General features: G+C 35.7%; 4 protein-coding genes and 1 long non-coding RNA gene across 12 annotated transcripts; 2 read left to right on the top strand and 3 right to left on the bottom strand.

Annotated features, from left to right (window-relative positions):
- The first annotated feature begins 28,233 nt into the window (after window positions 1-28,233).
- LOC127133754 (type IV inositol polyphosphate 5-phosphatase 9) lies at window positions 28,234-31,482 on the top strand. The gene is made up of 8 exons (XM_051061757.1): window positions 28,234-28,390; window positions 28,594-28,736; window positions 28,835-28,942; window positions 29,300-29,639; window positions 29,901-30,085; window positions 30,317-30,425; window positions 30,740-30,891; window positions 31,019-31,482. The coding sequence occupies exons 2-8, from the start codon at window positions 28,597-28,599 to the stop codon at window positions 31,155-31,157; spliced, it is 1,173 nt and encodes a 390-aa protein (XP_050917714.1). The 5' UTR covers window positions 28,234-28,390; window positions 28,594-28,596; the 3' UTR covers window positions 31,158-31,482.
- On the bottom strand, window positions 30,569-34,953 carry LOC127133770 (protein SEH1). Of its 3 annotated transcripts, none has more exons than XM_051061760.1 (9): window positions 34,601-34,953; window positions 33,430-33,541; window positions 33,175-33,275; window positions 32,930-33,007; window positions 32,671-32,826; window positions 32,450-32,562; window positions 32,137-32,263; window positions 31,884-32,050; window positions 30,569-30,806 (listed from the first exon to the last, which is right to left on the bottom strand). In XM_051061760.1, exons 1-8 carry the CDS (start codon window positions 34,760-34,762, stop codon window positions 31,919-31,921), a joined length of 981 nt encoding a protein of 326 aa, XP_050917717.1. In that variant the 5' UTR covers window positions 34,763-34,953; the 3' UTR covers window positions 30,569-30,806; window positions 31,884-31,918. The 3 variants fall into 3 exon arrangements, with proteins under 3 accessions (XP_050917717.1, XP_050917716.1, XP_050917715.1); XM_051061759.1 differs by lacking the exon at window positions 30,569-30,806 and adding an exon at window positions 31,690-31,807; XM_051061758.1 differs by lacking the exon at window positions 30,569-30,806 and having other exon boundaries at window positions 31,690-32,050.
- Window positions 34,954-36,557: 1,604 nt separating this feature from the next.
- Window positions 36,558-40,093, bottom strand: LOC127133728 (pentatricopeptide repeat-containing protein At3g22470, mitochondrial). Of its 2 annotated transcripts, XM_051061756.1 has the most exons (5): window positions 38,274-40,093; window positions 38,052-38,182; window positions 37,466-37,637; window positions 37,222-37,355; window positions 36,558-37,115 (listed from the first exon to the last, which is right to left on the bottom strand). In XM_051061756.1, the coding sequence occupies exons 1-2, from the start codon at window positions 39,956-39,958 to the stop codon at window positions 38,170-38,172; spliced, it is 1,698 nt and encodes a 565-aa protein (XP_050917713.1). In that variant the 5' UTR covers window positions 39,959-40,093; the 3' UTR covers window positions 36,558-37,115; window positions 37,222-37,355; window positions 37,466-37,637; window positions 38,052-38,169. The 2 variants fall into 2 exon arrangements, with proteins under 2 accessions (XP_050917713.1, XP_050917712.1); XM_051061755.1 differs by having other exon boundaries at window positions 38,052-40,093.
- Window positions 40,094-61,481: 21,388 nt separating this feature from the next.
- Window positions 61,482-65,887, bottom strand: LOC127133682 (uncharacterized). 4 transcript variants are annotated; one of them, XM_051061750.1, is made up of 9 exons: window positions 65,703-65,887; window positions 65,519-65,621; window positions 64,738-64,817; window positions 63,608-63,937; window positions 63,286-63,362; window positions 62,666-62,708; window positions 62,516-62,578; window positions 62,112-62,202; window positions 61,482-61,677 (listed from the first exon to the last, which is right to left on the bottom strand). In XM_051061750.1, exons 1-8 carry the CDS (start codon window positions 65,790-65,792, stop codon window positions 62,179-62,181), a joined length of 810 nt encoding a protein of 269 aa, XP_050917707.1. In that variant the 5' UTR covers window positions 65,793-65,887; the 3' UTR covers window positions 61,482-61,677; window positions 62,112-62,178. The 4 variants fall into 4 exon arrangements, with proteins under 4 accessions (XP_050917707.1, XP_050917709.1, XP_050917708.1 ...); XM_051061752.1 differs by having other exon boundaries at window positions 63,710-63,937; XM_051061751.1 differs by lacking the exon at window positions 61,482-61,677 and having other exon boundaries at window positions 62,106-62,202; window positions 63,296-63,362.
- A 379-nt stretch (window positions 65,888-66,266) lies between these two features.
- Window positions 66,267-67,562, top strand: LOC127133666 (uncharacterized). 2 transcript variants are annotated; one of them, XR_007807627.1, is made up of 3 exons: window positions 66,350-66,661; window positions 66,853-66,926; window positions 67,046-67,562. It is a non-coding gene; the product is annotated as an uncharacterized LOC127133666 (long non-coding RNA). The 2 variants fall into 2 exon arrangements; XR_007807622.1 differs by having other exon boundaries at window positions 66,267-66,661; window positions 66,853-67,562.
- Window positions 67,563-72,089: the final 4,527 nt, after the last annotated feature.

The following is a 72,089-nucleotide window of genomic DNA, read 5'->3' as shown; positions in this document are numbered from 1 at the left end:
GGACTGGAGTAGCTTTGTGTTATAAGCGAACCAGTATAAAATCCTGTGTGATTTTATTTTGCAAAAAGCGCTTACTTTCCAAAACAATTCAAACCCCCCCTTTCTTGTTTTTCTCACCTTCAATTGGTATCAGAGCTTCGGCTTTGTTATTTATTTTCCAATCAAACACTTAACCGTGTAGAGAGATCCAGAACGAGAAAAACTATGGCCCAGACAAACGAAAGAGACAGTTACAATGCTAAGCCTCCTGTCTTTGATGAAGAGAAATTCGATTACTGGAAAGATAGAATTGAAAGTTTCTTTCTATGCTATGACGCTGATCTCTGGGACATTGTCACAGATGGATACAAACCTCCTGTAACTAATGTTGGAGTTGAAGTTCCCAGAAGTAAGATGACAGATGATCAGAAGCGCGAATTCAATAATCATCACAAAGCTAGAACGATACTTCTCAATGCCATATCCTATAATGAGTATGAAAAAATCACCAACAGGGAAACAGCTAAAGATATACTTGACTCTCTGAAGATGACTCATGAAGGAAACTCTCAGGTCAAAGAAACAAAGGCTCTGGCTCTAATCCAGAAGTATGAAGCCTTCAAAATGGAGGATGACGAAGCCATAGAGGTAATGTTCTTTAGATTCCAAACTCTTATTGCAGGTCTCAAAGTTCTAGACAAAGGATACACAATTGCAGACCACGTCAAAAAGATAGTCAGAAGCTTGCCAAAGAAGTGGAGACCCATGGTCACTGCTCTGAAGCTGTCAAAGGATCTGAACAACATCAGTCTTGAAGAGCTTGTCAGTTCCCTTAGAAGCCATGAGATAGAACTAGAGGAAGATGAGCCTCAGAAGAAGAACAAGTCTGTAGCATTAAAGTCCAGATCTGAAAGACGCAAATCTGACAGAAACAAAGCATTCCAGGCCGAAACAGAAGATGTTGATGACTCTGAACAGGAAGATTCTGATGATGAAGAAGAATTGTCCCTCCTAACCAGAAGAGTTAAACAACTCTGGAAGAAGAGGAATACTAACTTCAGGAGACCAAGACCCAGAGGGGATCGATTAGAATCAACGTCTAAAGGTAAAACTAACAAAGATGTTATTTGTTATGAATGTAAAGAAACAGGTCACTACAGGAATGAATGTCCCAAGTTAAAGAAAGACAGTTCTAGAAAAGAGAGCTTCAAGAAAAATTCCCTCAGAACCAAAAAGGGATTAATGGCTACCTGGGATGATAGCGAGTCTGACTCATCAGAATCTGACTCTGATGAACAGGCCAATGTAGTGTTCATGGCTACCACATCCAATAACACCTCAGATGAAGAAACTGAATCAGAAGAGGTATTTTCTGAACTCTCTAGATCTGACTTAGAATCATGCTTGTCTGAAACTCTTAGCTCATATCAGAAACTGAAACAAAAATTTAAAGCTGTAAAAGATTGCCTTGAAGATAAGTTTGAAGAGTGTGACAAACTTGAGATAACTATTTCAAAACTAAAAGATGAAAACAGAATTTTAACCTTAGAAAGAAATGCTGCAAAGAATAATTGTTCAAAACTGGAAGAAGCGTTATCTCAAGCTCCACAAACTTCAAACACGATAATTTATAAATATGAAAAGGCATTTCAAAAATTTCTGAAAATTGGGATAGGAAGGAGCGTTATGGCATCCATAATTTATGGAGTCAGTCAGAACAATAGAAGAGGAATTGGGTATGATCCTAAGGAAGATAAAACTTCTACTAGTGACCAACCTAAATCCCCTTTTTCATATCACTATACACACACACAAGAACAAAAATTTGATAATGCTAGAAAACCCAAGGTAATCAGAAACTCTGGGAAAACTAATCATAAAGGACCCAAGAGACTCTGGGTACCAAAAGATAAGATTGTTTATGTTGCAGATATCCTATGCAGCAAAGTTCAAACACCAGTCATGGTACCTAGACTCTGGATGCTCGCGACACATGACGGGAAGAAGGTCTATGTTCCAAAGCCTAGAACTTAAAGATGCTGGATACGTTGGTTTCGGAGGTGATCAGAAAGGAAGGATCAGAGGCTCCGGAACTATTGGTAATGGTACTCTTCCCTCTATATCTAATGTTTTATATGTAGAAGGATTAATGCATAACCTGTTATCCATAAGTCAATTAAGTGATAACGGTTATGATGTAATCTTTAATCAAAAACATGTAAAGCCATAAATCAAAACAATGGTTCTGTCCTATTCACAGGCAAGAGGAAAAACATTATTTATAAAATTAATCTGTCTGATTTAAAAGAACAAAATATGAAGTGTCTGATGTCCGTTCACAAAAAGCAATGGGTATGGCATAGACGCTTGGGCCACATTAGCATGAGGAAATTATCTCAGCTAAATAAACTCGAGTTAGTCAGAGGCCTGCCTAAACTGAAGTTTTCTTCAAATGCTCTGTGTGAAGCATGTCAGAAAGGAAAATTTTCAAAAACATCTTTCAAAAAGAAAACTATTGTTACTACCTCTAAGCCTCTGGAACTTCTTCACATTTATTTATTTGGTCCTGTGAAAACAGCACCGGTCAATGGAAAGAAATATGGACTAGTCATTGTTGATGATTTCAGTCGCTGGACATGGGTGAAATTCCTAAAGCACAAGAGTGAGTCTCACTCTGTATTCACTAGCTTCTGTTCCAAAGTGCAAAAAGAATTTGACTCTAAAATCATAAGAGTCAGAAGTGATCATGGTGGGGAATTTGAAAACAAATTTTTTGAGGAATTATTTGACTCTAATGGAATATCCCATGATTTCTCCTGCCCTAGAACTCCACAACAAAATGGAGTTGTAGAGAGGAAGAATAGGACACTCCAAGAGATGGCCAGAACTATGATCAATGAAACTAATGTGGCTAAGCACTTTTGGGCCGAAGCTATAAATACAGCGTGTTATATTCAGAATAGAATCTCCATTAGACCTATTCTAGAAAAGACTCCCTATGAACTGTGTAAAGGAAGAAAACCAAACATTTCATATTTTCATCCTTTTGGATGCTCCTGTTTTATTTTAAACACTAAAGAACATCTGAACAAGTTTGATTCCAAAGCACATAAAGGTATTATGTTAGGATACTCAGAACGCTCCAAAGGCTACAGAGTATACAATACAGAAACCAAAATTGTGGAGGAATCAATTCATGTCAGATTTGACGATAAGCTTGACCCTGAAAAGTCAAAGCTAGTTGAGAATTTTGCAGATCTAGAAATCACTCTTGCAGGATCTGACAAGGCTCCAGATGCAACTGCCATTCAAAACCCTGAGGAAATTAATCCTCCATTAATCCCAAAGAAAACTAAAAGTCGCCTCAACATATCTGAAGAATTGATTCTGGGTAACAATGACGAACCTGTCAGAACCATATCTACTTTCAAAACCTCTGAAAAGACTCCTCTGGGACTAGTGTCTCTGATCGAGCCTACGTTCTGTGATGAAGCACTTCAAGATAACGACTGGGTTCTAGCCATGCAAGAAGAGTTAGATCAATTCACAAAGAATGATGTTTGGGATCTTGTTCCCAAGCCCAGAGGCACTCACGTTATCGGAACCAGATGGGTATTCAGAAACAAGCTGAACGAGAAAGGAGAAGTCGTCAGAAACAAAGCTCGACTGGTAGCTCAAGGTTACAGTCAACAAGAAGGTATTGACTACAATGAAACCTTTGCTCCAGTCGCAAGGTTAGAATTTATTCGTCTTCTTGTATCTTTCTCTATAAACCATTCTATTAAATTATATCAAATGGATGTCAAGAGCGCATTCCTTAATGGTTATATATCAGAAGAAGTGTATGTCAACCAACCTCCAGGTTTTGAAAATCCAAATTATCCAGAACATGTTTTTAAACTTAAAAAAAATTTATATGGACTTAAACAAGCTCCCAGAGCTTGGTATGAACGTTTAAGTAACTTTCTTCTGGAACACAATTTTATCAGAGGGAAAGTTGACTCCACACTCTTCTGTAAAAACCTTAACAATGATCTCATGATATGCCAGATATACGTTGATGATATCATTTTTGGTTCAGCTAACGCCTCTGTGTGTCAAGAATTCTCTGAGTTAATGCAGGCAGAATTTGAAATGAGCTTAATGCAAGAACTAAAGTTCTTTCTGGGAATTCAAATTAACCAAACTTCAGAAGTCACGTACGTTCATCAAAGTAAATACATAAAAGATGTTCTGAAGAAATTTGACATGGCTGAATGCAACTCTGCAAAGACTCCCATGCATCCAACATGCATTCTTGAAAAGGAAGAAGTCAGTAAAAAGGTTTGTCAGAAGCTTTATCATGGTATGATAGGCTCCCTTCTCTATCTGACTACTACTCGACCTGATATTCTCTTCAGTGTCTGTCTCTGTGCCAGATTCCAATCAGATCCTAGAGAAACTCACTTAACTGCAGTTAAGAGAATTCTCAAATATCTGAAAGGAACTCCTAACCTGGGCCTGATGTATGAGAAAACATCAGAGTAGAGACTTTCTGGTTACTGTGATGCAGATTACGCAGGAGATAGATTGGAACGAAAAAGCACATCTGGAAATTGTCAGCTCCTGGGAAACAATCTAATATCCTGGGCAAGCAAAAGGCAATCAACTATTGCTCTGTCCACTGCAGAAGCAGAATACATCTCAGCATCACTGTGCACGACTCAGATGCTCTAGATGAAGAATCAGTTAGAAGATCTGCAAATCTTCGAGAGTAACATTCCTATCTTTTGTGATAATACTGCTGCCATTTGTTTAAGTAAGAATCCCATTTTACACTCCAGAGCTAAGCACGTTGAAATAAAACATCATTTTATCAGAGACTATGTTCAGAAAGGGATAGTAACATTGAAGTTCATTGATACAGATCATCAATGGGCTGATATCTTTACTAAGCCTTTAGCTGAAGATAGATTTCTCTTTATCTTAGAAAATCTGAACATTCAAAACTGCCTTGAATAAAATGTGCCTCTGAAGTTGTAAAATGAGACTCTGACATAAACAAATAGATTCTGCCTCTAACCCTGATACTTCTACCTAGTTAAGAAGCTATCTAAGTTAGAAATCTCCAGGAACCATTCGTTTGGTATTCCTGAAGATCAGATAAATCAAAAACACGTGGAGTGACTTGCGTCTAACCTTGGAACTTCTAGACAGTTGTCCAGTAGTAATCAAGGAACAGACTCTTGAGATCTCCTCGAGCAGTGTGCGAACTGTTGGGATTAGACATCATTAATGAGCCATAATCATTTCTCCCTCTAAGCGTGCTAACTTGGTTTATGTGCTAAAAGTCTGAACTCTGTGTCGTTTTGCATGCGCCATTTTGGGTATTTAAACACTCTTTTCTCACTTTGCACACATTTCACTCTCACTCACTTTTTTAACCCCAGTTCTCTCTCAAGGCATTTCTGCAAACAATTCATCTTCATCTCAGTTCTTCATCAACACCATGGATACTCAACAGCAATATGTATTCAACTTCTCCCAGCAAATGGATTCTAGCAACCCAGCTCAAAGCACCAGCAACCCTACTCCAACCGTTACAGGCGTAACTACAACACCAGTCTACAAGGAGCCTCACATTCTTGACCGTGAGCCCCATATTAACCTTGCAACACCTTTTGAAAAACTGGATGTGCTGTGTGAATCCCTAGTGGATTTTGAGAACATGAGAAGAAATGGCGTAGACCTCACTGAAGAACTTCGCAAACAAGGTTGGGGAAACTACTTTCAACGCCTCTACGGTCCAGTTTACCCAAATCTCATTAAGGAATTCTGGAGGTTTGCTGATGCTGACTATCATTTCATCGTTTCCTACGTTTTGGGAGTAAAGATTGTGATAACTGAAAAGTCTATAGCTGCCTTGCTGAACATGGAGAAAGCTGGAGGAAGAAGAATTTACAACATCAATCCCAGGGCCAAATACATAGCTCAAGAAATCAACCCAACAATCTTCAAACTCAACGCAGAAGGAAACCCTTCAAAGAACAAGGAACTGCATCAGAACCTCCGAGTGTGGCTCAAAATCATTCTGGGTACAATCCATCATCGCCCAACGTCAAATTCATCAGATTACATCAACACCGACCAGAAATGCATTCTGTACTGCATTCACAAAGGTCTGAAGTTATGCCTCCCTGCACTTCTATTCAAATACCTCAGAAATTATGTACGTGAAACCAGAAATCATATGAAGCCAAGAACTTACATTCCTCTGGGAAGACTTATCTCAGATGTACTGATAGAAAATGGTCTCGTGGACCATCTGGTAAAACACAGGCTCATGGAAGACATGGCAATAGAAACTGGAAGGCGTCTGAACTCCAGGAATCTAAAGAGCATGGGGATTCTGGAGAAGATCAATGTTAAACCTACTCTGGACACCTTATGGGAAGCCTTAAAAGATCAGAGGAAAATTCTCAATGGTCTTTGTATGTTCTACAAGGAAGAACCCAAAGAAGCAATTCTCCACTATCTCCAACGTCTAAAGGATGAAGGAGTGGACATCTCAGAATTCAGATTGAGCGAACTGCCAGATTCAGCTCCAGACTTCGTGAGGTTTAAAAGAGGTCCATCTGAGAAGACATCGAAGGCGAAGAAAGCGAAGCTAGGAGAATCCTCTGAATCAAGACCTCCAGCACCTCTACAAGAGTCTTCTGGTAAGTCTACCTCTCCTGCTCTCTCTGTACAGCAACTTGCTTCGTCTATTCCTCTACCAACACCCCTCTACACCACATCTGAAACCCCTCCTTCAACAACCAGAACATCTCAACCACTACCAAAATTCAACCTTGCCAATACCTCCTTACCCATATCTGAAGCTGAAGAAATGAATCAAACCACTTCCTCATCCTCAGCCCCAGAATCACCTCCCTACTTTGTCATTTCTTCTGACACAGAACCCTCTGACCCCGCTTCTCCCACTCTAGCCCAACTTCAGACTCTAAACCGTGATTCACAACAACCACAACAACCTCCACCTGAACCTGAAGTAACCTCACCACCCACAGAACAACCAACCGTCACTCCATCTGAAGTTCAACCCTCTGACCTCAATACCTCTGACATTACCCCTTCAAACACTTTCGTTGAACCTCCAACTCTCAACCTAAGCCCTCCAAACTCTCCACCTCAACCATCTGAACCAGAACATTCCCTGCCAACCCTAGAGGAAGCAATTATGCTGTTTGCAGGAGCATCAGTTGAAAAGGTCAAGTCTCTGACCATCAACTCTGGCATCAGTGATGATCCTGACTCTGTTAGGACACACTGGAATAGAGTCATTGGCTGGATGACATCTGAGGCCTTTAAGCTGAAGCACATCTCTGAGCAAGTCAGAAACGACTTTATCAGAGAAGCTGAGGCAAGACTACAGGAGCGCTTAGCCAGAGAAGCTGAGGAAGAAGCCAGAAGGGAAGAAGAAGAAAGAGCAAGACAAGAAGAACTCCAAAGCGTAAGGGAAGCTGAAGCCAAAGCTCTAGCTGATGCCGCTGCTGCTGAAGCTGAAGTTAAAGCCGCTGAAGACCAGAATGCTCTGACTCAGGGGGAGTCCTCTACTTTTTCCCCTCTGGTTCTCAAGACCCTTGAGGAGCTTCAGAAAGAGCAGAAGGAAGTCCGAGCCAGATTGGATCAACAGGACACAGTCAACGCCAACATCCAGAATCTGCTGACTCAACTGCTTCAGAGAATGCCTCCTCCTCCCAACCCTTAGACACTTAGGATTTTTTTTGCTTGTTGCCTTGCTTGTTTTTGTCCTTGATGATTTTTGCTCTTATCTGAATATATCTATATATTTGTTTCCTGCTTTTTATTTTGTTTAAGTCTTTTTAATTCTGACAAAAAGGGGGAGAAATCAAATAGCTCTGATGAAAAATTGCCTAATGCCTTAAGCCTCTGCAAACATACTATTCTATAAAATAAATCTATCTAACACTTGACTTAAGAAATTGCATAAAGGTATCGAGAAACTTCATTGCTTGGAAGCTCTGGTAAGAACTTCTGAACTCCCTAGCCTATCTCAGGGGGAGCTCACTTCTATCTGATCTGATAAACTCTTAATTTTAAATGTTTCATCTGTCATTTGAGTTTGTTTTGTCATCATCAAAAAGGGGGAGATTGTAAGAACAAAAATAGTTCTACAACAGATTCCAGGATTTTGATGATAACAAAGGATGAAACCAAAAATGGCACTCTAACGAAAAGTTTCTAAGTGTGCAGGACTCTAAACAAGAAGAAAGGAATCTGATCGCGTCATCAGATACAGAATCAAATCAGATACAAATTACCAGAAGATCAAAAGCATCTGAAGTAGAAACGCGCTCTAGAAGTTTTGACTCTGAGCAAAACAGCATATCAGAATATCAGAAGCATCTGAAGAAGAAGCGCGCTCTAGAAGTTCTGACTCTGAGCAACGGTATATCAGAATTCCAGAAGTCTCAACGTCATCTGAAGACAACACTGAAAATCTAAAAGATCAGGACTATCAGAAGCTCTGAAGCCACATCTCAAGATCTCAGATTAACAGAGTAACGCAGACTCTGATAATGGATTTCCTTATCCAGAAAGAGTAACGGTAACTTCAACTTCAAATGGAAAGAAACTATATTTGGAAAGAAGTTATTCAGGGAGACAAACTTGTTCTAGCAAGAAACAACGAAGTTATGGCATTAAACTCTCATCAAGACTAAATATTTGCCATCACTACAAACGGTCGTTTTTCACCTCTATATAAAGAACGGAGAACCTCATTGAGAGACACACCTGAACACACAGAATTACTCTACTCTCTCTCTAATCTTTCACGAGCTTTTGCTCATAACGTGAAACTTCTTATCTGCTCTAATTGTTGTAATACTTGCTTTATCCTAGAAGCACTCTAGATTACAAATTCTGTTTTTATCTCAATTGTTGTAATTCCTAAGGTGACTTTGCGCAGTCTGTATACTTGAGAGGACTAAGAGATCTTTCTCTTAGACGTTGGTTGTAATAATCTTTCAAGATTAGTGGATTAAGTCCTTGTTGAAGGCGAAATCACCTTGGTCGGGTGGACTGGAGTAGCTTTGTGTTATAAGCGAACCAGTATAAAATCCTGTGTGATTTTATTTTGCAAAAAGCGCTTACTTTCCAAAACAATTCAAATCCCCCCTTTCTTGTTTTTCTCACCTTCAAATGCTCCAAGTGGCTCTCAAAAAAATATCAGGATGTTACAATAGTTGATCATGAAGGATATCTCGTTTATAGAAGACGGTCATATGGAAATATCATAGTCAAAAATGGTATATCATTGGATAATCGATATGTTGTCACATACAATCCACAACTTCTGCTTAAATATCAAGCCCATATCAACACGAAATATTGCAACAAGAGAACTTCTATCAAATACCTTTTCAAATATATCAATAAAGGATGTGATCGAATAACTGTATCAATTGTAACAGATAAAACCTCCACTCCAACTATACTTGAAGATGTTAATGAGATTAAACAATATCTCGATTGCTGCTTTATTTCACTGTGTGAAGCGTGTTGGAGAATTTTCTCTTTCTCAATTCACGGAAGAAAACTGGTTGTTGAAAGAATGTTCTTTTATTAGGTCAACGGTCAATATATTTCACATATTATGAGTGCATTAATGATGTTCTAATCCAACCAGGTGTTACAAAGTCAATGCTTACTTCATGGTTTGAGGCTAACAAAAAAGTACCCTAAAGCAAGAAAACTTATCTATGGTTAATTTGTCACAATATTTGTCTATGTCAAAATAACAAGAACATGGAAACCAAGAATAATAGGTTTTACAATTGGAAGATTAGAATGGATTTCTCAAAGTACAGGAGAACTTTATTATCCTTATATGATGCTTAATATGGTTAAAGGCCCTCAAACTTATGACAACATCAAATGCATTAACGGATTTTAGCATGAAACACTCAAAGACGTGTGCTTTGCAATGGAGTTTCTTAAAGATAACTAGGAATACATTGCCGCTATAGAATAAGCAAGTTGTTGGGGTTCGGTAATCTTTTCAAGGAATATTTTTGTGATTGTGCTTTTGAAAGGTTTTGTGAATAGACCTGGCCATGTATGGTCCAAAACTAAACATTTGTTAAGTGATGTCATTTTTCATCTTCAAAGAATTCTTGCAAAAAACTAATATATTAACCTCTAAAACACCTTTGGTTCACCTTTTACCATTTATATAACGCATATTCACAAGTTGTCTTTCATTTTGTAGATCTGATCCTAACCGATGAAGGTGAAGAGATAACACATTTAACACTTTTTGAAATACTTAACTATCTCCAAGCCAACAGAAGATCACTTAGGGATTTTGGTTCAATACCCAAACCTAAAGGTTATGTTCTCGAATAACTCGGTAATAAGCTCATTTATCAAGAAAAGAACTAGGATATATGCAGACTAAACGATGAATATATAAATCCCTTCAACTTTTTGACAGGTAACAATATAACTACACTATTTTATACCCAAATGTTGATAAAGTGTATAAAATATCAACAGATGAACAGATGGCTATTTTCCATAAGATTACAAATTTAGTCAACAAGAAAAAGGATGAGTATTTTTTTCTGAATGGTTATGGAGTAACATGTAGAACTTTTATGTGGAAAATCCTTGTAGCATCTTTTTGATCCAAATGGATATAGTATTAACTATCACAAGCATTGGAATTTCTTTTTTGTAGCTACCCGAAGGAAGAATGCCACATTCCAAGTTCAAAATCTCAGTTCCTAAATTAGATAACTCAACATGCAATATTAACAAGGAAAGCAAACATGCTGAATTGTTGAGACAAACCAAACTGATCATATGGGATAAGTCGCTGATAGTTTACATATACACTTTTTAAACCCTTGATCGTATCCTTAGAGATATCATGACGGAAAAAAGCAACTCAACATCAATTTTTGGAGGCAAGTAATAGTTTTTGGTGGAGATTTATGTCAAATACTTCTTGTCATCCAACGTGGTTCCCTATCCGACATTGTGCATGCTTCCCTTCATTCATCTTATATATGAGACCATTGTGTAAAGTTTCATTTCTCTGATACATTAAGGGGTAGAACCCCATGTAGTTTTGTTGTTTGTCCTTTAAGATTTACTTTGAATTTAGTTTTATATTTGAGTCTCATCTTCAATTGCATATATTTTATAATCGAATTTATGCATAATTCAAAGTATTTGTGTTTGACCATTATTCTTTAAATCAATTAGTCGAGTTTTTGGAATAAGAACCATAATTGAGATTTATTAAATTCATGTCAAAGATAGAATCTCAAAACATAGTTGAAACCTTGAATTTTTGAGATTTTGGATGAGTGATTAGAATCACACAATCACTGAGACGAATAAAAAAAGGCATAAAGGAGAAGGATTTTGTTGCAGCTTATGAGTCGAATCACAACTAGCTTTTGATTTGAATCGTGCACTCAGCGAGTCGAATCATAGTTTCTACATGACTCAAATCATAGATCCTTCTCTAGCCACTACCAAATTTTAGTCGAATCATGACCAAGCCTTAACCCGAATCATGACTTATGTGAGTTGAATCATGCCTTAGGTTATGCATTTTTAACCTAAAAAGAGTTCAAAAATCATAAAAAAATATCAAATCTTTTTTATTTTGTCACAATTGTTTTCTATTGGTTGTTTTGTGTCATATTGACATCTGATTGGTCAAAATTGGTCATCTTATTGACTAAGAAAGATCAAATAATATATGATAGTTATTTGAATTTATTTTTTGTCTTTTTTTCCTTTTAATCTAATTTCTAACACTATAAATAGGACACAACTTTCAGACAATTTTACGCACTTTGTACATATTTCTCACACACACATCTAACACAATAGTTCAGGATACGTCTCTATATAATCATATATCAAAACGAAAATATGCTCATTCACATATTTATAACAAAAATTGAACATTGCACCAAAGAGCTGGTTAAAACGATACTTAACATTATAACTAAAAACTCCAAAGATTGAGTTTTTCAAAAGTACTTACATAAAAGACATAACATAAGAATAAAATAAGTAAAACAACTTCAAAACAAACATTATATTCTTAAAATCATAGTATTAATAATAACTTCATCATCAAACACATTCAAATCATCCACTCACCTAATTCATCTTCAGCTTCAACTTGCACTTCCTTTTCAAAATATATCAAACATCAATGATTATGCAAATTGACATATAGAATCTCAAGAGGATCACGAACACTAAAATCCAGCTCATCACCAGTCCTTAGCATTTTTTCTCTTCCAAACTCATACCATTCTTTACCAATATACTTTGTATATTAGCTTCTTTTATACCTGTAAACAACACATTCGTACATTTTGCCCTTTCCCTCATCAACCATCGTGATTCCATCTTGATTCATATAAAGGGCTAAATGAGAGATTTCCCATAGGAAATGCTGCAAAAAAATATAATGACTTTAAAAAAAACACATTCTTTTTACTTAATTATGTACTTTTTTCATCATTCCTTACCATCGCATTTGTTACTTAATTATGTACTTTTTTTCATCAACTTTAACTGTTCAATTAGAGATACAGAAAATCGATCTTAGATATTATCTCTTCAATTTTCACATTTGATTAACTACATATCAAAAAAAGCACATGAATAACAAATACAACGGGTGTGCATGCATGTCAAAAGCATAAGTATACATGAATTTAAAAAAAATAAAACAAAATTAAATGATCTAACACGACAACTGAGGACCACATATGGGGAAATTAAAAACAAAATTATGTGAATAAAATAAAAAGATATAGTACCTGATAGAAGAAGAATAGTCTGAGATATAGCCCTTTATCTTATATCTTGAGTCTACTGAAGTAAGTAAATACCAACTTCATTTTATACTCAAAAGCATTGACCAAATGAGCCATTTATTTTACAATCCAGTTTACTAAACAGCCCAAATGCATAACCATTTCATAATGAACTTTATTGCTTCATGTGGAACAACATTGTAACTTAAAGGACAACTGATTTAAATAAAATATTTTATTCACTTACAACATCACTAATTACCACCCATTTTTTCGTAAATCAATGTGAGATGATGGAAGCATTTATACATACATTATCCAATAATTGTTTTTCCGTTAATGTACAACCGTGATTTTTTCTCTTCCAAAGGTCAAATTCGCGATCGTACATGATTGTATGGAAAGGATTTATACCAAATTAATCTGATTTTTAGAGCATTTATAACAATATTTACCAAAACTTATCAATTGTTTTGGAAAACCACTAATACATCATTTTAACATTTAAATTGATTTTCAATGGTTTAACACATCATTTTCGTTAATGTATAGTACCCAATGGTACATGCAATGATATGCAAAATAACGTATATCATTGGTGAGTCTAGGGGTGGACAACGGGCGGTTTTGGGCGATTTAGGGCCCTACAACCTCACCCGAAAAAATCTTCAGATGAAAAGAATCAACCCATTTTCGCCCTCAATCATCAGTTCAAGCGGTTGGCGGTTTCGACGGTTTGCGGGTTGTTGGGCGAGTTGACTCGGTTTGTAATCAAACAAAATAAAATATTTTAAAAGGAAAACAAACAATTCACACCAATAATCTCATACAAAAATACTTGTTTATTGTTCTAGATCTACAAAATAACAGTGATGTAGTACCAAATAAAAATAATCAAAGATTAAAACAATAAAGCTAGTTTGTTGTTCTAGATCTACAAAATACAAAATAAATCTATGGAGTTTTTGTGTTCTTTAAATATACAAAAAATAAATAAAACAAAATTAAATGATCTAACACGACAACTGAGGACCACATATGGGGAAATTAAAAACAAAATTATGTGAATAAAATAAAAAGATATAGTACCTAATAGAAGAAGAATAGTCTGAGATATAACCCTTTGTCTTATATCTTGAGTCTACCGAAGTAAGTAAATACCAATTTCATTTCCTACTCAAAAGCATTTACCAAATGAGCCATTTATTTTACAATCTGGTTTACTAAACAGCCCAAATGCATAACCATTTCATAATGAACTTTATTGCTTCATGTGGAACAACATTGTAACTTAAAGGATAACTGACTGAAACAAAATATTTTATTCACTTACAACATCACTAATTACCACCCCCTTTTTTTTTAAATCAATGTGAGATGATGCAAGCATTTATACATACATTATCCAAGAATTGTTTTTCGTTAATGTACAACCGTGATTTTTTCTCTTCCAAAGGTCAAATTCGCGATCGTACATGACTGTATGGAAAGGATTTATACCAAATTAATCTGATTTTTAGAGCATTTATAACAATATTTACCAACACTTATCAATTGTTTTGGGAAACCACTAATAAATCATTTTAACATTTAAATTGATTTTCAATGGTTTAATACATCATTTTCGTTAATGTATGGTACATGCAATGATATGCAAAATCACGTATATCATTGGTGAGTCTAGGCGTGGACAACGGGCGGTTTAGGGCAGTTTCGGGCCCTACAACCTCACCCAAAAAAATCTTCGGATGAAAAGAATCAACCCATTTTCACCCATTTCAATCATCGGTTCAAGCAGTTGACGGTTTCGACGGTTTGCGGGTTGTTGGGTGAGTTGACTCGGTTTGTAATCAAACAAAATAAAATATTTTAAAAGAAACACAAACAATTCACACCAATAATCTCATACAAAAATACTTGTTTATTGTTCTAGTTCTACAAAATAACAGTGATGTAGTACCAAATAAAAATAATCAAAGATTAAAACAATGAAACTAGTTTGTTGTTCTAGATCTACAAAATACAAAAAAAAAATTTATGGAGTTTTTGTGTTCTTTAAATATACAAAAAATAAATAAAATTAAATTAAATGATCTAACACGACAACTGAGGACCATATATGGGGAAATTAAAAACAAAATTATGTGAATAAAATAAAAAGATATAGTACCTAATAGAAGAAGAATAGTCTGAGATATAATCTTTTATCTTATATCTTGAGTCTATTGAAGTAAGTAAATACCAACTTCATTTTATAGTCAAAAATATTTATCAAATGAGCCATCTATTTTACAATCCGATTTACTAAACAGCCCAAATGCATAACCATCTTCATGTGGAACAACACGGTAACTTAAAGGACAACTAACTGAAACAAAATATTTTATTCACTTACAACATCACTAATTACCATCCATTTTTTCCATAAATCAATGTGAGGTGATGGAAACATTTATACATACATTATCCAATAATTGTTTTTCGTTAATGTACAACAGTGATTTTTTCTCTTCTAAAGGTCAAATTTGCGACCGTACATGACTGTATGGAAAGGAGTTATACCAAATTAATCTGATTTTTAGAGCATTTATAACAATATTTAATGACATTTATCAATTGTTTTGGGAAACCACTAATACATCATTTTAACATGTAAATTGATTTTCAATGGTTTAATACATCATTTTCGTTAATGTATAGTACCCAATGGTACATGCAATGATATGCAAAATCACGTATATCATTGGTGAGTCTAGGGGTGGACAATGGGCGGTTTTGGGCCCTACAACCTCACCTGAAAAAATCTTCAGATGAAAAGAGTCAACATATTTTTGCCCATTTCAATCATCAGTTCAAACGGTTGGCGGTTTCGACGATTTGCGGGTTGTTGGACGAGTTGACTCGGTTTGTAATCAAACAAAATAAAATATTTTAAAAGAAAGACAAACAATTCACACCAATAATCTCTCTGACAAAAATATTTGTTTATTGTTCTAGATCTACAAAATAAAAGTAATGTAGTACCAAATAAAAATAATCAAAGATTAAAATAATGAAACTAATTTGTTGTTCTAGATCTACAAAATACAAAACAAATCTATGGAGTTTTTGTGTTCTTTAAATATAAAAAAAAAAAAAAATTATTCTAAAACTAAAAAGAAAAACAAAAAAAAAATACTAGAAAGAAGAAGAGGTATATAAGATGAAAGAAGGAATAAGATAAAACGATTAATGAGATGTGTATAATATCTTTGTTAGAACATTGTTGGTTCTCCAATTTGTTTTTCATCTCTCTACAAGCCAAGTTTTAGTTCTTTTGAAATGTAGTGTGAAAATATTGGTTCAATTTTTTTAAAGAGAGAGACAAGCAATTGATTGTGGACATTAATGATTTGGAAGTAAATGGTTTTAGTAAATTTATCCTACTTCTATATCTATCCTACTATCATTAAATTTATTTCCAAGTAAATGTTTTACAATATAATTCACGGTTTAATTTCTCTGTTTTTAGTTTTAATATGTCAACATTTTAATATTTTAACTTCTTCTTTTCTTGCCAGACATATGTTTACTAATCCGTAACATAATGAACTCAAAAAAATATGGACAATATTGAACAATCAAGAATACATGACATAATATATATGGTTAGAATGATATAGTGGAATACTACAATTTATCAAGTCAAGTTGTTCTTCAAATATGATAGATATTATGGTGACAACAATTTTGTAATATAAGACATTAATCCAGTGTCTTCTCGCGTTGAATTACCACACTTTCACAATAGATATGTCTTCCACGATAACATTTATTCGTTTGATATTACGCTAACATATACCTAACTTAAAATTTTGGAAGAAAATATGTGGTTCGAGCCCCTTATGTAATAGTTGTTATAGTCCAATGTAATCTCCAGACTCTCGTTCCATTGTAGCTTAACATTTACTTGTACCAAAGTTCTCTGCATCTATGTTTTCAGAACTGATTTGAAATGCTGGCAGAAATGACAGTTACATGGTTTTGGTGGTGATCACTGATCAAATCCCATATGACTCTGCATAGAACTTTCCTTGAAGAAGAATCTTCCCAAAAAAGATGAAACCTATAGGCTATAACTATAGACTATAGCATAACAAATTAAGATGTGGTGACACTGAACTATGTAGACACTGCATAATATGAAAATGTGTGGCACATCTAGTTGCTCCTATATTACATCAAACAGTTAGATATTTTGTGTTATTTGTATCTTAGCTGTGAAATTGACATGACCATAGATGGACATTTTCCTACACCGTGTATGTTATTGCACTTGATATTGGAATTATTGTGTTATTTTGGCTGTGAAATTGAGGGCAGGTGAGTTCTTGAGGAGACACTTCACTAACATAGGTGATGGGTCTACTTTTAGTTTCTTCCACTTGTCAAATTTGAGAAATAATATTTAAGTAAGTTTTAAATAATATAGTATACATTAAATAAATATAATGTGATAACATATCACATAATTTCAAATATTTATTGAAGATGTAAATGTGTTAAATTTAATATATTGTATTGGCATAGTCTAATTCTTAATCAATATGGAGTTAATGTAGATTTTGATTTTCTAGAGTCGATTGGGGTTTCTTTATTGTATGATTGATTCTCTTCCGCATAGGTAGTTGGTCTCGGTAGGAGTTAGTCCTTGATTGACAAGCATAGGGACTCTAGTTATTCTAATGTGCAAGAGACTCTCAATTTGAAAACATAGGTATGCTAGCCTTGGGATCGAGTGATCCTTCTTAATTTTGTTCTTAATTCTTATTTTTTTCTATCTTTTTTAAAAATGATAGTGAATGTATGGAAGAAATTAGTTAGGATTCAAATGATGTTTATTTGGGATGGTGTGAAAGGTGTGACTAATATCTCTTTGATTGGTGTCATGTGTATAAATCTAAGAGTAAATGAGGTTTTGGTGTTAAGGACTTTAAGTTGGTCAATCTGGCCCTTTTGGCCAAATAGAGGTGGAGACTAGAGTGTCTCTGGTCTTTGGAGTGATATACTTTAGTTAGATATGGTGATTCACTCGTTTCCTCCTTAAGTGAGGTATGTCTTCGGAATTACGCTTGATTTCTTCTTGGTAGAAATGAGTATCTGTTCTAGGATTCAAATGAGAAGATGATACTCTGAATTGGTTCGAGGATGGTATCAATAAGAAAATAGGATTGGGTCTTCATACCACCTTTTGGACGGACCCTTGAATTAGGAGTGTGCCTTTAAAGATCAAATTTCAACAGCTTTTTACTATTTCTCAAGTTCAAAATTTGAGTGTGGGGAGATAGGCTAGTTGGTGGATGGGAGGATTTCTTGGGATTTGAGATGGAGAATATATTTCTTCGTCCATGAAGAACCTTTGATTTAGAGTTCTTTTTTGTTCTCCAGAATATTCCTTTGTTTGAGGATAAAGATAGGTAGATTTGAAGGCATGTTAAAGATGGTATCTTCTCTGTTGCCTTTGCTAATCAAATTCGAGCGGGCCTTAGTAATTCTTCTTCTCCCACCTATATGACGGATATCGTGAATCTCCTAGTTATTTGGGATAGTTGAACTTTGTTTAAAATGGTTGTTTTCTCTTGTCGAATTTATTTTAGAGAGAGTATTTTCAAGTGGAATGTTATGCTAACCCTGATGATGCCTCTTGTCAGATTTACTAGAATATGTCTCTCATTTGTTTTTTATTTTTGTTTTAGCTTTGACGGTTTGATATAAGATTTTTAAGTGACTAGGGTAAGTGGTGGTTCTTCCTATGGATCCTAGGGTTCTTTTTTAGATGTTTGTCTCTTTAGGTGATAGGGCTAAGATGAGAGATGATTTTGCTATGACTTGGTGTAACACCCTTCTAAAATACCCCAAATATTTAATTAAAACAACAATGTAAATCAATCAGAGTAATTATGAAATTAAGGGTGTCACACAATCATTTCACACCATTCTCCAAAATATCCTGTCATGCTCATTTATTTAATCAAAAGGAAACATTTGCATAATACGCAGCGGATACAAACTAACAACATTCAAACCATGTAATACTTTACATGTAAAGTTGTTCAACAACCAAATGAAAACATAGTAAAACATCCCATCCCGATGTTACATCTACCAGAGCATGACCCACTAAGGAACTACACTAGACTCCAAGGACTAGCTTCTACTCAATCACTGCTCGTTACCTAAAACATAGTTGTAAGGGTGAGTTCCTCAATCAATATAATAAGCATTATAAAATATCATGTAATGCTAAGTAATAACACAATTAATCACCCTAATCATATCATACATTCGGTAACGGCACATCAAGACAAATGGCATACTCAATATCAACACAGTTCATACTCATACCCAATACCATCACAAACACACGTATAATATTGGAATACATCCATTCATATTATACGTCATACATACATTATGCAATGAGACTCCATGCATGCGGTACCGACTATTCGTGAACATATAGTTCAACCTCACCGACCAAATCCAGGTACGGCTACCAAGCTCACTAGTCCCACTCATTTGAGACCTAGTGACTCACTCACTAATTCCTCACCATGGGAATTAGCTACCATCCCAAGGGCTATGATATGCACGCTAATCACCTAGCATGCAAACATCAACAACAATCCACAATACTAACTCACTAATTCCTCACCATGGGAATTAGCTACCACCATAAAGGCCACAATATGCAAGCTAAATCACTTAGTCATGCAAACATCAACAATCAACCACAATGGACATATGCTCACACTCTAAGCCATAAACAGTCCATTCATAATGTCATACATGATCGATACATTCACAACATTATGCATATCATCATACCACATAATCAATCACAGCATTAGCACACTCTACTAATACCTATACTACTCAAAAACAACGGGAAATGATCCCTACTCTATCATACATCAGCTAAATTACATTACTCAGCTGAACAACCAAAAACTGCACAACAACAGCACAGAAAAATCACAATCCTGCCCATACGCGTATTGCCTAGTCCCATACGCGTATGGCCCATTTCTCAGCCAATCCCATACGCGTAATGCCTGCCTCATACGCGTATGCTACGCGTACCACATCCTCATACGCGTACCAACAGAGACAGAGCTACGTTCAAAACATCATCTTCCTCATCCATACGCGTAATGCCTAGTACCATACGCGTACCAGGCCATCTCATACGCGTATTGCCTAGTGCCATACGCGTATGACCAGAAACCAGATTTCCAGATCTGCAATGGTCTTCTCTGCTACGAGATCTCTCCAATTCCACCTTCCACAGTCCAATTTTACACAATAATCATTCATATCACCTAACACGAATCATACCCTATTCGATTCCACAAAGGTTAACATTATTACATCTAATTCCTACGAATTTCTCCAAAAAAACCCATTTTTCGTTCATCCAATATTTCACAATCTTCATCATGCATCATTCTAATCAGGGACAAATCAATAGTCTATCACTACCCATTACATGTTATCCCATAATACCCATTAATCGACGATAAACCCCCCTTACCTGAGTTAATCCGGCAATCCTGCAGCTTCAAGTTCTTCCTCTCTTCAATCCTTGTTCTCTGGCTCTCTTTGCCCTTTTCCACTTTTCTGTCCCTTTTCCTTTTCACGTGAAAAATAAACCTTTTTACTAAATGGGACCTTTTCTAAATTCTAACTTTTATTCCAATAAAATAATAACCCAATAATAATAATTCCAATAATAATATTCCAATTATTTAATTAAATTAATAAATGTATTATTAACTTAAATTAAATAATTATCTTATTTTATCGGGGTGTTACAACTCTCCCCCACTAAAAGAGTTTTCGTCCTCGAAAACATACCTCAAGCGAATAACTCCGGATACGACTCCTTCATCTGGCTCTCAAGTTCCCAAGTCACATTGCCACCTGCTGGTCCTCCCCAAGCTACCTTTACTAAAGCAATCTCTCTACCCCGCAGCTGCTTCAACTCTCGATCCTCAATCCTCATAGGTGATGTTTCAACAGTCAGGTTATCTCTCACCTGGACATCATCTACTTGGACCACATGCGACGGATCATGAATGTACCTCCTCAACTGAGACACATGAAAAACTTCATGCAAATTCGCAAGTGACGGCGGTAAAGCGACACGATAGGCTACCTCCCCTATCCTCTCCAAAATCTGATAAGGACCAATAAATCGAGGTGTCAACTTCTTCGACTTCAAAGCTCGACCAACCCCAGTTATCGGAGTAACACGAAGAAACACATGATCTCCCTCTTGAAACTCAAGTGACTTCCTTCTCTTGTCGCGATAACTCTTCTGACGACTCTGAGCAATTCTCATCTTCTCCTGAATCATCTTAATATTTTCCGTAGTTTGTTGAACAATCTCCGGTCCGATCACAGCACTCTCACCGGACTCATACCAACATAAAGGTGTCCGACATCTCCTACCATACAAAGCTTCAAACGGTGCCATACCAATGCTCGAATGAAAACTATTGTTGTAGGTAAACTCAATCAAAGGTAAATAACAATCCCAAGCACCTCCTTTTTCCAAAACACACGCCCTCAAAAGATCCTCTAGTGACTGAATCGTCCTCTCAGTCTGACCATCAGTCTGCGGATGATATGCAGAACTCAACCTCAGCTTAGTTCCCAAAGCCCTCTGCAAACCTTCCCAGAACTTCGATGTAAATCTAGGATCTCTATCCGAAACAATACTCGACGGAATACCATGCAAACTTACAATTTTCTCAATATACAATTCAGTTAATCTCTCTAACGGATAATCCATTCTGATCGGAATGAAATGAGCCGATTTAGTCAATCTATCAACAATCACCCAAATAGCTTCAGAATTCTTATTTGTCCTCGGTAAACCAGAAACAAAATCCATACTGATACTATCCCACTTCCACTCTGGAATAGCCAACGGTTGCATTAGCCCAGACGGCTTCTGATGCTCAATCTTTGACTTCTGACAAGTCAAACAAGAATAAACAAAACTCGCAATTTCTCTTTTCATTCCCGGCCACCAAAATAACTTTTTCAAATCATGATACATCTTCGTAGCCCCAGGATGAATACTCAGGCCACTACGATGTCCTTCCTCAAGAATACTCTTCTTAAGTTCGGTAACATCCGGAATACACACCCGATTACCAAATTTCAAAACACCATTCTCATCAACTCTGAATTCACCACCTTGACCTTGATTCACTAGAGTCAACTTATCAACCAAAAGCACATCAGATTTCTGACCCTCTCTGATCTCATCCAGAATACTACTCGTTAACTTCAACATTCCCAATTTAACACTATTGTGAGTACTCTCACACACCAAACTCAAGTCTCTGAACTGCTCAATTAAATCCAATTCCTTAACCATTAACATAGACATATGCAATGATTTCCGACTCAATGCATCAGCCACTACGTTTGCTTTACCCGGATGGTAATTCAAACCAAAGTCATAATCCTTCAGAAACTCTAACCATCTCCTCTGTCTCATATTCAGCTCTTTCTGATCAAACAAATACTTTAAACTTTTATGATCACTGAAAACCTCAAATCTTGAACCGTACAAGTAATGCCTCCATAACTTCAGAACAAGTACCACAGCTGCCAACTCTAAATCGTGTGTCGGATAGTTCCTCTCATGAACCCTCAGTTGTCTCGAAGCATAAGCTATAACCTGCTTATTCTGCATCAACACACCACCCAAACCCAACAATGAAGCATCACAGTAAACCTCAAATAGTTCTGACGGACTCGGTAATATCAGAATAGGAGCAGTAGTTAACCTTCTCTTTAACTCTTGGAAACCTTCTTCACATTTCGAGTCCCAAACAAACGCTTGCCCCTTTCTAGTCAACATCGTCAACGGTAACGCCAACTTAGAAAATCCCTCAATGAACTTCCTATAATATCCTGCAAGTCCAAGAAAACTCTTTATCTCAGAAACTGACTTCGGAGCTTCCCACTTAGATACCGCTTCTATCTTAGAAGGATCAACAGCAACACCACCTCTGGAAATCACATGACCAAGAAAACTAACCTCTTCTAACCAAAATTCACACTTAGACAGTTTAGCAAATAACTTCTTTTCTCGTAGAACTCCTAAAACCACTCTCAAATGCTCAGCATGCTCTTCTTCAGATTTCGAATACACCAAAATATCATCAATAAACACCACAACAAACTGGTCTAGATACGGATGGAAAATCCTATTCATATACTCCATAAATACTCCAGGCGCATTAGTCACACCAAAAGGCATTACAGAATACTCATAATGTCCATACCTTGTTCTGAAAGCAGTCTTCTGAATATCCTCAGTTTTCACATGTATCTGATGATACCCAGATCTCAAATCTATTTTGCTGAACACACTCGCACCAACCAATTGATCCATCAAATCATCAATCCTTGGCAAAGGATACCGATTCTTGATCGTCACTTTATTCAGTTGCCTGTAGTCCACACACAACCTCACAGTACCTTCTTTCTTCTTAACCAATAACACTGGTGCACCCCACGGTGACACACTCGGACGAATAAATTTCTTATCCAACAGATCTTCCAACTGACTCTTCAATTCAGTTAACTCAACAGCAGACATACGGTACGAAGCCATCGATATCGGCCTAGTACCAGGTACTAAATCAATCGAGAACTCAACTTCACGCTCTGGTGGTAATTCATTCACTTCTTCCGGAAACACATCAGGAAAATCACACACCACGGCTAGATCGCCAATCACCAGTTTATCTTTAGCCTTCATAGTAGCTAACAGCATGAACAACTCTGCCCCATCTGCTACTGCCTCATTCACCTGCCTTGCTGAAAGAAACAAACTCTTTCCTTCCTCACTTTCAGGAAAGATCACAGTCTTATCAAAACAGTTGATATAAACTCGGTTACACACCAACCAGTTCATACCCAGAATAACATCAATCTGCACTAGTGGAAGACACACAAGGCCCATTCCAAAGTCTCTACCAAAAATACTCAAAGGACAATTTAAACAAACTGAAGTAGTAGTCACTGAACCCTTCGCAGGAGTATCAATCACCATACCACCATGCATCTCAGATATCTCTAACTTAAGTTTCACAGCACAATCCAAAGATATAAAGGAATGAGTCGCACCTGTGTCAATAATAGCTACAAGAGGAAAGCCATTAATATAACACGTACCTCGGATCAAACGATCATCTGCAGAAGTCTCAGAACCCGATAAAGCAAAGACCTTGCCTCCCAACTGATTCTCCTTCTTCGGCTTAGGACATTGTGGGCTAATATGACCCACCTCTCCACAGTTGAAACAAGTCACAGTCTTCAACCGGCACTCTGCAGCCAAGTGACCACCTTTTCCACACTTGAAACACTTCCTCTCAGCACTGGTACATTCATGGATCCGATGTCCAGCCTGACCACATCTGAAACACTTAGCAGGGGCACTAGAGTCTCCCCCACTAGGCCTCTTCATCCCACTCTGTCTCTGAAAACCCTTGCCAGCTGCATACGGTTTTCCACGATCATTCTGATTCTTGCCTTTCCTATCAACCCTCTGCTGATAGCTCTCCGCTCTGGCCTTGGTATCCTGTTCAAAAATCCTGCAACAGTCAACCAAATCAGAAAACACTCTAATCCGCTGATACCCAATAGCCTGCTTGATCTCGGGACGTAACCCGTTCTCAAACTTCACACACTTTGAAAATTCCCCAGTAGCCTCGTTATAGGGAGTGTAATACTTCGACAGCTCTGTGAACTTAGCAGCATACTCAGTAACAGACCGGTTGCCCTGCTTCAATTCCAAGAACTCTATCTCTTTCTTTCCTCTGACATCCTCTGGAAAGTACTTTCTCAGGAATCTCTCTCTGAACACATCCCAAGTGATCTCAGCATTCCCCGCAGTTTCCAACTCAGTGCGGATAGCAACCCACCAGTCATCTGCTTCCTCTGACAGCATATGCGTACCGAATCTGACCTTCTGGTTATCGGCACACTCAGTCACTCGGAAGATCCTCTCAATCTCCTTCAACCACTTCTGAGCACCATCTGGATCGTATGCTCCCTTGAACATTGGAGGATTGTTCTTCTGGAACTCACTCAGTTGACGAGCAGCTCCCATTCCCATAACATTCGGATTCCCTCCAAGTACTCCAGCTAGCATACCCAGAGCCTCAGCAATCGCAGCATCATCTCTACCTCTTCCAGCCATCTCTATTCTGAAAACCCAACAAGCTAAACAATAAGTACTGATAGGGTTACACAACACCTATCCCGTACAGGGGAACAGAATAATTACGACTTGACTCGACCGACTATGCTCTGATACCACTAATGTAACACCCTTCTAAAATACCCCAAATATTTAATTAAAACAACAATGTAAATCAATCAGAGTAATTATGCAATTAAGGGTGTCACACAATCATTTCACACCATTCTCCAAAATATCCTGTCATGCTCATTTATTTAATCAAAAGGAAACATTTGCATAATACGCAGCGGATACAAACTAACAACATTCAAACCATGTAATACTTTACATGTAAAGTTGTTCAACAACCAAATGAAAACATAGTAAAACATCCCATCCCGATGTTACATCTACCAGAGCATGACCCACTAAGGAACTACACTAGACTCCAAGGACTAGCTTCTACTCAATCACTGCTCGTTACCTGAAACATAGTTGTAAGGGTGAGTTCCTCAATCAATATAATAAGCATTATAAAATATCATGTAATGCTAAGTAATAACACAATTAATCACCCTAATCATATCATACATTCGGTAACGGCACATCAACACAAATGGCATACTCAATATCAACACAGTTCATACTCATACCCAATACCATCACAAACACACGTATAATATTGGAATACATCCATTCATAGTATACGTCATACATACATTATGCAATGAGACTCCATGCATGCGGTACCGACTATTCGTGAACATATAGTTCAACCTCACCGACCAAATCCAGGTACGGCTACCAAGCTCACTAGTCCCACTCATTTGAGACCTAGTGACTCACTCACTAATTCCTCACCATGGGAATTAGCTACCACCCCAAGGGCTATGATATGCACGCTAATCACCTAGCATGCAAACATCAACAACAATCCACAATACTAACTCACTAATTCCTTACCATGGGAATTAGCTACCACCATAAAGGCCACAATATGCAAGCTAAATCACTTAGTCATGCAAACATCAACAATCAACCACAATGGACATATGCTCACACTCTAAGCCATAAACAGTCCATTCATAATTTCATACATGATCGATACATTCACAACATTATGCATATCATCATACCACATAATCAATCACAGCATTAGCACACTCTACTAATACCTATACTACTCAAAAACAACGGGAAATGATCCCTACTCTATCATACATCAGCTAAATTACATTACTCAGCTGAACAACCAAAAACTGCACAACAACAGCACAAAAAAATCACAATCCTGCCCATACGCGTATTGCCTAGTCCCATACGCGTATGGCCCATTTCTCAGCCAATCCCATACGCGTAATGCCTGCCTCATACGCGTATGCTACGCGTACCACATCCTCATACGCGTACCAACAGAGACAGAGCTACGTTCAAAACATCATCTTCCTCATCCATACGCGTAATGCCTAGTACCATACGCGTACCAGGCCATCTCATACGCGTATTGCCTAGTGCCATACGCGTATGACCAGAAACCAGATTTCCAGATCTGCAATGGTCTTCTCTGCTACGAGATCTCTCCAATTCCACCTTCCACAGTCCAATTTTACACAATAATCATTCATATCACCTAACACGAATCATACCCTATTCGATTCCACAAAGGCTAACATTATTACATCTAATTCCTACGAATTTCTCCAAAAAAACCCATTTTTCGTTCATCCAATATTTCACAATCTTCATCATGCATCATTCTAATCAGGGACAAATCAATAGTCTATCACTACCCATTACATGTTATCCCATAATACCCATTAATCGACGATAAACCCCCCTTACCTGAGTTAATCCGGCAATCCTGCAGCTTCAAGTTCTTCCTCTCTTCAATCCTTGTTCTCTGGCTCTCTTTGCCCTTTTCCACTTTTCTGTCCCTTTTCCTTTTCACGTGAAAAATAAACCTTTTTACTAAATGGGACCTTTTCTAAATTCCAACTTTTATTCCAATAAAATAATAACCCAATAATAATAATTCCAATAATAATATTCCAATTATTTAATTAAATTAATAAATGTATTATTAACTTAAATTAAATAATTATCTTATTTTATCGGGGTGTTACACTTGGCATGCAGTAGTATGGACCATTTGGGAAATGCGTAATGATAATTATTTTTCGGATTGTTCAACAAACGTGAAAAAGATAGATGATCTGAGTCAACTCATATTTGATTTAGAAGTTGTGTTTCGATTTTCCTATAAAGAATTTATGTTCCCTTGATATGGTGATCCTAACAATTTGAGCTTTAGCCTGATTTTTGTTTTAAGAGAGGTTTAGTAATGTAAGTATTTCATTTCCTTTGTGGTGTAGCTTTTTTTAGTTTTCTTATTGAGTGGTCTTCTGTATCTTTATTTTTTATTTTATGTATATTGATGATTACAATGTCGTTGTCTTATATGGCATGATGATAACAAATTAAAGTATTGTAATAGGACTACAGTACCTGTATAGAAGCTAGGGAAAGGTTTGAGTTATTGTATCACTTCCCATAATCAAGACCTCCTATTTGTCTTGTATACGAAGAAGATATATATATATATATATCGATTTGTTTTTCATATAAATATCGTAATAGAGCTCTTAGTGTGACATTTGTACTCAACATTCGATAGTTGTGGCAATGATACTACAATTATGCATTGTACTCAACACTTTTGTATTAAATTGGAAGCAATAATCACCACCAAACATGGAAAGAGTTACACTTGTAATGTTATTATTGAACAATCACAATGAGCCTTAACAAAATGGAAACCCATAACCTATATAATAGAGATAATATATATATATATATATTGGAGAATAAATTTAGAAATAAAATTAATAGACACGCAGTATCTAAAGCATGAGATGTATAAACATGCAGTAGTGATTATACTCACGTATTATTCCCATAAAAATAAATTATAGTACTCTCACATCATAATTATTTCACTTTGATAAAAGTATCTAAATAATGAAGTTAAACTTTTTCTACATAATCGTTTAATTACAGCGTTCGACAAATATCTTGATGCATTGAGACAAAACAAGCACATGAGAGAGACCTCAAGTTTTTCTATAAATGGCTAGAACCTACAACCTGTCCTTAAAATTGTGTCAAACAAACAATTCAATCATGTCACTCAATCACAAATGTTCATAAATCCCTTCCCTTCCATTCCTCTTGATATCTTGTTCAACTCTCTTTCTTCCTCCTTCCCTTTCTTTAGTTTGGTATATGTAATTATTAGTAACAGGTATGTATCTCTTTTCGGGTAGATTTGATTCCGATAACATGCGGTTTAGTTTAACTGAATCAGATCAGAGTTGAACCAGTGTGAACTAGATCAACTCTGATCGATTCAATTGGTTTTCATTTTTTACATTTTGTTTAGTTTTAAAAGAAAAACGTTCTATATAATTTTATATTCGACTCTCATAGTGTATATTTTATCTAAAGATCATGCAGGGCTTCAAGCTGAGTGATAGCAAGATCCTAAGGAAGATATTAAGCAGGAATTCATCGGAGACCAAGCGAGAAATTTCTAGTTCGAATCAAACATCAAAAAATTCATCAAGACAATTCTATCATCAAACCAAAGAGTATATATTCTTTTGAACAACTGTTTATGTAGTTTCTGTCTATTATATTTTAGTACTATGTGAAAGAATCTCTGATATGATAAACTATTCTGAATTAGGATCTTTGTTGGTTCATGGAACATTGGAGGCATTGCACCACCTCAGAATTTGAACATTGAAGATTGGCTTGACACACATAATGATTATGCAGATATTTATGTTCTAGGGTAAAATTTTCTTCTTTTAACACTATATTGTTGGAAGTTTGATTTATTTCGCAAATGGATCTTCTACAACTTCTTCTTCAACAAAAGCTCAACCGTTGGATTAATCTGACAACTTAAAAAGTTAGACTAATGGTTGATAAATCAACACGCTTACCCGATTCTAATAAGAACAAATCTCACGTAAGATGTTGATAGATCAGTACATCTGTCACTGTCAAATTAAAATTTGTTTATATTCAGCATCGTATAATCTCGATTCTACGATCACCTTTATAGTGACTGCGAGAATTTATTATTGCAAAAAGCCCAAATTGATTGACTTGTTTAATAGTTTTTTATGTGAAAAACTTGAAGCAGGTTCCAAGAAATTGTACCTCTAAATGCAGCAAATGTATTAGGTCCACAGAACAAGAAAAAATCTATGAAGTGGAATTCACTTATTGGAGCAACCCTTAACAATAAGAAACCAATAAAGATAGTTGAAGAAGAGAAAAAAGCAGAACCTCAGAAGGTATATCCTTTGAAGGAACAAGTGTGTGAAGAATTTGAAAATGTTGATGATTTTCAATGCATCATAAGTAAGCAAATGGTAGGAATGTTCATTACTATTTGGGCAAGATGTGACCTTTATCAACATATCCAGCACTTGAATGTCTCATCTGTTGGCTGTGGGATTATGGGTTGCTTGGCAAACAAGGTCAGTTTAGATACCGAACGGGCCGGTTCAATAGGTTGAATCTTGAATCAATATGTTCGGTTATTGGAACAGTATAATCGCAATTTCATTTTAATTCAATCAATTTAAAACGGTTGAACCATGATTTAGAAGTCTTCCCAATTTGATATTTGATTCAATTTTTAAAACAACGAGAGAAACAAAAAAAGATGTTTGAAAATTTAGATGGTAATTTTGAAATTGGAAATGAGTTTTTAAATCTTTTATTGATCTAAAATGCAGGGTTCAATATCAATTAGATTTGTGTTGCATGAAACAAGCTTTTGCTTTATATGTAGCCATCTAGCTTCTGGTGGGAAAGAAGTAGACAAGAGACAAAGAAATGTTAATGCGGCTGATATTTTGTCCCATACAAGCTTCCCTGCAGGTCCTCTCCATGATATGCCTCAAAACATTATTGACCATGAGTAAGTTGTGATTTTGAATTGCATACAAAATCCCTAGAAAGGTGGCAGACCATGATTTCTTCTTACTTACATTCATGGTCTGTTACCGTTTTTTATACCCTTTTTTTATAAAAATTACATCTTGAATTTCAACAAAATTACGATTGTTACCATTTTTTAATAAAAATTACATCTTGACTTGCAACAAAATTACAAGAGTTTCATCTGAAATGCGTACTTGGTAACATGTAGTCGAGTTGTGTGGCTGGGAGACTTGAACTACAGGATAGATATGCCACACTTTGCAACACATTCATTGATCAAGAGAAGAGAATGGGAAACCTTGTTGAAACATGACCAGGTAAGGTTTATAAGTTTTGCTCTAGCATACCAAAAACTTTAGATGTAATTGCAACATTATTCCCTCTAGTTAATATGATGAGTGATTTTTTATTTTTAGAACTTAAGTCTCTATTTTCAAAATTAAGTACTTAGAGGCATTCATTAACCAAATATTTTAGAAATCCGATCTAACAGGTCAATTCAACATGTTGAACTGAAAACTGGCCGATTCTTAAACAAATATTTAGAGGGACTAAACTGCAATTATATGCTAGTTTTTTATTTACTTGCCACAAATTGAGTTCAAGATTTAAAACTGTTCATATTATATAGCTTAAGATGGAGCTTAAAGAGGGTCATGTATTCCAAGGCTGGCATGAAGGAGCTATAGAGTTTCCACCTACATACAAATACCTTCCAAATTCAGATGATTACATAGGTTGTGATGAGAATCACATGAGCAAAAAGAGACGTTCCCCAGCATGGTAATCATAGTAACATTTTTCCAAGGATTATAAATTTACTACTCTTCACCATAAAACCAAACACACATAATGAACAATTTTCTACTTCAAATGGTATACTCTAACTAACAACAAGAAAATAATGCAGGTGTGATAGAATAATATGGTTTGGAAAGGGCATGAATCAAATCCAATATAACAGGAGTGAGTCTAAAGTTTCTGATCATAGACCGGTAAGAGCAATGTTCACAGCTGACATCAAGGTTGCAGAAGCAAATTGTAAATGAAAATGATTCAAAATTTTGCAAAGGGGTTTCATCCAAGAGATTTCAGTTTTAATTGTATACCATTCTTTGAAAGAGGTTTTAGGATCCTAGAATGGAGCATATGATAGCTTAAATCTTTGAGAGATGTGTTCTGTTTTGTCAGATTTTTGTACTTAGAGAACACATAGGGAAGCATTAGAAAGAATAATTTACTCTAATTTTGAGGGGGTTGTTATGAAACATTCCCCTCAAACTGTTAATTAATGATGCATGTGTTTTACTCAAATGTTGGAATTTTTGGTATCAGAACATCAAATTTAATATCCTTATGCAGTTTCAAATGTCAGATGTTTTGGGGTCGGAACAATAAAATTCAATATCCCTATGATTAGGGTTTAGGGTTTTGGGATCAGAACAATAAAACTCAATATCCCTATTGCTTAATATATATGATTACTAGATTTCATTAAAAACATGAAATAAGTACACATTAGCATAAAAAATTTCTAAACTAAAGAATGCGCCAGCACATTTATACACCACAAACAGAAAATTGGATATCAATAGCTCCCTCAATGTCATTTGAAAATAGAAAGTATGATTTGTGTGAACTGCAAGGGATTGCAGTTGTTGCCAATCACGGCCATTGAAAAATTATCATCATATCTAACCTACAACAAAATACAAGCCGTCCTATTCAATAATTAATACTGGTGTGGGGAAGATCAATGCCAGCTTACTACTTACAACATACGACGGCTGCATGTAACAAGAGTAGGTGACTAAGAAGTAGGTTCAAATGCAGCTTGTTGATGCCAAACACCGTTGAGATTAGACTGCCATAATCGGACCATTCCATCGTCACCTGTAGTAGCCAACGTCATTCCACTCATATCCCACTCCATTTGCCACACCTAAACAACATTTAACGAAATTTAAATTCAAGCATCTGCATGATGTTTGAAAGAAAGAGATGTCATAAATAAAGTTGGAATTATACCAAGCCTTCGTGACCAGATAACAGTGCAACTTTATCAACCGGAAGTCTCCCGTTATGATCAGGATTCAATCCTAGATGCCATATTGCAAGTCCCTTGTGAGTTGAGACAGCAATGACCTCATATAGTCTACAAGAAATCCATTACTAGTAAGTAACAAATCACGTTTCTTTGATTCCATAAGAAAATAGTGCTAGAGTCAACCAACTCTTGTCTGCACAGCAATTCAGCATTTTGATGCCGACGGCAATGCTATGTAAGGTAGTATAACTAATAGATGTGATTGAAACAATACTAAAGTTATGCAAATTTAACCTGCCAATATTTGGTGCCCATGCGACGGCATAAACCTGATCACCCTTGTCCTCAGGCAGTGCTAATTCTGCCACAGGAAGCCATCTTCGATGAGCCTGGTCAAACTCCCATACCTGCACACAGTAAGCACCATACCGTGGAAAATTAAGATAATGCATGGAAAATTAAGACAATGCGGCTCAAATAAAAAATGAAACAAATTTGGATTAGAGTTAGTTTACCTTGGAAGAATTGAGCTCTGGTGTATCTGAATTAAAACTTACAAGGAAGCTGAATTCCTGGCTACCACACTTTTGGGGATTCAAAGATATAGACGCAGAGAGGCACAGAGCCTTTCCAAATGAAGACACTGATTCAACAAGATTTTGAAATTCAGCCTACAAATAAAGAACAGAATAAAAAAACATGTTGGTTTATTATAAGAAGAATTTTAAGTACCGCATTTTTTAACTCAGAGAAGGTAGAACAATCTAGTTTCACCTGAAGCTGCCAATTTGTCAGTTCCAAGGGATCCAAGAGCTCGAAAACTCTCACATGACCGTCTGAATATGCAGCAACCTTTTCGTGTTCATAAAAATGTAAATGAGTGTAAAATCAAAAGTATATATGTTTCAAGTGAAAAGCATACACAGAGATGAAGCATGTTGCGGTGAATCAAATATCTGTTATTAATGATGGCCACTTGATATTCAGTTTTTTATAAATGAAAAACATCTGAAACTAACCATTTTTAATCGAGTAAAAGAGATTCCAAATTGTACATCAAGGACTTTGCTCTCATTGCTTCCGAAGGTTTTACGAATCTTCCACTGAAGAGGCTGTGAATCTATAGACAATTTATAAACAGACAGGGAAAAAATAGGTTTTCAGCATTGAGTGAAAACATATGAAAAGTTGTGAGCTTTTAACTGAAATGTGAATGAAGAAAACGAAAAACAAAGCCACGAGACAAGTAAATGAAAAAACTAAATAAATGATACCTTCCACAATCTCTTCCAACAATGAAACAATTCCATCAGCGGAAACACACGCAACTGCATCACCATACTCTGGCGGAACCCAAACTATCTTCACAATGTTTCCTTCGTGAACCTTCAGTTTCAGGGGGGAAAACATAAATGTACAAACCATGGAAAGAAAAAAGCACGGAGCAGCTTAGGCCTTGTTTGGATAAACAGTTTAATTAAAATCTTTTAGCATGTGTGCTCACCATATCTGGTCTGTTTGTTATAACTTTGACTTGATGAAAATCACTATTTAAAAATATATAAATAATCTTCCAGATTGTAAAAGCATTTTGAGAAGAAAAAAATATGAGAATCTAGAGATTAAAAAAAATCTACAAACTAAAAAAACAATAAGCTGTTTTTAGTAGATTCCAGTGATGTTGATGGCGGTTGGCGGTCCATCGCGGAGAGCCAAAATCCCGTTATTCTGGCTGCTTTGCGGCACCGTTATAGCGGGTTATGGCCGAAAAACCCGCAATATCAGCCGATATTTACCATTGCAGCAAGCCCAAATACCACCATGTATATCTGCCATAGCGCCGCTATTTGATAGTAACACTCTTAAGAATTATTTTTTATGTTTTTTTTAAGAAGTGATTTTTACTACACGAACACAAATCAACTTCTGCTTTTCTCAAAATAACTTATGAAAAAGTCTAAATTATTGAATATGAAAATCTTTTTTTTTATAATAAGTAACAAACAAGTCTTATATAAGATATGTTATAATGAGAAAACTAAGAAATAAGCTTAAAACAGCTTGTGGAAATGTCATAAGTTCTTTTCACAGGTCTTCAATCACAAGTGCTTGCTTCCTCCAATAGATAACCTCAAAAAAAGTCCATCCAAACAATGCCCTTAACATGAAAAGTAAAGACTTTTGTGCAGTTGAATATTCACTAATATTCACAAGTGAATTTATACTCTTTCTCAGTTAAACAAACAAGCCCTATATAACCTATTTTTGTAATGAGAGAACTAATAAAAATAAGCTTAAAATAGCTTATAAAATAAGTACTTCCACTAAGTTCATCCAAGCACACCCTTAAAAAAAATTAAGCATTTGAATATTCACTACTACCAGTGCATTTAACATCAACATAATTTCATCAACAGAAAAATTTCAATTGAATATTAAATTCACCTTAGTTTTGAAAGTAAATCGAAGCGAGTTAGAGGAAGCTGGATCACGGAAATCGAATATCGAAAGGGTACCATCGGTGGAACCAGTAGCGAGTCTCATGCCAGAGTAGTTCCATGATGAGCAAGCTGTTCCATTGTCAAGGCTCAACAATTCCTTAGCCATTTAAACTATTTCTCGCTGAAAATCAAATTTCGAAAAGAAAAAAAAGTTAATGGCTAAAGCACATTTCTACGACGGAATTTCGTGAGAAAATTACGGTGGTGATCGGAGGGGATGATTCGCGGTGGTGGCAGGTTGGCAGGGTGGAGGCTTGACTGAGTTAGGTTGTTTTGTCTCGATTTTTTGATGGTAAGATTAGACGAAAGAAAAACGAAAATGGGTTGGCCCAAATTTGTTTGTTTTTCACAGTTTTTTTTTCTTTTCCCACCTCTTCAAACCTTTTAGAAATTCTTTGAATTAAAAAAGTAGTCTTTAGAATATATATTTTGAAGCATTTAGATTTTAGAATTGAGTTAAGGGACATGCATGCATTGATATGGTCGTTCAATAAGAAACCACAATTTTAACCATTTTATCGAATTTACGTCTATTTTAAAATATCTATAATTTGATCTAATATACATAAGTTGTTGGATGACATTATAAAATTATTTTATTATTAGTGGAATTAGAATTTTAAATGGTTGAATCAATAAAAATATATTGAACATAAACAATTCATTAAATCTGATGAAATTCAATAATATGTCAAACACAATAATAAATTGTGAATGATAAAAACATCAATTAAATTTAATTTAAATAGTATTTTCATTTTTTTAAAGTTTTGATCGCTCATTTTAAAAGTCTTTTTTTTTCATTTTAAATTTTTTAGAATTCTGATGGTTAATGATATGCAGTCCATTTGATGATATGTCAATGCAACATTTGCAATAAATAAGTACAAATCATTTATTATTATTTTTTAATATTAAGTTATACTAAAGTATAATAACCTAATAATAATATTAAGCAATAGAAATAGAAATAGAATTAAAATAGATGAACCCAACATGCAACTTTGAGTCTCTTCTCCTCTTTCATTTTTCCATCTTCAATCTCTCCTACTTCGTTCAAGGTTTTCCTTTTTTATGCAAATTTCTCCTTTGTTACCACAAACCATACTGGTCTCAGAAAAAGAAAAAAGAAAAAAAAAAGTTGATGTTAGTGTCATCTATGAAGCATGGTTATTTTTAAAATGATGAAGGACGGGTATCGGATGCGCACCGTACTTGGTACATGTACCATACCTGTGGTACTTCATTTTTTCTGATTATTCAATTTCGAATGAAATTCGTGATTTTTTCAAATATCGATGTAGTATATTTATGTATTTTAATTTCTTCGTTACTATAACTTAATATTTTGTTTTTTTAAACTTATATGTTATTTTTGATTTTTTAAACTTATATAATGAGGTATTTCTGTGAACCTAACAACTTTTTATTAAAGTACCCGTACATCCTGTATCAGTACCGGACCGGGTACCGTACCCGTACCTATGCATCATAGGTTGTCATTAATGGTGATCGTTTTAAGATGATAAGAAAAATAAAATATGTAACTATTTTGAATAGTTTGATGATAAGATAAATAATCGTACAAAGAATGTCATTAGATCGAAAAACAATAATGATGAGCTTAGGTGTGACTTAAAGAAAAAAAAAGTACAGTTTAAAAAAAGAATAAATTTATGAGATGTTTTCTAAGTCTATGATTGGTGTTTATCCTGTTACTTGTTTTTCCATTACTTGCAACACGTGTTATGAAATGATGTAATGGTGTAATTGTGTCTATATTTTAAAGTAATATAATGGGTTGCTGCATCTGTAATGTGCATGAATTAATCAAATTTGTATGCAATTGTGAGTACTGATGCAGACTTTACAGTGAATTTTATGAATATGAATGGCTGAAGTGAATTTAACAGAATCAAAATTCTCAGAACCTGTACAGATGAATTTGTTACATTTTGGATACATTTTGGCATACAGCCATAATGAATTTTCAGAACCTGTTCAGATGGATTGCTACATTTTGGATACATTTAGCATAACCATAATGATTTTTCAAAACACATGTACAAATGAATTTTCAGAACCTATACAGATGAATTTGTATTGCTTATAATACATTTCAGCATAACATGTATGTGTCGTAATGCGTTTTAGCAGATCCATAATGTGTCATAATGCCTTTTAGTAGAACCAAAATGCATTTTGGCATAACTTGTATGAGTCATAACCATAACCGAATCTGCTACTCCTTATGTGTCATAATGCATTTTAACATTACATGTTTCCAACTGTGACATAACTCTGTATGAGATTGTCATCTGAGTTTATCTGTGATAGAACATTACGACGAAAGTTAATCCATGTAGCTGACCTATTTAGTGGGATAAGGCTTGGTTGTTATTGTTGTTGTTTTTGTCTGAGTTTTCTAAGGGAATCGATAGTCAATAAATTCTTCAATTCTGCAATACAAATTGAAAAGATTGAACAAAAAGAACAGACATTGAAAGGAAACAACAGTTTCAATACTAAATATTTTTAACTAAAAAATAAGAACCAAGAAAGTACCTTTCGTCGACCAATTTTTTTTGCATATGTTGCACTAAGGTGATATTCATATATTCATATATTCATATATTCATATAGGCCCTGGTGGCTGAATAGACAGGAAGTGCATATGCATCATTTCCATTGTTGCTTTTCTGGAATTGTCAAACAGATAATTAGAAATACAAGCTATTATAAAAGATTAAGAAATGGAAATCTAATATTAGATATAGTATATCAAACCCCAAGCCGTGTGTAGACTAACCGATGTCTGTAGAGCTCCTGAGTAGGATGCTAACTCCTTCGGAAAACTTCCACCATTTAAAAAATGGAAGACATTAACATCTCAAATAGGTGATCAGAAAACATTATGTTTTCCTTTGTGTTCAATCTGTGCTTCATTCTTCACACATTTATCTAGAGCTGGAAAAAATCACCTACATTTGATAACAGGTTGCTCTCAGAATTGAACTTGGCAGAAAATCATTAAAAAAAACAGTCATATCATCCTATCAAGAAATGTATAGTATTATTACAAAAAATAAATCAAATGCAAAGAAGGGATTTACAATTTATATCTACAATTGACAAAGTGCAAAATATTCCTATCTAAATAATTCATTTCAAAAAATGAGTTTAGAATTTGAACAAACTTATGTGTCCCTAGTATTTGTTAACTACATCTAGTGTGTATGGAAAATCTCAGTTGATATTTAGTATTCCAACTTCATTCAAACCATTAATAAGTGTAGTTACCGATAACGCCCTTTAATCAAAATATGCTTCGAAGATATTGTGTACTATTTATTCCAACATCATATAAACATTTAAGTATAGTTAACTGTACTCACAATAACAAATTCCTCTGCTAATGATGGGCTGAAGCAAGGCCATTATTGTAAAGATGCTCACTAGTGCAAAGTGCATCTAGGTAATTGAGAACATCGGGAGGTGGATCACTGTCACGAATCACATTAACAAGCTGCCATACATACGAGATTCTCTCAGATTTGAACAAGCCGTCAAAAAGTATAGTGTAAGTTGCAATATCAGGAACCAAATTTTTCAAATACATTTCTTTAAGAAGATTCATGGCTTCGTCTATTCTTTTACTCTTGCAATATCCATCGATCATGATGGTATAACACAAAACGTCGGGTTCCAAACCTCTTGTAATCATTTGATTAAATAAAAAAACTGCATGGTCAAGATGTTGGCTTTTCCATAAAGCATTCAACATGATACTATAAGTGATATTATCCGGGGGTGGACCATAATCATGCATATTATTAAGAAACTTCCATGCACATGATATTCTCCCAGATCTGCACAAGCCATCAATAAGACAACTATAAGTTACAATATGAGGAACCAAATTCTTAAGATGCATTTCTTTCAATAGATTCATGGCCTCACCCATTCTTCGATTCATGCAGAACCCATTAATCAAAATAGTATAAGTCCAAACATCAGGTTCCAAACCCCTTTCAACGAGTTGATCAAACAACAAAATTGCATGGTCAAGACATTGGCTTTTGCACAAAGCATCTAACAAGATACAATAAGTAACAATATCAGGTGTCAAACCTCTATCGTGCATTGTCTTAACAATCTCCCAAGCCCACGAGACTCCTCCAGATTTGCAAAAAGAATCAATCAGAGAATTGTACGTAACAACATTCGGAACCAAGCCCACATGACGCATTTCATTATAAACTTTCATGGCATCATCCAATCTCTTAACCTTACAATACCCATGAATCAAAATATTACAAGTCCAAACATCAGGCGCAAAACCCCGATCAACAACCTTATCAAACAACTCCCTAGCCTCATCCACATTACCATTCGAACAATACCCACCCATCAAAGCAGTACAAGTAACAACATTAACCTCATAACCTCTCTTAACCATTTCATCAAACACCTCTCGTGCTTCCACTAGCATACCCTTTTTACACAAGCCATCAATCAAAACCGTAAAATTATAAACACTTACATATAAACCCTCCCTAACCATCTCATCCAACAATCCAAAACCTTCCCTCACTCTCCCGACACCGCACAATCCGCGTATCAACGATCCATACGTAAACTCATTCGGACAAACACCATTAACCAACATTTCATTATAATAAAACTCACAAGCCTCATTCACAAACCCATTTCTACACAAACAATCAATAACAGTACTATACATTACAACATTACCCTTAACAAAAAAACAATTTTTCTCAATCATTCTCAATAAATGAATAGCTGCATTAACTCTCCCATCTCGACACAACCCATTAATCAAAATCCCATAACTAACCTCATTCAATTCAAACCCTTTAGCAACAAGCTCATCGTGAAACTCCAACGCCTTGGAAACTTCACCACTAACACACAAACCTTTGATAAGTGCATTCAGTGTTACAGTATCTAAAACGTAACCGCGTTTGAGAATCTTACCGAAAACGGAGAATGCTAGAGAGACACGACCCAGATGAAAGAAAGAGGTTATTAAGATTGTGAGAGTGATTATACAAGGGGTGATGATTTTGTTGAATTCGATTTGGTTGTAAAGGTATATGGCGGTTAGGTGTTGGTTGTTGTTTGTTAGGGAAGTTAGGTGTTTGTTGAATGAAGATGTTGATGTTGTTGCGGCGTGGTGGTGGTGGGTGGTGGTGGTGAAGGTGGAAACTGGAGGAGATGGATGGAGGTTGAAGGAGTGGAAGTGGAAGGTTCTGGTGTAGCGGCGTAATGTTCTCTTCATATTTTGCTGGCGCACTTGTTAGGTGGCCAGTTGATGAAGCAGTTTTTTGTGACACCAACAGAGAAGTGGTTTTGACTTTGAGGTAAATTTTGGGTTAAGGTGTTTGCATTTGGTTTTGGTGCAATTTTGTAAAAGTGATTTTTTTTTCTTCTATTTTGAGTCTCTAAACAATTTTGAAATAGGAAATGATATGTCTACACAAAAACTACATCTTTTCAAATGTATTATTATTTTCTTTTGTAATACACCTACCAATTTTAATTTTAATAGTGTTTCAATTTTAAGCTCTCTTTTACAATTGACTATTTCCAATTGACTATAATCAGAATTCTCATATTCGAACAAATTTCAATTTTATGTTTTTCTGATCTTAAATTTGAACTTGTGTTGGATTTAGGCTCCCTTCTTATGTGGAGAAAGATTCAAATATTATTAGTTCATTTGTCTCATTTATTTAAGTGGAGAGGATCAATTTCAAATTGAGAGATAGAGAGAAAATAAGGATTCAAAAAAAAGAAAAGATAAAAGAAATCTATTCTCATTTTTCTGAAACCAATCTCACTAAATCGACGATTTCTGATTTGTTAACCGTCGGATCGAGCTCAAATTCGGATGGCAGATTCGTAACACATCTATCTAACTTTTGACGTTCAGCATTTCAAAATAAGACTTGAGGTGAGAGATATCTACTTCGCACTGAAGTTGCAAATTTGAGAAATTTTCCAGCTTTTTTCTTCTTATTTGGAAGCTAGTTTGTTTTGTGATTTGTGGTTGTTAACACTAATTTGTGAATCACTTTAAGACTCTTATGTACCCTTAATTGATTATAATGGAGTTATTTTTTTGGTCTTGACGACTCGTGGTTTTTACTCTCATATTTAGGGGTTTTCCATGTTAAAATATCAGTGTTCTTTTGCGTCTTTATTTGTTCGGTTTATCGTCTTATATTTGTTATTGATCCTCAATGTTCCTATAAGTGTGAGGAATTTTATATATGTTGCATTGGTTTGCTATTGTGTCTTAGTTTCCCATTAGAGTGGTATCAGAGCCTAGTTAAGGGTTATTTTACTTGCTTGAATGATGAAGTCAAATACAAAGATGAAGATGATATTGTTGAATGGTTCTAATTACCATTTATGAAAGGGTAAGATGAAAGACTTACTATTTGTGAATAAATTACATTTATCGGTTTTTAGTTTCGCAAAGTTAGATTTTGTGTATGATGAAGAATGGGAGTTTGAACATCAATAAGTATGTGATTTTATTCGACAATATGTAGAAGATAATATTTATTAACATATTGCTAATGAGACACATTTAAAAACTTTGTGGGAGAAGATAGAGTCATCGCATGCCTCTAAATCAGGAAATGATAAATTATTCTTTTTGAATAACTTCATAAATTTGAAGTATAAGGAGGGAACTTCTATTTCGGGCCACTTAAGTGAATTTAAAGGACTCCTTGATCAGATGTCGAGAATGAGTATCAAATTAAATGATGAACTTTTGGGACTATTTCTATTGTTATTTTTACCAGAGTCATTGGGAGACATTTCGGCTTTCTATCACAAGTTCTGCTCTTAGACGTGTTGTTTTTTTATAAACGACTAAGAGTTGTATTCTTAATAAGAAGATGAGAAGGAAAACATAGGGTTCTTCATCTCAATCTGAAGGGTTTGTCACTGGAAAAAGAGGAAGAAGTCATAAAAAGGAATAGAAGGGTGGTATAGAGAATAGCATAAGTAAATCCAAGTCGCGATACAAGAATCTGGAGTGTCATTATTGTCACAAAACAAGTCGCGTACAAAAGTATTGATATTAGTGGAAATGAGATAACAACGGCAATGAGGGTAAGTCTAAACAAATAAACCATAAAGATCATGATGATGATTGTGTTACTATTGCTACTAGTGATGGTCTTGTTATTCTCTGTGATCAGGAGTCTGTTAATCTTGTATCAGACGGGAGCATGTGGATAGTTGACAGTGGTGCTGTATGTTACACCAAGGAGGAATTTCTTCACATCTTATACTTCTGATGATTTTGGAGTGCTAGGGATGTCTAATGATGATGTATCTAAGGTAATTGGTGTTGGTGATGTTTGTTTGCAAACCAACATGAGAATGCAATTGTTGCTTAGAGATGTCAAACATGCTCCAAATGTCCGCTTTAATTTGATCTACGTGCATATGCTTGATGATTTTGGCTATGACAATCACTTTGGTTCTGGAAAGTGGAAACTCAACAAATATAACTTGGTTGTGGCTAGAGGGAAAAATATTTCTAAACTATATTGGACAAAAGCTTTGTTTGCTAGGGACAGTGTGAATGCTAATGACATGGAAGCATCTTTGTGGCATCAAAGACTTAGTCATATTAGTGAAAAGGGGTTGGATGTTTTGGCCAAAAAGGATGTTTTTCCTGGATTATAGAATACAAATTTGGAGAAGTGTTCTTATTGCATGGCTAGTAAACCGACTAGAGTATCCTTCAAGAAATATCATCCCTCAAAGAAGTCAAAATTGCTTTGATTGGTAAAATCTTTGGGTGGTGCACTTTACTTTATTACCTTTATTGATGACTACTCCAAGAAACTACGGGTTTATGCCTTGAAGACAAAAGACCAAGTGTCGGAAAAGTTCAAAGAATTTCATACTTTGGCTGAGAGGTAGACAAGCAAGAATCTAAAATGTGTTCGTTCAGACAATGGTGGAGAGTATTATGGACCATTTGATTTCTATTGCAAGCAGCATGGTATTGCACATGAAAAGACTCCTTCTAAAACTCTTCAATTGAATGATTTAGTTGAGAGGATGAATCGAACATTAATTGAGAGAGTAAGGTGTATGCTCTATGATGCTAATTTTCCTAATCATTATTGGAATGAGGCACTTTACACGGCAATGCATGTTCTTAATCTCATTTCTACTGTTGCTTTGAATAGTGAAGTTCCATACAAATTTTGGTTTGGAAAGAATGTCAAGTATGATCATTTGAGAATATTTAGTTGTAAGGCTTTTGCGCATATACCAAAGACTGAAAGATCCAAGTGTTGGTGTAAGCCCTAGAGGCCAATACATTTTGGTACTTGTATCGAATAATAAAAGGCATTCTCTTTATTATGGTTGATTAATAAAGTCCCTGGAATAGATAGTCCGTTTAATGTATTAAGTGTGACTTAATCATGAGAACACATTAAACATAAGGACACTATTCCTAAAGTATCTGTAGTCGAGCTTTAGTGTGAAGTGGGATAACATTAAAGCATTAAGACTATTATGTTTGTAGACTGATGATCACATCTCATGGATCATGGATAAAGAGTTATCAAGTCTTAAACATAGGTATGAATATTAGGAGTAATATTTATACCGGATTGACCCGCTATGAGAATACTATATAGAAAGTTATGCAAGGTGTCATAAGTCATTCTCATGGTGATAATAGTGTATTCCACTCTTCGACCTGAAACCACTATGGATCCTAGATGTAGAGTCGAGTGCTTTATTGCTGATCCAACGTTGTCCGTAACTGGATAACCATAAAGACAGTTGATGGGTACTCCACAAAGCATGCTGAGGGACATGAGTGACCTAGATGGAATTTGCCCATCCTGCATAACAGGATAAATGTCTATGGGCCCAATATTGAACTGGACAAGGATGACACGGTCTATGCCTTGTGTTCAATATAGACATAAGGGCAAAAGGGTAATTATACACATAATTATTATCACAGATGGTTTTGTCAGATCACATGACATTTTCGTGTCTTGGGTAGCAGTGATGTGTTGCTAGATACCGCTCACTATTTATTATGTTAAATGCGTGATTTAATATAATTGCCAACGTCACGAAAACCTACAGGGTCACACACAAAGGACGGATTGATGAGAGATAGAGTAACTAAGGAATACTGTAAGGTACGGTGCCCTTAAGTGAGTTATAGAACATCGTAAGGTACGGTGTACTTGAGTAGAATACGAAATATGGTAAGGTACCATGAGCTTAAGTGATTTTGGGCATATTATAAGATATGGGCCAAAATACACTTAAGTGGGCTTTTAGCTTGAAGCCCACACAAGTGGTTCTATAAATAGAACCCTTGTGCAGAAGCAAAAATTTGCGGTTGCATTCTTTTCGTTTTCACTCTCTCTCTCTCTCACTCAAAGCCTTCATTCGTACCAGCTAGCACTGAGATTGAAGGAACCCGTTCGTGTGGACATATTAGAGACGTTGTCATCGTTCAACGTTCGTGATCGCTTCGTGGATCTGCATCAAAGGTTTTGATCGTCACAAGAGATCTGCACCAAAGGTTTCAACCGTCACAAGAGGTAAATACTCTATCACTGATCATGACCATTCGTAAGGATCTCTAAAGGAGAAATTTTAATTTCCGCTGCGCTTTGGGTCGCAAATTCTCCTTCAGTGGTATCAGAGCCACTTACGAAACCATGACTCGGATAGCTGTTTAAATTTCTGTATTAATATGATTAAAAGACAGAAAGAATCAATTAATTAAACGGGCAATTAAATTTGGCATCATGAGTGTATAAGTTGGATGATTGATGTTGACTATGCTTCGGAATCCGACATTAGTATGGTGAAGCAGCGATACATCGATCGTCCATAGGTTACGCAATTGAGACCGATCAACTTATATATGATATAAGTAATCCTAATGCAAAGTACAGTATATGTGATATACTGTTTCTATTTCATTCATTCGAACACTAAATGATTGTTTTCCTTTGAGCGATCAATGGTCATTTGCTTCGGAATCCGACATTAGTATGGTGAAGCAATGACATGTTGATCAATCATACTGAATCAACAATCGAGGTGTGTTTGACGGTCTGAAATTGGCGCATTAGGGTTGGTGACGGCGCAAGGGTTGTGCCGTCAAGGAGTTGTCAATTTAGGGTTTTTTGGAACACGTGTGTTGATTGTTTCAAAGTTTGTTAATTGACCGCGTGAAGCTCGTGTGACGAGCATAACAAGCGTAACAAACTGGATGCGTAACGGTCGTAACAAGACGCGTGACGTTCGCAACAGACCCATAGATTGACCTGTGACGGTCGTAACAGACTCACAGAATTTTAGGGACCTGTGACGGTCGTGACAACCCTGTGACGCTCGTCACACTCACATTGCCTGTGACGGTCGTCACACTCCCAGAGTCAAAATTTTGGGGTTTCTGTTTTGTGCCTGCGCAAGAGTTGTGTGGATGCAAAAACAATGTCCATTTCAAATGAATTGTTCATTAAAATTTTGGACAGGGCAGCGGAACCCCCGGCTAACTCTGCGTAGTGTGATCGGTCGCCGAAATTTAATTTGGTTTTAATTAATTAAAGGAATTAAAATTTAATAATAACAATGTGTTTATTATTATTGCCTTGTGGTGATCAGTTATGGCCTTAGTCTTTCTTTACTTTGTTTTGGGTTTTTTTTTTTAAATACGACCTGCGTGTCGTGCCTCTCCTTTTGATCTCTTAATGTAACTTCTTTTCTCATCTCAAACCCTCGTATGTAAAACGAGTTTCTTCTGGAATGTAATACTGTGAAGAAAGAGAAGAAGACAATGTTATGAAGAAAGAGAAGAATTCAAGATCAAAAGAGGACAATCTTGAAGATCTTGCTTGGAGAAGCTTAGAGAAGAATTCAATATTAAAGGAGGACAACCTTGAAGATCTTGCTTGGAGAAGCTTGGATCGTTGTAGGTTAGCTTAGGTTCTCTCATTGGCTTGGGAGAACAATTGCGCTAAGGGCCATAACTGTTTCATTTTGTTTGTATGTATGTTGATGCATGTGAATGTATGTTGATGCATGTGAGAGACGATTTATATGATAAATAAGCCGGTGAGATCATAACAATTGCAATTCCCTCAAACTAAATATTAAGTTTATGCTTTCCAAGTTTTAACACTCATCAAGACTAGTAATGGATAATGTAGGTTTCGCCTACGCGAGGTGCATGATCTATATATTAGTAAGGTGCGATGGGATAATTGTAATATCCAACTGTTAAAACAATGGGTCAAACTTAACTAAACAAATTATAATAAGATTATATATATGTTTAGAAGCAAGAGTTGGGAATGATCCATATGATGGATTGGAATAAGGAGTTATTCACCCAACTGAAATTTTTCGAGAGTTGTATGAGATACAATTGGAAGGAGTTCCTACCTAAATAACCTAGTTTTGTGTAATCCGCCTACGCGGACTTAGAACGAAGTGAAATATGGATCTCGACCCACTAGAAAATCTTCCAACGGGGTTTTCCGAATCAAATGATGAGGGTTATTTGTTTTGAGTAAAATAGTGGGAGCATATTTGATTAAAGGCCTAATTAAATATGTCAATGATACTTATATTTTCTTAATCCTTATGTAGATAACCATGACAGCAAACACCTCTAACAACATCTTGAGATCAATCCTTGATAAGGAAAAATTGTCTGGGACAAATTTTCTGGATTGACACCGAAACCTGAGGATTGTCCTCAAACATAATAGAAAGTTGTATGTCTTGGAGACACCTGTTCCTGAAGAGGAACCTCCTAGTTCTGCACCTAAGGCAGAAAGATATGCTTATAAGAAGCATGTCGATGATGCCAATGAAACTGCTTGTCTCATGCTGGATGTCATGAACTCAGAGTTGCAAAAGCAACATGAGAACATGATAGAGTTCGATATGATCGAACACATGAAGATGCTCTATCAAGAGCAAGCAAGGCATGAGAGGTTTGAAGTTTCAAAACCCCTTTTTTTTAAGGCAAGTTAGCTGAGGGAGCCCCTATAAGTCCCCATGTGCTCAAGATGATTGGGTATATGGAAAAGCTTGAAAGGTTGAGTTTTCCCCTCGGAAAGGAACTTGCAACTGATTTGGTCTTGCAATCGTTGCCAGATAGTTTCATTCAATTTGTCCTAAATTTCAATATGATTTATATGGACAAATCTCTTCCTGAACTGCTCGCCATGTTGAGAACTGCCGAGCAGAATCTGAAGACAAAAGGGAAGTCCATTCTGATGATCGGAAATGGAAAGAGACAGAACAAAAGGCCCACCAGGCAGGGTGATAAAGGGAAGGGCAAGGAAGTTGCCAAACCCAGACCCACTGTTACTGTTTTGAGGCCTAGTGGAGGCATAACAAAGGCAGGCACCTGCTTCCATTACGGTAAGACCGGACACTGGAAGAGAAACTGCCCAAAGTACTTGGAAGATGACAAAATCTCCATTCACAGGAAAAGGTGAAAGAGCTAATGATCTTTTGGCCCTCATACATACTGATGTATGTGGACCACTGAACATTCCAGCCAGAGGAGGTTTTCAGTACTTCATTTATCGATGATTTCAGTAGATACGGTTGTGTGTATTTAATGAAACACAAATCAAAGTCCTTTGAAAAGTTCAAGGAATTCAAGAATGAAGTACAAAACCAACTAGGTAAAAGTATTAAAGCTCTTCGATCAGATCGAGGTGGTGAATATTTAAGCCTAGAGTTTGATGACCATCTGAGAGAGTGTGGAATTCTATCCCAACTCACTCCTCCTGGAACACCCCAATGGAATGGTGTATCTGAGAGAAGAAATCGAACCCTGTTAGACATGGTCCGATCCATGATGAGTCACGCCGATCTTCCAAACTCCATTTGGGGACATGCACTATTGACAGCAGCTTACACACTTAACCGTGTTCCATCCAAAAAGGTTGAGAAGACACCATATGAGATATGGAGTGGTAAGAAACCACATATGTCTTACATGAAGATTTGGGGTTGCGAAGTTTATGTGAAATGACAAGTTTCAACTAAGTTTGAGCCCAAATCTGACAAATGCTTATTTGTGGAGTATCCTAAAGAAAAAGAAGGATATTACTTCTACAATCCTTCTGAGGGCAAAGTGTTTGTCGCTCGAACTGGAGTTTTCCTAGAAAAGGATTTTTATTTCCAAAGGAACCAGTGGGAGGAAAGTAGAGCTTGAAGAAATTCAAGAATCACAAAGCATCGACACACCTATGGAGGAATTGGAGCAGGAAACACAAGTAGTTGTGTAAGAGCAACCTGCTCAAGTAGAACAAGACCAGCGTAGGTCAGGCAGGATACGTCACCTACCTGAGATATATGGATATCTGATCAAGGTGATGTATTACTCATGGATCAAGATGAGCTTGTGACCTACTCATGGAATCTTCATTTTGATGAAACAGTAAAACAATATGGATTCATCAGGAACGAAGATGAGCCTTGTGTCTACAAGAAGGTTAGTGGGAGCATGATCGTATTCCTGGTATTATATGTAGATGACATATTACTTATTGGAAACGATATCCCTACCCTGCAACAAGCAAAGTCTTGGGTGGGGAAATGCTTATCTATGAAGGACCTAGGTGAAGCAGCCTATATATTAGGAATCAGAATCTATAGAGATAGATCATAAAATGCTTGGCCTAAGTCAGAGTACATAGACAAGGTGCTGAGACGCTTTAATATGAATGATTCCAATGGTTATGTGTTTTGCTTAAATGGTGGCGCTGTGAGCTTGAAAAGTTCAAAGCAAGATACAGTTGCTGATTCTACAACCGAGACCGAGTATATTGCTGCCTCAAGTGCAGCAAAGGAAGTTGTTTGGATCAAAAAGTTCATTAGTAAACTTGGCATAGTCCCTAGCATTGTGGATCTCATTGGTCTCTATTATGATAACAATGGTGCTATCGCACAAGCTAAGGAGCCTAGATCTCACCGACGATCCAAACACATACTTAGACGTTGAGTGAGAATATGTAGAGTACCTACACTTGACAATATAGCTGACCCACTGACAAAGCCTCTTGCGCAGCAGAAGCATGATGGCCATACTAGATCAATGGGCATAAGGGGTATACCTGATTGGCTCTAGTGCTAGTGGGAGATTGTTGGTGTAAGCTGTAACACCCCAAATAAAGTAAAAGAATTATTTAATTAAGTTAATAATATATTTAATAATTTAATTAAATAAATTGAATTATTGGATTATTATTATTATTTTGGAATAATAATTATAATTGGAAAATATATAAGTGGAATAAGAGAAAAGGTTTTCATTTTTTGAAAAAGGTTTTTACGTGAAAACTGAGAAGCTGCAGAGAAGAGGAAAAGGGCAAAGAGCTGTAGAGCAAAGGTTGGAGAACGGAAAAGCTTGAAGCTCGAAGAGTTGCCGGATTGTTGAGGTAAGGGGGGTTTATCGTCGTTTAATGGGTATTATCGATTAACATGTAATGGGTAGTGATAAGCCGTCGATTGACCCTAATTGGGATTTAGAATGCTGAGAAATTATGTTGAATAAGTTGTATTAAAGCTGAAATTGAATTTGTATTGGAGTGTATTGTGAATTTCTGAGCGTATAGCTTTTTACGGAAGTTGAATCGGAGGTCCGGAAGTCCTCCAACGGCGGAAAATGCGGAAACTCTGCATTCTGCCTTGTGTTAGCGCAGGAACTGCTGTTTCGCCTGCGTTAACCGGTTAACCCAGGGTGTTAACCGGTTAACAATGTTATAATTGTGAAAAATGTTGAGTTTTGCCTGCGTTAACCGGTTAACCTATAGCGTTAACCGGTTAACACTGTTGCGTTTTGCCTGGAAGTGTAAATTTCCTGCGTTAACCGGTTAACCTATAGCGTTAACCGGTTAACACTGTTGCAGTATGTAAAAATGGTTGATTTTTATGATGTAAGTGTAATTGGTGATTGGCCTATTGTATCCAATTGTGATAAATAAATTCGTGGAGTCTATGTTGTGAAATGTTGATGCAAATATGTTGATAAGTTGTTTTTGTGGAAAATATTAAGTTGTAGGCTGATGAGCCAAAGTTGAATATAAGTTGTTTTGTTGAAAACGCTGAGTTGTAGGCTGATGAGCCAAAGTTGATTTTTAAGTTGTTGTTGCTGAAAAAGCTGTTATGTTGTCGTTGTTATTATGTTGTTGAACTTTCAAGTCGTACATGCCATATACATTCATATGCATAGAGTCGGAGCTTTGCTCACACCACGTTGGCCTGGATTGGCAAAAATATGGAGCTTTGCTCACACCACGTTGGCCTGGATTGGCAAAATTATGGGGCTTTTGCTCACACCACGTTGGCCTGGATTGGCAAGAATTTTAAGTTGAAAGTTGAAGGCTTATGCCTTGATGCCCACTAAACTGGCAATGATTTTAAGTTGGGAGTTTTACTCCAAATGGTACCACATGCATGAAGAGTCGAGTCTCATTTGAGTTGCATTTACGTTGTGTTTGAATATGATGTTGAGTTGAATATGCTGCTACCGAATGCATGATATGATGTGGGTGATTAACGTGTAAAGTTACTTAACATAACATGATGATTTATAATATTTGTTAGATCGATTGAGGAACTCACCCTTACAGTTATATTTTTCAGGTAACGAGCAGTGAGTTGAGTAGAAACTAGTGCTTGAAGTCTAGAGTGGTTTTAGTGGGTCATGCTCTGATAGATGTAACATCGGGACGGGATGTTTTATTTGTTGAATAAATGTTAATTTTAAGATATTACAGATGTTGAATGTTTCTATCCGCTGCGAATTTTTAAAGAAGTGTTTATGTTGAATTAAATAATGAGCATGACTGATTTTTACGGTGAATTATGTGAAGTATTATGTGACACCCTTGGTGCATGATTACTCTCATATTGATTTATATGCTGTTGTTTTAATTAAATATTTGGGGTATTTAGAAGGGTGTTACATTAGTGGTATCAGAGCAGGTCGGTCTGTCCGGCCAGTTGTCGTGTCGTTACTGTCTAACAATTGTGTAATTGTTATTAATCTAACGTTAAGTTGTGTTGTATTGATAAGTTGAAATGGCTGGAAGGAATGACGCTGCAATGGCTGCCACAATGCAAGCGATGGCACAAGCTGTGCAGAACTTGCCAAATGCTGGTGGAGATGCTGGATCACGTAGCTTGGCGACTTTTCAGAGAGAGAATCCGCCGGTGTTTAAAGGGAAGCATGATCCAGATGCAGCCTTGGGATGGTTGAAAGAGATTGAGAGAATCTTCCGTGTTATGGATTGCACTCCAGCTCAGAAGGTTCGGTATGGTACTCACATGCTAGCAGTCGAAGCTGATGACTGGTGGCTAGAGACTCACGAGTGGTTGACCGTGGCAGGTGAAGTCATTACTTGGGATGTATTCCGTAGGGAATTTCTGAGGAAGTATTATCCGGAAGATGTCCGTGGTAAGAAGGAAATTGAGTTCCTTGAACTGAAGCAAGGAAGCATGTCTGTCACTGATTATGCTGCGAAATTTGTGGAGCTGTCCAAATTTTATCCTCATTACACTGGTGCTGGTGCTGAATTTTCAAAGTGCATCAAGTTTGAAAACGGACTGCGCTCTGAAATTAAGAAGGCTGTTGGGTATCAGAAGATACGCATTTTTACTGAATTGGTTGATAGCTGCAGGATATTTGAAGAAGACAATAATGCTCATTACAAGATTGTCAGTGATCGCAGAGGCAAGCAACATCAAAACCGTGGCAAGCCGTATGATGTTCCAGCTGGAAAGGGGAAGCAAAGAGCTGCTCCGGCTCAGAGAGCTAGTGGGGGAGGTGCTCCTACTGGTATAGTTTGCTTCAAGTGTGGTCAGGCTGGTCATAAGAGTAATGTATGCACTGCTGAAGTAAAGAGGTGTTTTCGCTGTGGTAAGATTGGCCATGCAATAGCTGATTGCAAGCACAAGGAAGTGATTTGTTTTAATTGCGGAGAAGAAGGGCATATTGGAAGTCAGTGTCAGAAGCCGAAGAAAGGGAACCAGTCGGGAGGCAAGGTCTTTGCTTTATCGGGTTCTGAGACTTCTGCAGATGATCGTTTGATCCGAGGTACGTGTTATATTAATGGCTTTCCTCTTGTAGCTATTATTGACACAGGTGCGACTCATTCCTTTATATCTTTGGATTGTGCTGTGAAACTTAAGTTAGAGATATCTGAGATGTTTGGTAGTATGGTAATTGATACTCCTGCGAAGGGTTCAGTGACTACTACTTCGGTTTGTTTAAACTGTCCTTTGAGTATTTTTGGTAGGGACTTTGGAATGGACCTAGTGTGTCTTCCACTAGTGCAGATTGATGTTATTCTGGGTATGAACTGGTTGGTGTTTAACCGAGTTTCTATCAATTGTTTTGATAAGACTGTGATATTTCCTGAGAGTGAGGAAGGAAAGAGTTTGTTTCTATCAGCGAGACAAGTGGATGAGGAAGTAGCTGATGGGGCAGAGTTGTTTATGCTGTTAGCGACTTTGGAGGCTAAAGATAAACTGATGATTTGCGATCTAGCTGTGGTGTGTGATTTTCCTGATGTGTTTCCGGAAGAAGTGAATGAATTGCCGCCAGAGCGTGAAGTGGAGTTCTCTATTGACTTGGTACCTGGTACTAGGCCGATATCGATGGCTCCGTACCGTATGTCTGCTGTTGAGTTAACTGAATTGAAGAGTCAGTTGGAAGATCTATTGGATAAGAAATTTATTCGTCCGAGTGTGTCACCGTGGGGTGCACCAGTGCTATTGGTTAAGAAGAAAGAAGGTACTATGAGGTTGTGTGTGGACTACAGGCAACTGAATAAAGTGACGATCAAGAATCGGTATCCTTTGCCGAGGATTGATGATTTGATGGATCAGTTGGTTGGTGCAAGTGTGTTCAGTAAAATAGATTTGAGATCTGGGTATCATCAGATCCGTGTGAAAACAGAGGATATTCAGAAGACTGCTTTCAGAACAAGGTATGGACATTATGAGTATTCTGTAATGCCTTTTGGTGTGACTAATGCACCTGGAGTATTTATGGAGTATATGAATAGGATTTTCCATCCGTACCTAGACAAGTTTGTTGTGGTGTTTATTGATGATATTTTGGTGTATTCGAAATCTGAAGAAGAGCATGCTGAGCATTTGAGAGTGGTTTTAGAAATTCTCCGAGAAAAGAAGTTATTTGCTAAATTGTCCAAGTGCGAATTTTGGTTAGGAGAGGTAAGTTTTCTTGGTCATGTGATTTCAAGAGGTGGTGTGGCTGTTGATCCTTCTAAGATAGAAGCGGTATCTAAGTGGGAAGCTCCGAAGTCTGTTGCTGAGATTCGAAGTTTTCTTGGTTTGGCTGGTTATTATAGGAAGTTCATTGAGGGATTTTCTAAGTTGGCGTTACCGTTGACGATGTTGACTAGAAAGGGGCAAGCGTTTGTTTGGGACTCAAAATGTGAAGAAGGTTTCCAAGAGCTAAAGAGAAGGTTGACTACTGCTCCTATTCTGATATTACCGAGTTCGTCGGAATCATTTGAAGTTTATTGCGATGCTTCATTGTTGGGTTTGGGTGGCGTGTTGATGCAGAATAAGCAGGTTATAGCTTATGCTTCAAGACAGATGAGGGTTCATGAGAGGAACTATCCGACGCACGATTTAGAGTTGGCAGCTGTGGTGTTTGTTCTGAAGTTATGGAGACATTACTTGTACGGGTCAAGATTTGAGGTTTTCAGTGACCACAAAAGTTTAAAGTATTTGTTTGATCAGAAAGAGCTGAATATGAGGCAGAGAAGATGGTTAGAGTTTCTGAAGGATTATGACTTTGGGTTGAATTACCATCCGGGTAAAGCAAACGTAGTGGCTGATGCATTGAGTCGGAAATCATTACATATGTCTATGTTAATGGTTAAGGAATTGGATTTAATTGAACAGTTTAGAGACTTGAGTTTGGTGTGTGAGAGTACTCACAATAGTGTTAAATTGGGAATGTTGAAGTTGACGAGTGGTATTCTGGAGGAGATCAGAGAGGGTCAGAAATTTGATATGCTTTTGGTTAATAAGTTGACTCTAGTGAATCAAGGTCAAGGTGGCGAATTCAGAGTTGATGAGAATGGTATTTTGAAGTTTGGTAGTCGGGTGTGTATTCCGGATGTTACCGAGCTTAAGAAGAGTATTCTTGAGGAAGGACATCGTAGTGGTCTGAGTATTCATCCTGGAGCTACGAAGATGTATCATGATTTGAAGAAGTTATTTTGGTGGCCGGGAATGAAAAGAGAAATTGCGAGTTTTGTCTATTCTTGTTTGACTTGTCAGAAGTCAAAGATTGAGCATCAGAAGCCTTCTGGGCTAATGCAACCGTTGGCTATTCCAGAGTGGAAGTGGGATAGTATCAGTATGGATTTTGTTTCTGGTTTACCGAGGACAAGTAAGAATTTTGAAGCTATTTGGGTGATTGTTGACAGATTAACGAAGTCGGCTCATTTCATTCCGATTAGAATGGATTATCCGTTAGAAAAATTGGCTGAGTTGTATCTTGAGAAGATTGTAAGTTTGCATGGTATTCCGTCGAGTATTGTTTCGGACAGAGATCCTAGATTTACATCGAAGTTCTGGGAAGGTTTGCAGAGAGCTTTGGGAACTAAGCTGAGATTGAGTTCTGCATATCATCCGCAGACTGACGGTCAGACTGAGAGGACGATTCAGTCATTAGAAGATCTTTTGAGAGCTTGTGTTTTGGAAAAAGGAGGTGGTTGGGATTGTTATTTACCGTTGATTGAGTTTACCTACAACAATAGTTTTCATTCGAGCATTGGTATGGCGCCGTTTGAAGCTTTGTATGGTAGGAGATGTCGGACACCGTTATGTTGGTGTGAGTCCGGTGAGAGTGCTGTGGTCGGACCGGAAATTGTTCAACAGACTACAGAAAAGATTAAGATGATTCAGGAGAAGATGAGGATGGCTCAAAGTCGTCAGAAGAGTTATCATGACAAGAGGAGGAAGTTACTTGAGTTTCAAGAGGGTGATCATGTGTTTCTTCGTGTTACTCCGATAACAGGTGTTGGTCGGGCTTTGAAGTCGAAGAAGTTGACACCTCGATTTATTGGTCCTTATCAGATTTTAGAGAGGATAGGAGAGGTAGCCTATCGTATCGCTTTACCGCCGTCACTTGCGAATTTGCATGAGGTTTTTCATGTGTCTCAGTTGAGGAGGTACATTCATGATCCGTCGCATGTAGTCCAAGTGGATGACGTACAGGTGAGAGATAACCTGACTGTTGAAACATCGCCTATGAGGATCGAGGATCGAGAGTTGAAGCAGTTGCGGGGTAAAGAGATTGCCTTAGTGAAGGTAGCTTGGGGAGGACCAGCAGGTGGCAATGTGACTTGGGAACGGGAGAGTCAGATGAAGGAGTCCTATCCAGAGTTATTTGTTTGAGGTATGTTTTCGAGGACGAAAACTCTTTTAGTGGGGGAGAGTTGTAACACCCCAAATAAAGTAAAAGAATTATTTAATTAAGTTAATAATATATTTAATAATTTAATTAAATAAATTGAATTATTGGATTATTATTATTATTTTGGAATAATAATTATAATTGGAAAATATATAAGTGGAATAAGAGAAAAGGTTTTCATTTTTTGGAAAAGGTTTTTACGTGAAAACTGAGAAGCTGCAGAGAAGAGGAAAAGGGCAAAGAGCTGTAGAGCAAAGGTTGGAGAACGGAAAAGCTTGAAGCTCGAAGAGTTGCCGGATTGTTGAGGTAAGGGGGGTTTATCGTCGTTTAATGGGTATTATCGATTAACATGTAATGGGTAGTGATAAGCCGTCGATTGACCCTAATTGGGATTTAGAATGCTGAGAAATTATGTTGAATAAGTTGTATTAAAGCTGAAATTGAATTTGTATTGGAGTGTATTGTGAATTTCTGAGCGTATAGCTTTTTACGGAAGTTGAATCGGAGGTCCGGAAGTCCTCCAACGGCGGAAAATGCGGAAACTCTGCATTCTGCCTTGTGTTAGCGCAGGAACTGCTGTTTCGCCTGCGTTAACCGGTTAACCCAGGGTGTTAACCGGTTAACAATGTTATAATTGTGAAAAATGTTGAGTTTTGCCTGCGTTAACCGGTTAACCTATAGCGTTAACCGGTTAACACTGTTGCGTTTTGCCTGGAAGTGTAAATTTCCTGCGTTAACCGGTTAACCTATAGCGTTAACCGGTTAACACTGTTGCAGTATGTAAAAATGGTTGATTTTTATGATGTAAGTGTAATTGGTGATTGGCCTATTGTATCCAATTGTGATAAATAAATTCGTGGAGTCTATGTTGTGAAATGTTGATGCAAATATGTTGATAAGTTGTTTTTGTGGAAAATATTAAGTTGTAGGCTGATGAGCCAAAGTTGAATATAAGTTGTTTTGTTGAAAACGCTGAGTTGTAGGCTGATGAGCCAAAGTTGATTTTTAAGTTGTTGTTGCTGAAAAAGCTGTTATGTTGTCGTTGTTATTATGTTGTTGAACTTTCAAGTCGTACATGCCATATACATTCATATGCATAGAGTCGGAGCTTTGCTCACACCACGTTGGCCTGGATTGGCAAAAATATGGAGCTTTGCTCACACCACGTTGGCCTGGATTGGCAAAATTATGGGGCTTTTGCTCACACCACGTTGGCCTGGATTGGCAAGAATTTTAAGTTGAAAGTTGAAGGCTTATGCCTTGATGCCCACTAAACTGGCAATGATTTTAAGTTGGGAGTTTTACTCCAAATGGTACCACATGCATGAAGAGTCGAGTCTCATTTGAGTTGCATTTACGTTGTGTTTGAATATGATGTTGAGTTGAATATGCTGCTACCGAATGCATGATATGATGTGGGTGATTAACGTGTAAAGTTACTTAACATAACATGATGATTTATAATATTTGTTAGATCGATTGAGGAACTCACCCTTACAGTTATATTTTTCAGGTAACGAGCAGTGAGTTGAGTAGAAGCTAGTGCTTGAAGTCTAGAGTGGTTTTAGTGGGTCATGCTCTGATAGATGTAACATCGGGACGGGATGTTTTATTTGTTGAATAAATGTTAATTTTAAGATATTACAGATGTTGAATGTTTCTATCCGCTGCGAATTTTTAAAGAAGTGTTTATGTTGAATTAAATAATGAGCATGACTGATTTTTACGGTGAATTATGTGAAGTATTATGTGACACCCTTGGTGCATGATTACTCTGATATTGATTTATATGCTGTTGTTTTAATTAAATATTTGGGGTATTTAGAAGGGTGTTACATAAGCCCTAGAGGCCAATACATTTTGGTACTTGTATCGAATAATAAAAGGCATTCTCTTTATTATGGTTGATTAATAAAGTCCCTGGAATAGATAGTCCGTTTAATGTATTAAGTGTGACTTAATCATGAGAACACATTAAACATAAGGACACTATTCCTAAAGTATCCGTAGTCGAGCTTTAGTGTGAAGTGGGATAACATTAAAGCATTAAGACTATTATGTTTGTAGACTGATGATCACATCTCATGGATCATGGATAAAGAGTTATCAAGTCTTAAACATAGGTATGAATATTAGGAGTAATATTTATACCGGATTGACCCGCTATGAGAATACTATATAGAAAGTTATGCAAGGTGTCATAAGTCATTCTCATGGTGATAATAGTGTATTCCACTCTTCGACCTGAAACCACTATGGATCCTAGATGTAGAGTCGAGTGCTTTATTGCTGATCCAACGTTGTCCGTAACTGGATAACCATAAAGACAGTTGATGGGTACTCCACAAAGCATGCTGAGGGACATGAGTGACCTAGATGGAATTTGCCCATCCTGCATAACAGGATAAATGTCTATGGGCCCAATATTGAACTGGACAAGGATGACACGGTCTATGCCTTGTGTTCAATATAGACATAAGGGAAAATGGGTAATTATACACATAATTATTATCACAGATGGTTTTGTCAGATCACATGACATTTTCGTGTCTTGGGTAGCAGTGATGTGTTGCTAGATACCGCTCACTGTTTATTATGTTAAATGCGTGATTTAATATAATTGCCAACGTCACGAAAACCTACAGGGTCACACACAAAGGACGGATTGATGAGAGATAGAGTAACTAAGGAATACCGTAAGGTACGGTGCCCTTAAGTGAGTTATAGAACATCGTAAGGTACGGTGTACTTGAGTAGAATACGAAATATGGTAAGGTACCATGAGCTTAAGTGATTTTGGGCATATTATAAGATATGGGCCAAAATACACTTAAGTGGGCTTTTAGCTTGAAGCCCACACAAGTGGTTCTATAAATAGAACCCTTGTGCAGAAGCAAAAATTTGCGGTTGCATTCTTTTCGTTTTCACTCTCTCTCTCTCTCTCTCTCACTCAAAGCCTTCATTCGTACCAGCTAGCACTGAGATTGAAGGAACCCGTTCGTGTGGACTGAGTAGAGACGTTGTCATCGTTCAACGTTCGTGATCGCTTCGTGGATCTGCATCAAAGGTTTTGATCGTCACAAGAGATCTGCACCAAAGGTTTCAACCGTCACAAGAGGTAAATACTCTATCACTGATCATGACCATTCGTAAGGATCTCTAAAGGAGAAATTTTAATTTCCGCTGCGCTTTGGGTCGCAAATTCTCCTTCACCAAGTTGGACACAAAGTCAAAACAATGTATCTTCATCGGTTATATGCAATATGAATTTGGTTACATGTTGTATGATCCTGTAGGGAAAAAACTTATTAGAAGCCACAATGTGGTGTTTATGGAAGACCAAACTATTGCAGACATTAATAAGGTAGATAAGTTTACACCTAAGAAAGATATCAGTTTGTCTTCAATTCGGTTACCTAGTCACAATATGGATGCTATTGATGGTGAGGATCACATGGTGAGCCATATGATTATGTTGATGATCAACAACTTGGAGATGAGGTAAATATTCCAACTAATAACGGTGAAGGGGGGTCGATATGTCACATGATGAGAATATTTATGAAGCTCCAGAATCATCTCAAATTCAACTTAGGAAGTCTAACAGGTAAAGACAATCTTCTACAAGGTATAATTCTGATGAGTACGTGACCTTAACTGATGAGGGTAAACTCAAGTGTTTTCAAGAGGTCATGGAAAGTGATGAAAATCAAAAGTGGTTGGATGCAATGCATGATGAGATGAAATCATTGCATGATAATCACACTTATGATTTGGTGAAGTTGCCTAAAGGGAAAAAAGGGCTTTGGAAAACAGGTGGATTTATAGAGTTAAACATGAGAGCAACTCTAAGTCTCCAAGATATAAAGTCAGATTAATTGTGAAAGGTTTCCGTCAAAGAAAGGGTGTTGATTTTAATGATATTTTCTCATCTGTTATAAAGATGTCATCAATTATAACTGTGTTGTAAAAGATCTCACATGTTTTCTCACCCTATTGTAAATGATACTATATGCTTTCAGTTTATTCATTTCTTCTTCTTCTTCCATGTTTTTAATAATGATAAAGGAAAATAAGTATACTCTCGTGGAACTAGAGTATACTCTTTTTATCTATGAAAGAGAGCTTAACACCTCTAATTTGTTCATCTATACTTTTCTTGTTTACCACCTCCCTAATAGATGTTATGTCATCAATAAAATGGAGGAGAATGTGGTTCTACGTGATGTGCAGGTTAATGTCTTCTAAAGATTTTGATGGTTACAACTGAGTAAAGAAAAGATAAGTCAATCATCATCAATCAATAATCAATCTCAAAGCAAAGTATCCAAGTTCCTATTTGAAAACTCCCTTTGTCCCAAATTTGAAGTCACTTTGCCACAAAAAATTATCCCAAATTATAAGTCACTTTACAATTCCAATGTAACATTAATGATTTTTTTTCTTAACATACCATCTATTATTTAATATTATTTATCCTTCCAATTCTTTAAGTACTTAAAAAGAATCAAATCAATCAATCAAAAGAAATTGAAGTTGTTGTGAAAAACAGTATTATCTTGCACTTAGTGTCTTAATCTTGTATTTAATCAATTATATGTAAAATAAGAAAGATTAAGTCTTTAAGTACTAAGGAAGGGCACAGACTCAATTAAAATGGTTTGCAAAACTTCATATTTTATCAAAACCTGTTGAAAATTGATTATAACCAATGTTTAATCGATTATGGACGCCGCTTAATCGATTATACATAGAGACTTCAACCTATAATCAATTATGGGGCAAAAATCACTCTATAATTGATTAAGAAAGTTACCTAATTAATTAGGAAATCGTGCCAACAAATCTTTCTTTTTTTATTAGGTATAATTAGTCGGGGTGATTGTCTATATTAACGACAATCTAATCGATTAGAGAATGGATCCGGCCCATATATTTTTCTTTCTTTAGCCAAAAAAATTCTATACAAATGATATTTTCGTCTCTTCTAAATCACAAATTTTCTAAGTTATACATTCTTGTATCTCACTTATTTTTAGTTTGTTATCAATTTTATTTACTAGAAATTGTCTTAGTGCTGAGAGAGTGAAAATTTTCATCAAAGACTGGTGTTTCTCTGTTATTATTGTGCTGAATTTGTATAATCAATAACTTATTTCTCTTGTGATGTTGTAATAGATTTGAAGGTTTCAATATAAACCTCTAAAAAAATGATAAAGTTGTTAAGCTGAACCTATGTAAAAACTCAAATTATTAATAAAAATCTCAAAGAAGAAACTCTTGGGAACTAAAGTAGGTCACGCGGTTTAAAGTCGGACCATGAAAATCTCTAGTGTGATCTCTCTCTTGTTTTATTTCTTTATTTTTCTATCATTTATCTTTTCTAATGTTTAATTTCAATTTCTTTCCTTTTCTTAAAATCAATAGTTTTTCTTTAAAAATAATGAAAATCAAATAATTCACTCTTCTTCTCTCTTGTGTTTGAAGTCGCTTAATTAACAAGGACATCAAAATCTAATTTTTGTTATAAGATTATTCCTTTCAAAAAATAAGAATGCCTTCAAACAATTCTATAAGTAGACTTCCTTTCTTCAACAAAGAGAAATATCTTTATTGAACAAAGATGAAAATCTTAAGAAATGAATTATAAAATCTAGACTGAGAGAAGTATCTTTATTGTACTGAGATGAAAATCTTAAGAGATGAATTATAAAATCTAGAACTCCTAAATAAAAAATTGATTCTTTTGTCCTCACATATCTAGTTAAAAATGTCTTGAAAAACAAATCCAAAGAAATCTAAATAAATAAATAAAAGAAAGTATAATACTCTCTTTGATCCTATTTATAAATAAAAAAATATTTTTTAAATTCATTAAATAAATAATTTATCTAAACAAAATATAAACCAAATACATTAATTATTGAATAAATCTAAAAATAATAATGTTTTTCTTATAAATAGAACAAGAGATACTATCCTTTAAAGAAAAAACTATCCCCACTATCAACTTTGGCATGAATGAAAAAATTGGAATATCTCGAGTTTTGTAAAATATTATGCAACATATAGAATCAATTTTTATTTTTTCTATAGTAAAGAGAGCTAAAGCCTATATATTTCACTATTTTGATACCTATAAATAATTGAACTGAACTTTAGTCACTAAGTTCGTTTTTAAAAAAAAATTAACCATCAATATTTAAAAAATTATAAAATTGATTTGGTTAAATCCTTTTTCTGCCAAAAAATTTCAATAAAAAATAAATAAAATAGAAATGGAGGAGAGAGAGAGAGAGAAATTATTTGATATATATCATTAAAATTAGACAGATGCTACAATTTATAGGGACTTAAATCTGGCATAACAAAAAAAAATGTAAAGGAAATGTGGGAGAATAACGGACCCTAAATTAACACAACGAAGCTAGAAGCCATAAAAATGAGACTAATAACTTAAGCAGTCTTTCTCCAACTCACCCACTATCCTGCAAACATAAAAGAGGTTGTTCTATGAAGAAATATGAGGGTAAACTTATGTTAGTTAACATTTCCAATTTACATTATGAACATGTTTGAATTGACTTACTTGACCTTATCAGTTCACATAAATATGTGAGATTATTTGCTTCCAATTTATTTCAACATAAACTCTCTAGAATAGTTTATCATAACAACTTATGGCATATGTGAAAACAGTTTGACTTTACTTTATCTTACAGCCAATTGAAAGATGATTTTAACGTAATGTTTTCCCAAACAAAAATGATAATGTAATGGGGTGAAAGCTTGATGAGGCACAACACAAGTTTTCACCACGTTACATCAACATTTATGTCCACGAAAACAATTGAGCAAGTCTCAAAATGTTTTCTTCTAGTAATGGATAACAGCATTCTATGAATTTATACTTTAAAATTACCTTTTGGGAGAAAATTAATGACATGTCATCAACTAAAATAAGCACAGGGTTCACAGATTGAATGCACTCAAAAGCTTTTGTTTTCAGTCACCTACAAACAGTTGTGATGTAACAATCAGATGAGTTCAACTGAAATAGCTATTTTAACAACTGTCATCATGTACAGACAAGATATACTTGAAAATAGAACCATTATAGAGAAATTGGGGGTAATTCCAATTTAAGAAAGATGGATGGTAGAATTTGCAAGGAGAAGACCCCAAAAAGTATTGGTGAAGAGTGTCGGCAAGAAAGACAGTAATCCAATAATTAGAGGTAAACGGAGATTAAATTTTAATATTAACTCGTTCATCGTTAAACTTAATACATACAAGATATTATGGTGTACTGAGTGAGTGCATTACCTCTAAAATAGTTTTAGCTTCATCATTAAATGTTTTGCATAGAATTTCATAACTTGTCTCCATCTGCATTTGAAAACAACAACAAAACTAATTTGTGTAAGAAATTTCATATCTCTTATTTATGATTCCAGGGGGAGGTGGGGTACATACCTTTGGAATAACTTTAGAAGGTGATGTGGCTGATATGATATATCTGTAACAGGGATATTTCATTTCATCATTCAACAAAACAAAGACCAAACATAAAAAGGAAAGGGAAAAGTATTATAATAGCAAAATATAGAAAGTACTAACATGCGCTAAAACCAAATAATGACACTAAGGACCACATTGTTCTTACTTAATGTTTAATCAGCGCATATAACAACTAAGACTATCATTACAATTTAGAAATTGGAATTAGAACGCAGCACATGTTGAGGATTTGCGCAAATAAACATGTGAATGAGTAAACATACCCGTATAATATATAGAAGTCTATTACACATAGAATATAGCTATACATGTGGATTTCATAACATGAAACTAACGACTCGTTCTCTTCTTGTTGCAGAAATACAATTCAGAAATTCCTGCTTAAAAGCAAACAGAAATATTTCTAGAATGCCCTCTTAAGGTTGAAACACAACTAATTAACAAAGCTTGTAGGATTAGGAGCGGTCAAGGATAGAACATGCTTTTTTTGTCAATTTATTCTTATCCAACTTGACATGTACTTCTCGTAAGCGATAAAAAAATGCAATGAGCACATACATCTGTAAAAATGTTACCTTAGCTTACTTGTATAAAACTTCATAGCTGACAAGTTTGCCTTTTGAACAGTAAGCATGACAGCACCCATGCAGTTCTGCAAGAGAAGTTATGAAAACATCAAATACCAAACTAGATGCGTCATTAAACTCTTAGGCTTGTCGACAAAAAGTCCAGACGAGGGGCTCAATGGTTTTCATAAATTGATCGGTAGAAATCAATAAATAAAATCAGTTTCTTCAAATATCATAATTTTCAACAGTTCATCATCTTTTCCTAACAGTACTACTAACTCCTTATTATCATCAATGACAGCGTAAGTTTAGAAAAACAATTTAGCACCTTTTGGGCGATAAGCTCAATTAGTTCCATTAAAAACTTCCCCAACCCTTTCCCCTGGACCCGAGGCTCAACCTGTAGTTCGTACACATAAAGCACTGGTACCTCTTCTTCCAAAACAAAGCGGTAATGTACAAACCCAACCAAGGGGCTACTATCTTCTAGACGACTGGTTGAAGTATCTTCCGTAGTTAACACCGTTGTCATCTCATCAGCATTTGAATTATCAACCTCATGCACAAATATATAGCACGCTTCGGGATCAACCATTTCTACGCGCTTCACCTTCTCTTCCACTTGCCATTCAGATCCATATGGCCCTTCCATGTTAAGCTGTAGATTTGGACAAGTTAATTTTTTTTGTTAGCCTACCCAATTCAATTAACAGACAAAGGCCAACCACAAACATAAAAAAAATTAAAAAAATAAAAAGACTGCCTTTCTGATTTATTACAGTACTATAAACAAATAAAAAAAGGCAGACCAGTACACGATCCACCGGATGCTGTTTGGGAAGCGTAGATGTACAGATAGACTACTTTCAAGATTTGAACCCGTGATTTCCAAGTTATAAGGGAGCATTATTTTTGTGTTGCGCCAAGGCTCGCCCTCGAGATAGTATAAACAAATTAAAAGACAAAATCCACAGCTTTGATAAACTAATTGTCCTCTCTTTTTCAATGAAGGTGCATTTTCTAACAAAACACAAACCAAGTAGCACAATCGTGAACAAAAAGGACAACTGATATATATTCCTCGCGAGCATACAGTATAGTATTGTTACAATAACAAACTCGGCTTTAGGTTTACATAGTACAAAGTTGTGTTCAAATAATGCAATGCTTAGGGTTACTGGTACAGCGCAATTTTAATATACCACAGGGGGCTTTGCTCCCTCATATCCCCAACCCTCCTAGTTGGAAGCCGACATACAAATGGGCCAAGCTCAAATGACAGACAGACACTCTCACTCTGCTATGTTTGTTGCACTTTCAACTCTACTCGCTACACTTGAGCATCTATCCACTTATCAGTGAATATGAGACTATGAGCCATACTCAACAAATATAATCTATAAATACTGGTTAAAACTTATATATATTTCACTTAAGTAACTCTACTATTATTTCTACCTTAAGGAGGTTCTGAATATAACGTTTAACAGGAGATGAAAGTGCATTGCCATGTCCTGACTTCAAACACACTGACAGACCTAAAAATCAAGTAAAAAAAATTAGGCACTTAGAAGCAACAAACAAAAATCCAAACACAAACATCAATATCAATGATTATTATAGCCTTATAAGTTATAGGTTACTATCACTCTTGTTATTAGTAATGCATTTTAGTACAAAACGGGTCTAGCTTCAGTTTTAGAGGAAAAAGCTGATAATAAGCAAATTGAAACAATCTCATCTTTACCCTATTAACTGGATAGACAAAACTTAAATTTAAATACTAATTAAAAATATATACTTTTATGTTGATATATTTATCAACTAGTTCAAATGCTAATATCACGATATTAATTTGCGGTCGGCAATTGCAATGTTGTTGATGCGGTGGTCACCGCAATCGCATAGGTCTTTCTACATTAGAAATCACATCAAATAACTTAGTCCAAGTTTTTTCAAGTATTTTCGTCAAAACTCAAAATTTAGAACCCACTTCTAAAAAATCTTAACATTGAGTGTTTTTTTTAAGGATTTTCAGACTTTTCTCAATCAAAATTCTCACCGCAACAGCCGCAATGTGCATCACAGCAACCGTAATGACCGCAATCTCAACATCCACAACCACAATTTAAAACCATGGCTAGTATTATCAAACACTTCAAATTAAATAAACTAGGTTATCAATTATCGCCTACATAATCTTGATCTAACTGCATCTAACAAACTCAAAAACAGTTACCATTAATTTGGAAGTGGCGAAAAGCGGGAAAAGAAGCGAGATGGTCCTTTTTAGCATATGCTTCTTTGATGAGTTGTTTATCGGCTTTCTTCTTTGCGAGTATCTGCAGAACGAAACGGGTTTGTTTATTCGAAATCAAAAACACTCGCAAATTCGAAAAGCTATGGGGTTTTTTTAACCTCACCTCACCGCGTTTCAACCTTTTCTCCGTTACGGCGGCGTTGTGAGGAGTTGCATTGGTTCGACGGCGTCGTTGGAGGTTCTCGGTGTCCATGGATGGTGACTGGAACAATTGAAGCGGGTTTTACGAGATCGCTATATTTTAGGTGTAATAATTATTACTATAAAATAAAATTAGTGTGTACAAATCAGTGAATTTTTTAAATAACCACTATTTTATAAAAAAAAATCAAAATAACTAATATTTTATTTTATTTTTTTAAAATAATCATCTTTTAAAACAGGTGCCTCAAATGAACGTCCATTCATTCTGACACAAGAGGAGGCGTTATCACCACTGACGCATACTTTTGAAGCATTACATGGTGGCGCCCAGGGGTTGGCATTAGGGGTGGCAATAAAATCCATTAAAGACATATTCATCCCATCCATTCAATTCATCCATCAAATAATAAAAATTAATGGATTTGATACAATCCATCATAACATATGGATGGATTCAATCCATCCGTCTCATTTTATAAATCCATGGCATAATATTTTATTATTTACATATTAAATAAAATATTTTATTAAAACAATATTAAATATTTAAATTAAATAAAATTTCTTTTGTTAAAAAATAAAAAGAAAAAACATTTGAAAGATAAAAATTGAAATTCACTTTTCTTAACATCAGAAGTGAATCACGTTCTCTCTCCAACCAAACAAGAACCCTAATTTCGTGTTCCTCAATTTCTTCTTAACATTCGACACTACAAATCGAAATTCATCTCAACAATTTTGTGCCACAATTGCAATTCATCTCAACGTTTCAGTGCTACAATCGAAATCCATCTCGACGATTCAGTGCTGCAATCACAATTCATCTCAACGTTTTGGTGCTACAACATCGCAAATTCAAATCAACACTAACCATTTCTCATAGCAATTGTCTCTTCTGCGGGATATTCTCACTTTGAGGTAATTTTCCATACACGAACTCGACATTTATGAACCAATTTGATACATATGTTTTATAATTCTTATTTATCAGTTACATTAAATTTTAGCAGTAATAGTAACGATAAAAATTTGAAGTTTGGAAAATGAAAAGAAAAACAATTCAAGTAACAATTTTATTCAAGACTACTTTGTTTTTTGTTTTAATGTAGTGTGAAAAACCATTCAAGTCTTATCAAGAGAGCTTCCACATACATCATTGTTATGGCTTCTTACTCGACACTCGGTAATGTTTTTGTACACTAGTATAATATTTCTAGAATGTACAAGTGTGTTACTCATGATGATGACATTTTTGTTGTGATATATATTCGTGTTTATGTATGTTAAGTTGTGATAATGTAGGTTGATAACAAAATTTTGTTGTTGATGTGATACTTGGGATAATGATTATAACAGAACCATCAATGCATTCTGTGACTGAGAATTTGTGTGAAATGTTAATGTCTTGGTCTGGGTTCATGAATGATTGTTTCAAATTGTGATTGTTCCATGGAGGACTTGGTTCATTCTCTCCTTTTTTAATAGTTTAAGTTCTAAATTGTGCTTTTGGAGAAGAATTCTTGATGGAAAAAATGGATATTGGCCTTTCAGTGGTTATAAAGATTCAAGCATCAAATGATTTGGGATTGAAATATACTATAGACTATAGAGGGCCCAGAGAGACACCATAGTTCATCCTTATTTTACATGTTTGATCAACTAAGAAGACTTAATGGGGCATGGAATCCTAGTTTCTGTTTCTGTTTATGTTTCTGTTGTATCTAACTTTATGCATATGATCTTACAGATTCAGTAATATTCCATAATTGTTAATTTAGGTCAATGACATGCAATATATTCCTCCCATGATTGGTTGAAATCTTGTTTCATTCCCTTTTTAGGTATCTTTCCTCATATTCTAATTCATAGTAGGTAGAAAAGTGAAAATGAATTTGGGACACCTGCTTCTTTAGAAAAGTGAAAATGAATCTTGATAGTTGGTTAATGTACCTCGAATATAAATTAAAAATCATCAATAAATGTTAAGAACATGTATGCTAAAAGAACAAGTACCAATCAACTAAAGACAAAGCTACATCAACCATGTTATATTTTTAAATCATGAAAAAGTGTAACTGCAACTATAACTAAGAATGAGGAATACCTGAAATGAAGCCATCAAAGTGAATATAGCATTTCCCTTTTGAATGGCATCCACTTTTCTCATAGAAAAGCTCTTTCCATCATGCAAACGCTTAACTTTATATTGAATTGGTACTGAAACATGAAAGACCATACAATGTATAACCTTTTTACTATTGTAAGCAAACCCATACATGATTTTTTATATTGAATGGCATCCATTTTTCTCATAGAAAAGATATAAGACTTAATTATAGGAAATTTGGTGTATAAACCCAGACATGATTTTTTTCATATTCTCTAGTAACATATATAAATCAACTGTGACATATCAAGTGTATTATTGAGTACCTCTATTGGTTCCAAATACAATATATATTCTACAGGTGAGCATGTCTCAAGATATTTTTCTGCACTCTGGATAGACTCTGGCCGCAATAGTGTTGAGTGCTCATGGGGCAGAACTAGGCAGGATAGTTGCATAGCAAACAAAAAAAAGTTGCTTCAGGATTGAAAAAACATTCCGTTTACAATTATATCACATTGATATTTGAAGTCAGTAGGGCAATAAACCAAAAATGGAGAACCTTAGTCAAAACTACGACATCTGCATGGTGAACTGCATTAGATAAACCTGCAAGTTGCAAGTTCACATTAGTTTTATGTTATTATAGTTAAGGTAACATCTCCAACTAAGTTAAACTAATTTGTTTTGTGCATAATGATGTGTCAAAATACAAATACCCAAACCAACCACCTATCATTTATATAATTTAATGCATGATATAAGATATTCGAGCCCGTTAGAATTTATTTATAATTTATATGAAAATAGTTTGATTTCTTTTACTTGTTTTCGTGATCCACTTGAAAATAATCTTCTTGAAGTTTAATTTTTATGCATGTTACGTTGTGATCCTCTAAACGGAATCTATTAGTATGAGATGCTTAATGACACACTTAAGTCGTTTGGTTCTTCTTCCTTGGCAATTAGTTTATAAGGAAGTGGTTTCCTGCTTATCATTGGCACTTATTATTGGAGAATAAAAGTGCATGTGTTGTTTAGATACTAGTCTGATAATTTATGTGAACTATAATTATTTCCGTTTAAAAAGTTTGGTACAAATATTCAATTATGCTTCTTACAACTTCCTTTTTTTATCAATTTTTTAAAACATGAAACTGCACTACCTTCAAAAAAGAATAATGTATAGTCTTCACAGGGTCTGCACGGTGAAATGCATATTTTCTTTATAATTATAATCAATTTTGGATGCTTGTTGTTCATATATGGTTAATTATTGTTTATTTTATAGGATAATTTAGTTTGATTTCCTTTACACTCGCCTCCAATCATTGTTAAATTATAGGAAATATGTCTACCGAAGGAGATGAACCCGTAATTCAAATTCAGGATGAAGTTGATGAAAGTTCAGTCCCTAGTTCAAAAAGAACAAAAACTTCTATGGCTTGGGAATTTTTTGAATTTTTTTTTGATGATAAAGGACTCCCAAAGGCAAAATGCAAAAATTATGATAAAATTTACATGGCTAGAGATGGTGGTGGCACTTCAAGTTTGTTAAAACATTCGCTGAAATGTGTTGGAAGAGGGAATGGATCTTCTTATCCTCCACTTGATCAAGAAAAATATAGGGAAAAGATATTTGAGGTAATTGTCAAACACAATTAACCTTTTACTTTTGTCGAACATGAAGGGATAGTTGACTTACTATGTTTTTTGCATCCTGATGTTAAGTCAATTTCTAGAAACACTACAAAGTCTAATGTTCTTAAGGTGTATAAAAAGAAAAAGAAAAATTAAAATCCTATTTACAGTCAATTCCAGGAAAAATTTGTTTAACATCCGATCTATGGTCTGCAATAAATACAAATCAATATATGGTTTTGACTGCACATTTTGTTAATAGGAATTGGGAGTTAGAGAAAAAAGTATTATCCTTCATTCATTGTCCACCAGCTCACGGCGGTTTTAATTTGGCTAAGAAGTTAATAAGTTTGTTAAAGGAATGGGGTATTGAAAAAAAATCACAATTACTTTAGACAATGCATCTAACAATGATGTTATGTTGAATATATTGAAGAAACATTTATTATCAGGATTAGGATTGATAGTTGAAGGAACATATTTTCATGTTAGATGTGGAGCACACATCTGAAACTTAATTGTTCGTGATGGTTTAAATGTGATAGATGGATCTTTGGATAAAATTAGATTGTGTGTGAAATATATAAGAGGCTTAGAGGCTCGAAAGTTAAAGTTTGCATCTTGTTTAGAGCAAGTCTCAAATGTGACTTCTAAGCAAGTTCGTCAAGACTTGCCTATTAGGTGGAATTCCACTTATCTGATGCTTGAGACTGTTATAGGTGAACGAGAAGCTTTTATCCTCCTAAGTGATATTGATCCCTACTTTGATTTTTTATCAAACGTGGAGTGGGATGAGGTAAAAAACATAGCTGTTTTTTTGAAGCCATTTTATGATATCACAGTTTTTTTTCGGGTAGCACTTATCCAACCGCAAACCTCTATTTTAGTGGTGTGTGGAGAATTCATATGAAAATCAAGGAAGTTGCATGTGTTGATCATAGTGAGTTTGAAAAACAAAATCAATTATGTTGCATGGCTAGAAGAATGGAGAATTTTTTTGATAAATATTGGAATTCTTATAGTGTTGTTCTATCATTTGCTGTCATCTTAGATCCTATATATATAAGTTGTAGTTTGTTGAGTGGTGCTATATGAGGTTGTTAGGTAGTGAGGGAGTACAAGTTGCAAAGTTGATTTTTGATAAGTTGAAAGCTTTTATTCAAGAATATCTCAAGTCCTCAAATGAGACAATCGCTTCATCTTCACAAAGGTCAATTAGAGGTAGTCCAAACATTCCCTCAAGATGTGATTTTTGATAAGTTGATAACTTGAAGATGTGATTTATTTTGGGAGAACATTCTACAAAGATTTTATAACTGAAGTTTGAATGCTTGAACTATTAGAATTTTATTAGTAAAATGATGTGTTGGTATTTTACATCTTTCGATAACCAATTGTAATAAAGGTTTATTAGTATTTTAAATCCCACTTGTTTGGTGAAAACTATATGATTGATGATTCAACTTTGGTGAAAATTATATGCTAGATTTATTAGTATTTTACCTCTTTTGATGTTAGAGGTTTTTCATTTTATAGGTGGTGATTTAGAATTATTTGGTGAAAAATATATGATAGGTGATTCAAGTTTAGTAATGCAGGTTTAGTTATGAGAGCTACTAATGAAATGCCGGCAAATTTACCGAGATAACCCACATTTTCGAAGAAATTCCCAAAATAACCCAGTTTTCAAAAAAAATCCCAATATACCCCACTTTTAGAGGGAGGCTCCAATTGGATTGGCGCCCCCTCTTAAAAATTGCAAGGACGCGCCAATTGGATTGGCTAGGGCACCTGCCCTAGCCAATCCAATTGGCGCCTGTGTGTAATTTTTAAGAGGGGGCGCCAATCCAATTGGCGCCTCCCTTAAAAAAGCCTCAAATGAAAAAACTTCCAACATGAAAGTTGTAGATCTTTTCAAGACAATGAATTTGGATATAAATTTTGCATCATTTGGATTTTTTATGAGAAAGTTATGGGCAGTTGAAGTTGGACTTCTGAGTTTGTCAACTGTTATCAGACCGATAATGTTTTGTATTATTGCATGTGTTTCTTTTAGGAATATGAATTTTTGTCCAACATAACATTTGAACTATACATCTTAAATTTTCCAATTCACTTGGTCCCACCTCAAAATAATAAAAAATGAGTGAGTTAGGTCCCTGCGAACTTGACCCAAAATTAGGGTTTATGTCAAAACAAGTGTATGTGAATTTTGCCAAAAGGGACCAACTTCAAGCCCTTTAGTTTGAATGATAAAAGCCTCAAATGACAAAACCTTCAACATAAAAGTTGTAGATCTTTTCAAGATAATGAATTTGGACTAAAGTTTTGCATCATTTGCAATTTTTATGAGTTAGGTATGGGCACCTGAAGTTGGACTGTTTGACATTTTATCTGTTATCTGACCTATAATGTTTTGTATTATTGCATGTGTTTGTGTTAGAGTTATGAATTTTTGTCCAACATAAGAAGTGAAGTAGACACCTTAAAGTTTCCAATGCACTTGGTCCCACCTCAAAATAATTAAAAATGAGTGAGGTAGGTCCTTGCGAACTTGACCCAAAATTAGGGTTTCTGTCAAAATATGTGTATGTGAAT

This window comes from Lathyrus oleraceus, chromosome 1 (genome assembly GCF_024323335.1).
Source record: "Lathyrus oleraceus cultivar Zhongwan6 chromosome 1, CAAS_Psat_ZW6_1.0, whole genome shotgun sequence".
NCBI lineage: Eukaryota > Viridiplantae > Streptophyta > Magnoliopsida > Fabales > Fabaceae > Lathyrus > Lathyrus oleraceus.
The sequence above is the reverse complement of the archived record's forward strand: the minus strand, read 5'-3'. Positions and strand labels throughout refer to the sequence as shown.

Bases quoted from the DNA above. Each gene is read 5' to 3' on its own strand.
- LOC127133728 (XM_051061755.1), bottom strand. From the start codon at position 39,958: ATGAAGAGAACATTACGCCGCTACACCAGAACCTTCCACTTCCACTCC.
- LOC127133682 (XM_051061750.1), bottom strand. From the start codon at position 65,792: ATGGACACCGAGAACCTCCAACGACGCCGTCGAACCAATGCAACTCCT. The intron at 63,363-63,607 runs GTGCTAAATTGT...CTTCTCTTGCAG, and splicing joins TTGAGCTTATCGCCCAAAAG to AACTGCATGGGTGCTGTCAT. The intron at 62,579-62,665 runs GTATGTACCCCA...TTTCAAATGCAG, and splicing joins CTTCTAAAGTTATTCCAAAG to ATGGAGACAAGTTATGAAAT.
- LOC127133754 (XM_051061757.1), top strand. From the start codon at position 28,597: ATGCAGGGCTTCAAGCTGAGTGATAGCAAGATCCTAAGGAAGATATTA. The intron at 28,737-28,834 runs GTATATATTCTT...ATTCTGAATTAG, and splicing joins TTCTATCATCAAACCAAAGA to GATCTTTGTTGGTTCATGGA. The intron at 30,892-31,018 runs GTAATCATAGTA...AAAATAATGCAG, and splicing joins AAGAGACGTTCCCCAGCATG to GTGTGATAGAATAATATGGT.
- LOC127133770 (XM_051061760.1), bottom strand. From the start codon at position 34,762: ATGGCTAAGGAATTGTTGAGCCTTGACAATGGAACAGCTTGCTCATCA. The intron at 32,264-32,449 runs GTTAAATTTGCA...GATTTCTTGTAG, and splicing joins TGGGCACCAAATATTGGCAG to ACTATATGAGGTCATTGCTG. The intron at 32,051-32,136 runs GTATAATTCCAA...AATGTTGTTTAG, and splicing joins TATCTGGTCACGAAGGCTTG to GTGTGGCAAATGGAGTGGGA.